The 72,089-nt window shown below is 37.0% G+C and overlaps 1 protein-coding gene, 2 non-coding genes and 1 pseudogene across 3 annotated transcripts; 3 read left to right on the top strand and 1 right to left on the bottom strand.

Moving 5' to 3' along the window:
* Positions 1 to 14,576: 14,576 nt before the first annotated feature.
* LOC127742822 (small nucleolar RNA R71) lies at positions 14,577 to 14,684 on the bottom strand. Its single transcript, XR_008004212.1, has one exon. It is a non-coding gene; the product is annotated as a small nucleolar RNA R71 (small nucleolar RNA).
* Positions 14,685 to 23,486: 8,802 nt separating this feature from the next.
* On the top strand, positions 23,487 to 24,221 carry LOC107486389 (putative protein FAR1-RELATED SEQUENCE 10). The gene has a single exon (XM_016106927.1). The coding sequence runs from the start codon at positions 23,487 to 23,489 to the stop codon at positions 24,219 to 24,221; it is 735 nt and encodes a 244-aa protein (XP_015962413.1).
* A 9,017-nt stretch (positions 24,222 to 33,238) lies between these two features.
* Positions 33,239 to 33,346, top strand: LOC127743068 (small nucleolar RNA R71). The gene has a single exon (XR_008004377.1). It is a non-coding gene; the product is annotated as a small nucleolar RNA R71 (small nucleolar RNA).
* Positions 33,347 to 43,062: 9,716 nt separating this feature from the next.
* LOC107485860 (epimerase family protein SDR39U1 homolog, chloroplastic-like) lies at positions 43,063 to 46,856 on the top strand (annotated as a pseudogene).
* The last annotated feature ends 25,233 nt before the right edge of the window (positions 46,857 to 72,089 follow it).

Raw genomic sequence — 72,089 nt, 5'->3', positions numbered from 1 at the left:
AGAATGGGAGTTAAACGCCCAAACTGGCTCAAAAGCTGGCGTTTAACTCCAAGAAAAGTCTCTACACATGAAAGCTTCAATGCTCAGCCCAAGCACACACCAAGTGGGCCCGGAAGTGGATTTTTATGTCATTTACTCATCTCTATAAACCCTAGGCCACTAGTTCTCTACATATAGGACCTTTTGCTATTGTATTTTCATCCAGGGATCACTTTAGATCCTTTGATCATCTTTGGATGTCTAGTTCTTAGATCGTGGGAGGCTGGCCATTCGGCCATGCCTAGACCTTGTTCTTATGTATTTTCAACGGTGGAGTTTCTACACACTATAGATTAAGGTGTGGAGCTCTGCTGTACCTCGAGTATTAATGCAATTACTATTGTTCTTCTATTCAATTCAGCTTGTTCTTATCCCAAGATATTCATTCGCACTCAAGAACTTGATGAATGTGATGATTATGTGACGCTCATCATCATTCTCACTTATGAACGCGTGCCTGACAACCACTCCCGTTCTACAAGCAAACAAGGCTTCAATGTTTATCTCTTGGATCCCTTGATCGGAATCTTCGTGGTATAAGCTAGAATTAATGGCGGCATTCAAGAGAATCCGGAAGGTCTAAACCTTGTCTGTGGGTCTGTGGTATTCTGAGTAGGATTCAATGATTGAATGACTGTGACGAGCTTCAAACTCCTGAAGGCTGGGCGTTAGTGACAAAAGGAGTAAGAAGGATTGGATGAAGATAGTAGGAAAGCAGAGAAACGGAAGGGACAAAGCATCTCCATACGCTTATCTGAAATTCTCACCAATGAATTACATAAGTATCTCTATCCTTTATTTTATGCTTTATTCATAAATCACCCATAACCATTTGAATCTGCCTGACTGAGATTTACAAGATGACCATAGCTTGCTTCATACCAACAATCTCCGTGGGATCAACCCTTACTCGCGTAAGGTTTATTACTTGGACGACCCAGTGCACTTGCTGGTTAGTTGTGCGAAGTTGTGATAAAGAGTTGAGATTGCAATTGAGCGTACCATGTTGATGGCGCCATTGATGATCACAATTTCGTGCACCATGTCGTAATCTCCTTGCTGTGGTGATTAGTGCCAATGCCAGCTGCTCTATTTTTGGGTACCTTGTTTCTGCTGGTTGTAGCACTCTGCTAGTGAAGTACACTGGGTTTTGCTTTTTTCCTGTTTCAATCACTAAGACCGAGCTTATAGCATGGTTAGATACTGATAAATATAAATGCAAAGGTTTACCTGTCTCTGGTCTCTGGAGTATTGGGGGTGATGTTAAGAGCCTTTTGAGCTCCATAAAGGAGCTTTCACATTCTTCTGTCCATGTAAATTTTCTGTTCTTAGAGAATGTTTGGAAAAAGTGATAAGATCGGTTTGCTACTATAGGTAGGAAGCGTGATAGGGCAGCTACCCTCCCTGCTAGTTGTAGGACTTCCTTTATCGTCTTTGGGCTTGTCATGTTTAGTATTGCGTGACATTTTTTTGGGTTGGCTTCTATCCCTCGTGAGGTTAGCATGAAGCCGAGGAACTTTCCTCCTTGAACTCCGAAAGCGCATTTTTCTGGGTTGAGCCTCATGTTATATGCTCGGATTTGGTTGAAGATTTCTACCAGATCATCACAATGTGATCCTTGTGCGGGCATTTTTGCTACCATATCATCTACGTAGACTTCCATATTCTGGCCTATTTATTGCCGGAATACCTTGTCCATTAGTCGCTGATATGTTGCCCTTGCATTCTTTAAGCCAAAAGGTATTACTTTGTAAAAAAATTTTCCATGTTCTGTTATAAAAGCTGTTTTGCTTTGGTCTTCTGGGTACATTAGAATCTGGTTGTAACCAGAGTATGCGTCCATAAAACTCAAGCTATGGAAACTGGACGCATTATCAACTAATTTATTAACGCAAGGTAATGGGTATGCATCTTTAGGGCAAGCTTTGTTTAAATTTGTAAAGTCGACGCACATGCGCCATTTACCTGAATTTTTTCTTACCATTACCACATTTGATAGCCATGTGGTGAAGCGGATCTCTCTGATGAAACCTGCGTTGAGAAGTTTCTTGGTTTCTTCTAGTGCTGCTTGTTTTTTCTCTTCTCCGAGGTTTCTTTTCTTTTGTGCCACTGGTTGGACTATTTTGTCAATTGCTAATTTGTGGCTGATAACTTCTGGACATATTCCAGGCATGTCGTCTGATGTCCATGCGAATCAATCGGCATTCTGGCGCAATATGTTTATAAGTTTTGCTCGTTCTTCCCCCTCTAGTGCTTCTCCGATGTGTGTATACTGTTCTTCATCTGCTGTTAGTGTCACTTGGTGGAGGTTGTCCATTGGTTGGGGTCTCTCGCCGAGGTCTTCTCTCGGGTCAAGATCGGCTAACGTTAGGGTCTCAGCAGAATTGTGTATTGCTTGGACTTATGGCCGAGCTGTCAGTTTCGTCAGGGTTTGCTTTAGGCTGGCATTGTAGCACTGCCGAGCTTCTTAGTGATCGGTGTATACTGTTGCTATTTTGTTTTCCTGTACTGGAAACTTAACACACAGGTGTAACATGGATACTACCGCCTTGAATATATTTAAAGTAGGTCTTCCTATGATAATATTGTAAGGGCTATAACAGTCTACTATTAACTATTGGATATCAATGGATTTTGACATAGGAATCTCTCCCATCGTCGTCTTTAGCCATATGTGTCCCATGATGGGGACTCTTTCTCCAGAGAACCCATTTATCTCTCCAGAGGCAGGCTGTATTGCTTTTTCGGATAACTTCATCTTTTTAAAGGTAGAGTAAAATAAAACATCGGCACTACTACTGGGTCCAGCAGTGTTTTTCTTACCAATAGCTCTCCAAGTTGGATGGAGATTACTACTGGGTCGTCGAGGTTAGGGCTTGTCGATTTGAAGTCCGATTGATTAAAGGATATCATGACGTCTGGGTCCTCTTTTTTTCTTCGGCTGCAGTGTTCCCTCGATTGCCAGCATTGCCCTATAGCTTCATTTTCTGGCCAAGTTTGTATCACCTCCGCCTGCGTAGCCTTCTGATATGTGGTTGATGATTCCTCTCGGTGGGTTAGGGGTTGTCTGTCCTTTTTTGTCCTTATCTGTCGCTGCTTGTTTGTGTTCATCTTTGTCCGAGTTGGCTCCTCTGGATTTCCGACCTTGGACATATTTATCCAAGAGTCCTTAGCGTGCCAGTCTTTTGCAACGATGCAGTCGTTCGTGGTGTGTCCGAACTTCTTATGGAAGGCGCAATGCTTGCTTCTGTCCACGAACCTTTGGTCTTGGTAGCTCCCCGCCCGAGCTAGTGACTTCACGATTTTGGCATTTAGAATCTCCTTGATGATATTCTCTCTATTGGTGTTGAACCTGATGTAGGTATTGAATTTTGGTGTGAGCTTGAAGGGTTTCTTCGGCTCTTTATTGTCTGGCGATCTAAACATTTTGTCCTCGTCCCTTCTATGCAGTTGTTTGTCTGTTTTCTGGGCTTCACAAAGCTCTTCGATTTCCATCTGGCCTGTAGCCCTTACTCGGAATTCTTCCAGCGTTTTTGGTTTTGTAATTGCAATTGTTTCTCGAAACTTGCCAGGTTTGAGGTCGGCCTTGAAGGCGTGCAGGTGGACCGCGGGATCTAAGTCTTGGATCTCCATGGTTGCTTCTGCGAATTGAGTCATGTAATCCTTCAGACTTTCATGCTGACCTTGCTTGATGGTGCCGAGATAATTTGATCCGTGTACATATATTCTTGACGCAGCGAAGTAATCGATGAACGACCTTTCTAGTCCTCAAAGGAAGAAATTGAACCTGCAGACAACTTAGAAAACCAGAGTAATGCAGCACCATCAAGATAAGTTGGAAATGCTCGGCAGAGCACGGGCTCATTATTAGCACTGTTAAAAAACATCATAGATTGAAACTTCTTGACGTGAGCTCGGGGATCACCGAACCCCTTGTATGGCTCAAGCACGGAAGGCAACGCAAAGTTTTTTGGCATCTAGTATTTCATGATTTCCTCGGAAAAGGGATTGTTGAGGGTGAGCTTTTCCTTTGGCGGGGTGATGTTCAGGGGATCAGTGTTGCCCTGATCCGAGCTTTTGGAGCTTTCGCCCTCATGCTTCCCGTTGTTCTGCGCAGATAACTCGGCTATCCTCCACACTTCTTCCTGAAGCTCAGCGATTTGGGCTAGGAGCTCAGCTTGTGTGGGTTGAGGGTTCTCCCTGTTAGCCATGTTTGAGGATCGGGAATCCTACAAAACAGAGTAAAAGAAAAAAACTAAACAAAAGAGAATAGTGGGGTTAGATGTATTCAGACCCCACGGTGGGCGCCAAGTGATTTGTCCGAGTACTGAGATGGCCGAGTTTTTGCACTTTCGAGAAAGTTGTCAGCAGAGAGAAAGAGCTATACGTCGGCCAGGACCAAACACCGCGACGGGAATACCTGTAAAAGATACTCCGACGCTCAAGTCAATAATAATCTCTAATGAGTGTATTAAGTAAAATACGAAGACTGAGAATAGAACCTGCCCTTTAGCCGAGGATATTAGTTAGGCTTTATAGACGTTGTTTTACCCGTTTGTTGTGGATAAGTCTGAGTCTGTAGGTCGGTTATCGTATTCTGTTTCGGTGATCATATTTTCCGAGCACATTTCGTATTTTCAAATAAGTGGGCCCGATCTTATCTGTTAACATTCCGAGGTTTTTGGATGGCCGAGGTATGTGGTGATGTATCAGATCTAATTCATAATCTTGACTTTGCAAATGTGGAGATTGAAATAGATTCAGAAGTGCCTATCTGACTGTGCTAACAATACTTGAATGAACTCCACTCTACATAAATTATTAGTTTCTGCCATAAAAAAAGTTGCAACAACTTGAACAACTAATCTCTTTATCATAAATTTAAAAAAATTAATACATATGTAGATAAATCTCTTCAAATAACTCTTTAAAGTTATGTGTAATTTTTCTTATTTTGAGTGTTAAGTCTCATTGTTAAAAAAAATTGCATGGTGGCCTTCAAATTTCGATATGTTATATAGTCTAAAAGATACAATAAATATAAACACCCTTTACAATTTATATTGTTCATTGAGAAGATAGTTAATATTTCCCATTTTGGTTAACATCGTTAATTGGCTTGGAAAAATGAAGTTCTATACAACAAAATACTTTTGTTGATATAATCTTGTAAGTTTTGACCATCTTCTAAGTTAACAATATTTAACAATATTGGGGGTGGAAAGAAAAGTGAAAAGCATAAATATACCTCCAACCCGACAAGCTAATGACTAATCTGTTGTAGTATTGAGCTCCATTTAAGAGTTTGTCGCTGGCCAATGGGTTGCTGTATGCACCAGGGGGGATTCGAATCCCCGACACTTGCTTAAAGTAGACTAGTGAATTAATCATTAGACCAACCTAACTTGATTGTTGACCCTTTAAAAGTAATAACAGTTGATAATATTAGTGGAAGACAAGACCAGGGAATTGAAATTTGGATCTAGGAAAAAATTTATTGAGAAAAAATAAGAGAAATTCGAAAGATACAATTAGGGCTCGAACAGAGGATTGTAGTGAGTCATATTGAGTAGTTGTTGAAGCCTCTTGATTTCACGTTGTTCCTGACTATCGTCGTTAGAGGTGAAACCGGAGACAAGTGTTGTCGGTCGTTGGCGGTGCACCAGCTTGGCACGGATCGGAGGAGGTAATGTGTGTGTATTCGACTACCAATGTGTCAGAAGCGGTTTCAAGGAAGGGGTATATCATCGGCGATGTTGACAAGTGCTACATTCACAAGTATGTTATCATGATTTCTCCCTTTGTCCCCACCGTTGTTATTGAGTTCTCTTTTTTTGTTATGAGTATCTTCGATAAATATGGTATATTCTCCCCCAAAATCCTCACAATGTAGAAGTTGACGTTGGCTTTTCTTACCTTCGTTTGAATTTAAGTAGGGGTGAAAGTGGGTCAGACTACTCGATAGGGGCTCATGGCTCGACTCATTTTAGGTTTGGCTCGACTCAGCTCGTTTTATTAAATAGGCTAGTCTTGGACTATTTATAAAATTCATTAGTTAAAAATACTAGGTCATATGCTTAAAAAAAGCCTACGAAGCTCGTTGGGCTAGCTAGTCAAAATATTTCTTTCGTAAAAATAAGTTATTCTTAGTATAGACTTTTAACTATTTACTTATATTAAACACAAAACATCACATATTTTCGTCGAAATAAGCCCCAATTATGGTTAATTTTATCCCTTTTGCTGAGATGGGTTGTTGTTTCTAGATGATTTGCTAGTACATGTTGAATAGGAGATGTCTTGGATGGCGAAACTATATAATTTTGCTTTATTATTTTAAAAATATTTAAATTAGGTCCATACAAATGACTTTATAAAAAAATTAGAAAAAATTTGGGTATTTATAAAATACTAGGAAAAAAAGTATAATTTCACCCCCCTTCATTAATGACGTGCACGGTTACCAAAGTAACCGTAGAAAATGAGTAAATGACGGCGAAAAGACGTGGTGCTTCAAGTTTGTAAAAACATGTCGAGTACCCAACTAACCCCTAGGAGGCGCGCCCGACGTGATGCACTAACACACAAGAGACAAGTCTAAATTATAAATGCTCGAGTTCGACTTCAGTAAGCTCGGGCTTAAATATGGGCACTGTTCATACCCTGACCTAAAAATACATTTAGGTCCAAAATGAATGAGGCCTAATTAAGAGATCATATTCAGTCTATACCTACTCGACATAGCGATAAGAATCTAACTCTACTTATCCAAATAAGTAACTAACTCCTAAGATATCTCCTATTCTTCTAGAAGGAAGATCTCGACTACTTCCCTAACAAAAGGGAACGGTCATCCACCATCAAAGGTGGAACTACTCTAGAAAGGTAATTATCTATTCTACTATAAATATATTGTGACACCCTCAGGTATATTCAGGATCCAATCTATTAAAAACCTGTCTAAAACCTATGATAATTTAAGCATCGAAGTTCGTTGCAGGTACTACCCTCCACCTTCTCATAAAGAATTTTGACGACAACACCTTGACACCAGTCAAAATCGGACCTCATGTTCAGGCCCAAAACAATTCAATTTCAAGTAACTTCCAGAACAGGTTTAAATAATAATAATAATAATAATAATAATAATAATAATAATAATAATAATAATTGTATACAAAAGTTTGCTGCTGATCTTAAGGTATGACCTTTGATAGTTGAGTGTGTTTTTTTCTTGTGTTTTTTTTTTTTAATTTTCATTATCTTTTTTTTCTTTAGTCTTTTGTGAGAGTAAAAGCAAAAATTAAAGATGAAAAAAAAATGGTTGTATCAAATATAAAATTATCTTAAATTAGAGATTTTAAAAAAAATAAAGATATTTTTGTCTATTTATATGGTCTTTTTTAAATATAATATTTATTCAATTTTTTAATAATTTTAATATAATTAATTTTTTATTAATTAAGATGCTAGCACTATTTTTTTATTTTATCAAGAATAAAGTAATAAATAAACTCATAAAATTTATACTTTATATAAATTAGTCTATAAAAAAGAAAATATCAACTAAGTCCTGCGTAATAATAGATGTGGATATATTATTTTTAAATTAATTCTTATAATTAGAGTAAGAGAAATTTTTGTGGTTAGTTATTTTTAGTATAATTGGCTATCATTTGATCAATACAAAACTAAATTATCTTTAAGAAATAAATTTTATTAATTTATGTGTATAAATTCTGAAAAATATCAGTATAAATTGTATTGATTTATATGTATAAAACTCTAATAAATATAGATATAAAATGTACAAAACTTCTCTAAATATGAGTATACATTATTATTGACTCTGATTAAAAATAATAATATTTGCTAATCATATAATATTACTCTTTGAGTAAAATATTTTAATTTAAATATAATTTATCCATATTTATTACCTTAAAAAAACTTATTTAGCACTTTTTTTCTTCAAGTAGTAGTTCAAAATATAAATCTTAAAACTTATTTATCTCTTTACTCTTTTATCCTATTAAAAATATTGAGAACTTATTTAAAATATTAAGAATTAAAATTCTCTTAAAAATTGAACATTTTTAATTTTAAAATAATTAAAAATAAATAGTTTAAATTTTTTGAGAATTTTAACTTTAATATTTTTATTTATAAATTAGACAAAAAAATTAATTTTCAAATCAATTTTCACATTTTTTAATTTAAATTTTATTTTATTAATATTAATATATTATAATCATTCCAAATTAATGAATAAAATTTCAAATGGAAATGTCTTAGTGTGTATTTGGGCGCTATTATCTTGATAAAAAAATATATTTTTTCAATGAAAAAAGATCTTTTTTTTATTTTTTAGTGTGTTTGGCAAATTTCTAGTAGTAAAAGTAAAAGCACTAGAAAAATTAAAAAACATCTTTTTTAGAAGTTGTAATTTACATCTTTTTTTAAAAATATCTTTTTTCCTTAAAAAAATTATTTTTCATGTAATAAATAAATAAAAAAGTACTTTTATATTGTTATACCCAAACATTATTGATAAATAAAAAGATCTTTTTACATGAGATACCCAAATATAAAATTACTTTTACTTTTTCATAAGATCTTTAAAAAAAAAGGCCATGGATTCCTTACTCCTACCTTTTTGTAGGTGTATCATTAACCATCATCAAAATAATTACAAAATATACCCCTTTTTTTGAAAAAATTACTAATTAGATTTTGATCCCTCAAAGTTTTGGTTTTTTAATTTTTTCCCTTTTCCTTTCATTTTCAGATTAGAAGCATTCAGAGAAGAGAATGTCTGCTAGGTTTTCATCCAATTTCAATTCCTGCCTTTCTCTCTTCCTCTTCCTCTGTTGCAAATCTAATTTGCATATCATCGCTACTGCAATACGCCGCAAGACGCTGCCGCAATTTGTGGTTATTCTGTAACACTTTTCCACATCTCTTATCAATTTGTGATTTTATCAGAGTTTATTATTCTCCAAGATCGGATTCCGCTTTGCTTATGTAGTTCTAAATCGCATGCACTTATTTGCAGGTTGAACCCTTTCCTTTCAATTTTAGGGATTATAATGTATCATCTTTTCTGATTCTACTTTCTTGATTGTTAGTTTCTTGCTCTCTTTTATTTGAGAGAACAAAATTGTTGTTACTCCTGTACTTGTTCATAGGATTTGCTTCCATGGCCTTCACTTTTAGCTCTAGGTTTTCATATCTGTGAATTTAGTTATATTTGAACATACTGTCATTTAGACCAGATTATTGTATGGATTCTGGGTATCAATCAATCATTTGGCAAAGCAACTTTGATCTTGTTGATTTTAGGGTAAGAAATATGTGGGATTGGATTTTTGACTTTTAGGTACTATTATATGTTTAAACCATTTCAGATATACAAAGACTTGCTTGTGAAAAGGTGTGGAAATGTCATCCACTTATTCAATAATAAAGAGAAGTGATATCTTATATAGCAAATTGTGATTGAAACAATGTAATGTCTATTAGGTGAATTAGGTTTGAAATCATATTACATTTTAGCTATCTCATAAAAAATATGGCCTTTGTTCTCTTTGTTATGTCATTAATTTACATAGCTACTGTTGTTGCTGTTTTTGTTGTTTTAATATTGCATTGGACTTACCTGATGTTGATCTCAAATCACTAGATTTTCTTTCTCTGTGCTTATGTAGCAGGCATTGTGATAGAATAAAACCAAACTTTTGAATACCAGTGTGGTTGGTTTACACCTTCATGTTATCTATGACAGCTTTGTTTGAAATTAGAATTGGTTTTGATTTAGTATTTTCTTCTGATTTAATATCCATATAGCATTATGGTAATGAGATTTCTTGCTCCCGCCCTTTTTGTAGGTGTATCATTAACCATCATCAAAATAATTACAAATATACCCCTTTTTTGAAAAAAATTACTAATTAGATTTTGATCCCTCAAATTTTTAGTTTTTTAAACTTTTTTCCTTTTCCTTTCATTTTCAGATTAGAAACATTCAGAGAAGAGAATGTCTACTAGGTTTTTCATCTAATTTCAATTCCTGTCTTTCTCTTTTCCTCTTCCTCGCAATAAGTCTTATATGATTTGGGTTTAATTAATTAAGAACTTGATGTATCAATTAACATAGTTATAGTATATCGTTCCCGTTCTCGATTAGGTTTCTGCTGCTTTGCCTCTTCTATTCGTGCTCTTTATTGCTTATTTCTTCCTAGTAATTTCATAGAAGTTCTATTTTGGTTCATTTCTTGTGATGTGCTGTTATCATTTCTTGTTAGTATATTGATCATTCAGATAGCATATGAGAATATAATAGCTTTTGGAGCTAATTTATAAGGGTTCTAATCTTTTAAGTATTAAATATGTGTTTTACTCTGACTTAATTATGCCATGGATTTAATCTATTCGTGAATGACAAAATTCTATTCACAGGAAATTTTTGAAAAGCTCATGAGCAACGTTGTTGATGCCTAGGAACTGCACGTAAAAGGAGCTGTGTATGTAGCAATATTTGAAGTGCTTTTATGATTTTAGTATCTAATTTATAATTGAAATTTTGTGTTTAAGTGTTGTTTTGTATATATCAATTGCACCTTTATGACTCTGTTAAACCTTATATCAATTGCTGCTCTAAAAGGAAATTAAGACTGTTGAAATTAAAGCTTTATCAAATTGAATTTAAGATTTCTATTGTGATTGAATTTGTTTGTTTGCCATGCACAGGGGTGACCACACAGTAAAGATAATTGTTTGTTGATAAGCGGATAATTTATACACTTTTTGGCATTGTTTTTACATAGTTTTTAGTATGATTTAGTTAGTTTTTAGTATATTTTTATTAGTTTTTAAGCAAAATTCACATTTTTGGACTTTACTATGAGTTTGTGTGTTTTTCAGTGATTTCAGATATTTTCTGGCTGAAATTGAGGGACCTGAGCAAAAATCTGATTCAGAGGCTGACAAAGGACTGCTGATGTTGTTGGATTCTGACCTCCCTGCACTCGAAATAGAATTTTTGGAGCTACAAAAGTCCAAATGGTGTGCTCTCAACTGCGTTGGAAAGTAGACATCCAGGGCCTTCCAGCAATATATAATAGTTCATACTTTGCCTGAGTTTAGATGATGCAAACTGGCGTTTAACGCCAGCTTTCTGCCCTACTCTGGCATTAAACGCCAGAAACAAGTTGCAAAGCAGAGTTAAACGCTAGAAACAAGTTACAAACTAGCGTTTAACTCCAAGGAAGACCTCTACACGTGAAAGCTTCAATGCTCAGCCCAAGCACACACCAAGTGGGCCCGGAAGTGGATTTCTGCATCATTTTTTTATTTTTGTAACTCTAGTAACTAGTCTGATATAAATAGAACATTTTACTATTGTATTAGACATATTTGGACGACCTTTTGGAATATCTTTGATCATTGTTAGTCCTTAGACATTGGGGGCTGGCTTCACGGCCATGCCTACCTTATTTTCACTTATGTATTTTCAACGGTGGAGTTTCTACACACCATAGATTAAGGTGTGGAGCTCTGCTGTTCCTCGAGTATTAATGCAAAGCACTACTGTTCTCTATTCAATTCATGCTTATTCTTATTCTAAGATATTCATTCGCATACAAGAACATGACGAATGTGATGATTATGTGACACTCATCACCATTCTCACTCATGAATGCGTGATTGACAACCACTTCTGTTCTACATGAAAACAAGCTTGAATGTGTATCTCTTGGATTCCTGGTCCATGTGTTTAATTGTCTCTCCTGACAACAGAGCCTTTAATTCCTTGAGATCAGAGTCTTCGTGGTATAAGCTAGAATCAATTGGCAGCATTCTTGAGATCCGAAAAGTCTAAACCTTGTCTGTGGTATTCCGAGTAGGATCTGGGATGGGATGACTGTGACGAACTTCAAACTCGCAACTGTAGGGCATGGTGACAGACGCAAAAGGATAGTAAATTCTATTCCTACACGATCGAGAACCGACAGATGATTAGCCCTACGTAACCCGTAGCTGGACCATTTTCACTAAGTGGATGGACCGTGGCCATTGACAACGGTGATCCCCCTACATACAGCTTGCCATGGAAAGGAGTATGAAGGATTGGATAATGGCAGTAGAAAAGCAGAGATTCAGAAGGAACAACGCATCTCCATACACTTATCTGAAATTCTAACCAATGATTTACATAAGTATCTTTATCTTTATTTTACGTTTTATTTATATTTTAATTATCAAAACTCCATAACCATTTTAATCCGCTTGACTGAGATTTACAAGGTGACCATAGCTTGCCTCAAGCCGACAATCTCCGTGGGATCGACCCTTACTCACGTAAGGTTTATTACTTGGATGACCCAGTGCACTTGCTGGTCAGTTGTGCGAAGTTGTGAAAAAAAGTTGAGATTACAATTGTGCGTACCAAGTTGTTGGCGCCATTGAGATCACAATTTCGTGCACCATGTTTTTGGCGCCGTTGCCGGGGATTGTTCGAGTTTGGACAACTGACGGTTCATCGTATTGTTTAGATTAGGTAATTTTCTTTTTGTTTTAACCTTTATTTTATTCTGAAAAAGTTTTCAAAAATCTTTCAAAAATTTTTCTTCTTTTTCATTATTCCAAAATTATTTTTGAAAAATCCAAAAAAATTAATAAAATAAAAAAAATAAAAAATATTTTATGTTTCTTGTTTGAGTCTTGAGTCAAATTTTAAGTTTGGTGTCAATTGCATATTTTTAATTTTCTAAAAAAATTTTCGAAAAAAAAATTCATGCATTGCACTCTTCATGATCTTCAAGTTGTTCTTGACAAGTCTTCTTGTTTGATCTTCATATTTCCTTGTTCTGTGTCTTTTGTTGTTTTTCATATGCATTTTTAGTTTGTTAGTGTCTAAACATTAAAAATTTCTAAGTTTAGTGTCTTGCATGTGTCTCTTTTTCTTGAAAATTTTTCAAAAATAAGTCTTGATGTTCATCTTAATCTTCAAAGTGTTCTTGGTGTTCATCTTGACATTCATAGTGTTCTTGCGTGCATTAGTTGTTTTGATTCATGATTTTTATGTTTTGCTTCAAATTGGTGTTTTTCTCTCTCCTCTTTAAAAATTCAAAAATAAAAAAATATCTTTTCCTTATTTTACTCATAATTTTCGAAATCTTTGGGTTGACTTAGTCAAAAAATTTTAAAATAAGTTGTTTCTTGTTAGTCAAGTCAAGATTTTATTTTTAAAAATCTTATCTTTTCAAATCTTTTTCAAAAATCAAATCTTTTTCATTTTTTCTTAATATTTTTGAAATTTTTTTTAAAATTATTTTTCAAAATCTTTTTCTTAATTTTATTTCATAATTTTCGAAAACTTTACTAACAATTAATGTGATTGATTCAAAAATTTGAAGTTTGTTACTTTCTTGTTAAGAAAGGTTCAATCTTTAAATTCTAGAATCATATCTTTTAGTTTCTTGTTAGTCAAGTAATCAATTTTAATTTCAAAAATATTTTCAACTTCCTATCTTTTCAAAATTGAATTTCAAATCTTTTTCAACTAACTAATTGACTTTTTGTTTGTTTCACTATTTCTTATCTTTTTCAAAACCACCTAACTACTTTTCTCTCTCTAATTTTCGAAAATTCTCACCTTTTTTCAAAATTCTTTTTAAATAACTAATTGTTTCAAATTTTAATTTTAATTTTATTTCTTCTCTTAACTTTCAAATTCTAACTAAATTTTAAAATAAAAACAAAAATATTTTCCCTTTTCCTTTTGGTTAATATTCGAATTCCATCTCTCTCTCATCTTTTTCTATTTATTTATTCATTTACTAACACTTCTCTTCATCTCAAAATTCGAACCCTCTCTTCTCCTCTGTGTTCGAATTTTCTCATTCTTCTATTCTTTTCTTATTCTACTCACATAATGGAATCTCTATACTATGACATAGAGGATTCCTCTTCTTTTCTGTTCTCTTCTTTTTCACATGAGCAGGAGCAAGGATAAGAACATTCTTGTTGAAGCTGATCCGGAACCTAAAAGGACTCTGAAGAGGAAGCTAAGAGAAGCTAAAACACAACACTTTGAAGAAGACTTTACTGAAATTTTCGAAAAAGAAGTAGAGATGGCCGAAACCAATAATAATGGTGGAGGTGCAAGGAAGATGCTTGGTGACTTTACTACACCAAATTCCAACTTCCATGGAAGAAACATCTCAATCCCTACCATTGGAGCAAACAATTTTGAGCTAAAGCCTCAATTAGTTTCTCTGATGCAACAGAATTGCAAGTTTTATGGACTTCCATCAGAAGATCCTTTTCAGTTCTTAACTGAATTCTTATAGATCTGTGATACTGTTAAGACCAATGGAGTTGATCCCGAGGTCTATAAGCTTATGCTTTTCTCTTTTGCTGTATGAGACAGAGCTAGAATATGGTTGGACTCTTAACCTAAAGATAGCCTGAACTCTTGGGATAAGCTGGTCACAGCTTTCTTAGCCAAGTTCTTTCCTCCTCAAAAGTTGAGCAAGCTTAGAGTTGATGTTTAAACCTTCAGGCAGAAAGAAGGTGAATCCCTCTATGAAGGTTGGGAGAGATACAAGCAACTGACCAAAAAGTGTCCTTCTGACATGCTTTCAGAATGGACCATCCTGGATATATTCTATGATGGTCTGTCTGAATTATCTAAGATGTCATTGGACCATTCTACAGGTGGATTCATTCACCTAAAGAAAACACCTACAGAAGCTCAGGAACTCATTGACATGGTTACAAATAATCAGTTCATGTACACTTCTGAAAGGAATCCTATGAGTAATGGGACACCTCAGAGGAAGGGAGTTCTTGAAATTGATGCTCTGAATGCCATATTGGCTTAGAATAAAATGTTGACTCAACAAGTCAATTTAATTTCTCAGAGTCTGAATGGATTGCAAAATACATCCAACAGTACTAAAAAAGCATCTTCTGAAGAAGAAGCTTATGATCCTGAAAACCCTGCAATGGCAGAGGTGAATTACATGGGTGAAGCCTATGGAAACACCTATAATCCCTCATGGAGAAATCATCCAAATTTCTCATGGAATGATCAACAAAAGCCCCAACAAGGCTTTAATAATGGTGGAAGAAACATGTTTAGCAATAGCAAGCCTTTTCCATCATTCTCTCAGCAACAGACAGAGAATTCTGAGCAGAGCCCCTCTAGCTTAGCAAATATAGTCTCTGATCTATCTAAGGCCACTATAAGTTTCATGAATGAAATGAGGTCCTCCATTAGAAATTTGGAGGCACAAGTGGGCCAGCTGAGTAAAAGAGTCACTGAAACTCCTCCTAGTACTCTCCCAAGCAATACAGAAGAGAACCCCAAAAGAGAGTGCAAGGCCATAACTGTGAGTAACATGGCCGAACCTGGAGAGAGTGGAAAGGCAATGATCCCTAGTGAGGAAGACCTCCTGGGACGTTCACTGACTAATAAGGAGTTCCCCTTTGAGGAACCTAAGGAATCTGAGGCTCACCTAGAGAGCATAGAGATTCCATTGAACCTCCTTTTACCATTCATGAGCTCTGATGACTATTCATCTTCTGAAGAAGATGAAGACATTGTTGAAGGGCAAGTTTCCCAATATTTAGAAGCAATCATGAAGCTGAATGCCAAGCTATTTGGTAATGAGACTTGGAAGGATGAGCCTCTATTGCTCATTAATGAACTAAATATCTGGGTTCAGCACACTTTACCTCAAAAGAAACAGGATCTTAGTAAATTCATAATTCCCTGTACCATAGGCACCATGAACTTTGAGAAGGCTTTGTGTGACCTGGGGTCAAGCATAAACTTAATGCTACTCTCTGTAATGGAGAAACTGGGAATCTTTAAGGTACAGGCTGCCAAATTTTCATTAGAGATGGCAGACAAATCCATGAAAAAGGCTTATGGACAGGTAGAGGACGTGCTAGTAAAGGTTGAAGGCCTTTACATCCCTGCTGATTTTATAATCCTAGACACTAGGAAAGATGAGGATGAATCCATCATCCTTGGCAGACCTTTCCTAACCACAGCAAAAGCTGTGATTGATGTTGACAAAGGAGAGTTGTCCTTCAATTGAATGAGGACTACCTTGTATTTAGGACTCAAGGTTCTCTTTTTGTACACATGGAGAGGAAGCATGAAAAGCTTCTCTCAATACAGAGTCAAACAGAGCCCCCACAGTCAAACTCTAAGTTTGGTGTTGGGAGGCCACAACCAAACTCTAAGTTTAGTGTTGAACCCCCACATTCAAACTCTAAGTTTGGTGTTGGGAGATCCCAACAATGCTCTGAACATCTGTGAAGCTCCATGAGAGCTCACTATCAAACTATTGACATTAAAGAAGCACTTATTGGGAGGTAACCCAATTTTTATTTATCTATGTTATTTCATTTTTTAGGTTGATGATCATGTGGAGTCATAAAAACAACTGTAAAAATCAAAGAAAAATAAAAAATAGCATTAAAAATAGCACACCCTGGAGGAGCAACTTAATGGCGTTTAAATGCCAGTAAGGGTAGCAGAATGGGCGTTTAACGCCCAATCTGGCACCATTTTGGGCATTAAACGTCAGAAACAAGCACCAGACTGGTGTTAAATGCCAGAAACAGGTTACAATTTAGTGTTAAATGCCAAAAACAGGTTACAGCCTGGCGTTTAACGCTAGGAAAGGAATAAAAGCTGGCGTTTAACGCTAGAAACAAGCAGCAATCTGGCGTTAAACGCCAGGATTGCACAGTAAGGGCGTTTTGAACGCCTAATAAGGGCAGGGATGATAAATCCTTGACCCCTCAGGATCTGTGGACCCCACAGGATCCCTACCTACCCCACCTCTCTCTCTCTCTCCCCTACACACATCTCTGTAATACTCCACCCAAAACACCACTCACCAATCAAATCATATCCTCTTTCCTATATTCTCTTCACCAATCACCTCCATACCTCTTCCCCAAAAACCCCACCTACCTCACTTTAAAATTTTAAACATTTTCCTTCCCAAACCCAACCCTAATGACCGAAACCTAACCCTCCTCTCACCCCCTATATAAACCCCTCACTACTTCTTCTTATTCACACAACACAAACACCTTTCCCCCCCTCTTGGCCAAACCACCTATTTTTGTTTTTCCATAACCATTTATGGCACCTAAGGCTGGAGAAACCTCTAGAAAGTGGAAAGGGAAGGCAAAAGCTTTCACCTCCGAGTCATGGGAGATGGAAAGATTCATCTCAAAGGTTCATCAAGACCACTTCTAGGAAGTTATGGCCAAGAAAAAGGTGATCCCTATGCAATTCAGCTGGAATTGTCATAGAGGAAGACATCCTCATTGAAGAGGTCAAGCCCATCACTAAGAAAAAGATGGAGCAAACAAGAGAGCCCACTCATGGACCTCAACAAGTCAAGAAATTCCTGAGATGCCTCAAGGGATACATTTTCCTCCACACAACTATTGGGAGCAACTAAGGATAAGATCACTCCATCATTCTCCATGAGATTAGAGAAGATCAAAGAGCTATGAGGGAGGAGCAACAAAGGCAAGAAAGAGACATAGAGGAGCTCAAGAGCACCATTGGTTCTTCAAGAGGAAGACGCCACCCTCACTAAGGTGGACTCATTCCTTAATCTCCTTGTCTATTTATTTTTCTATTTTCAATTTTGAGCTTTATGTTTGGCTATGTTTTGTATCTTTATTACATGATCATTAGTGTCAAGTGTCTATGTCTTAAAGCTATGAATAATTCCATGAATCCTTCACCTCTCTTAAATGAAAAATGTGCTTAATTACAAAAGAACAAGAAGTACTTGGATTTTAAATTTTATCTTGAAATTAGTTTAATTATTTTGATGTGGTGGCAATACTTTTTGTTTTCTGAATGAATGCTTGAGCAGTGCATATTTTTGATAGTGAAGTTTATGAATGTTAAAATTGTTGGCTCTTGAAAGAATGATGAACAAAGAGAAATGTTATTAATAATCTGAAAAATCATGAAATTGATTCTTGAAGCAAGAAAACGCAGTGAATAAGAAAGCTTGCGAAAAAAAAAGTGGCGAAAATTAAAAGAAAAAGAAAGAAAAAGAAAAAGCAAGCAGAAAAAGCCAATAGCCCTTAAAACCAAAAGGCAAGGGTAAAAAGGATTCAAGACTTTGAGCATTAATGGATAGGAGGGCCCAAGGAAATAAAATCCAGGCCTAAGCGGCTAAATCAAGCTGTCCCTAACATCCCCGGCAACAGTGCAAAAAACTTGGTGGACGAAATTGTGATACGTACTCTTTATTGTTGTATGGAATTAATTCCCCGATAATGGCTCCAAAAACTTGGTGCTCAATATCATGGTGTCTAAAATTTAATTCACAACTTCGCACAACTAACCAGCAAGTGTACTGGGTCATCCAAGTAATACCTTACGTGAGTAAGGGTCGATCCCACAGAGATTGTTGGTATGAAGCAAGCTATGGTCATCTTGTAAATCCCAGTCAGGCGGATTTAACTGGATTAAGAGATTATTGGTTTTTTTAATAATAATAATAATAAATAAACAGAAAATAAAGATAAAGTTACTCATGTAATCCAATGGTGGGAATTTCAGATAAGTGTATGGAGATGCTTGTCCCTGTTGGATCTCTGCTTTCCTACTGTCTTCCTTCAATCCTTCTTATTCCTTTCCATGGCAAGCTGTATGTAGGGCATCACCGTTGTCAATGGCTACATCCCATCCTCTCAGTGAAAATGGTCCAAATGCTCTGTCACAGCACGACTAATCATTTGTCGGTTCTCGATCATGTTGGAATAGAATCCCTTGATTCTTTTGCGTTTGACATCACGCCCAGCAATCGCGAGTTTGAAGCTCGTCACAGTTATTCAATTCCGGAATCCTACTCGGAATACCACAGACAAGGTTAGACTTTCCTGATTCCCATGAATGCTGCCATCAATTCTAGCTTATACCACGAAGATTCTGATTGAGGAATCCAAGAGATATGCGCCCGGTCTAAGATAGAACGGAAGTGGTTGTCAGTCACGCGTTCATAAGTGAGAATGATGATGAGTGTCACGAATCATCACATTCATCATGTTGAAGTGGAACAAATATCTTAGAATAAGAATAAGTCAAATTGAATAAAAAATAGTAGTAATTGCATTGAAATTCAAGGTACAGCAGAGCTCCACACCCTTAATCTATGGTGTGCAGAAACTCCACCGTTAAAAATAAATAAGTGATAGAGGTTCAGGCATGGCTGAATGACCAGCCCCCAAACGTGGTCAGAAGATCAAAAAATACAATCAAAGACACCGAATACAATAGTAAAAAGTCCTATTTATACTAGACTAGCTACTAGGGTTTACAGAAGTAAGTAATTGATGCAGAAATCCACTTCTGGGGCCCACTTGGTGTGTGCTTGGGCTGATCTTGAGCTTTACATATGCAGAGGCTTCTTTTGGAGTTGAACGCCAAGTTGTAACGTGTTTTTGGCGTTCAACTCTGGTTTGTGACGTGTTTCTGGTGTTTGACTCCAGAATGCAGCATGGAACTGGTGTTGAGCGCCAGTTTACATCGTCTAATCTCGAACAAAGTATGAACTATTATATATTGATGGAAAGCTCTGGATGTCTACTTTCCAACGCCGTTGCGAGCGCGCCATTTGGAGTTCTGTAGCTCTAGAAAATCTATTTCGAGTGCAGGGAGGTCAGATTCCAACAGCATCAGTAGTCCTTTGTCAGCCTCCTATCAGAGTTTTGCTCAGGTCCCTCAATTTCGGCCAGAAAATACCTGAAATCACAGAAAAACATAAAAAATCATAGTAAAGTCCAAAAATGTGAATTTATTATAAAAACTAATGAAAACATCCCTAAAAGTAACTAGATCATACTAAAAACTACCTAAAAACAATGCCAAAAAGCGTATAAATTATCCGCTCATCATAGGGCCACGGCCAAGACTCATAAAGTAGCTGTGTTCATGAATCAACATACTGAACTAGGAGAATCAATAACACTATCTAAAATTCTAAGTTCCTATAGATGCTAATCATTTTGAATTTCAAAGGATAAAGTAAGATGTCAAAACTGTTCAGAAGCAAAAAGCTACTAGCCCCGCTCATCTAATTGGGACTAAGTTTCATTGATATTGTGAGATTCATTGTATATTCTCTTCTTTTTATCCTATTTTGTTTTCATTTGCTTGGGGACAAGCAACAATTTAAATTTGGTGTTGTGATGAGCGGATAATTTATACGCTTTTTGGCATTGTTTTTACATAGTTTTTAGTGTGATTTAATTAGTTTTTAGTATATTTTTATTAGTTTTTAAGAAAAATTCACATTTCTAGACTTTACTATGAGTTTTTGTATTTTTCTGTGATTTCAGGTATTTTCTGGCTGAAATTGAGGGACCTGAGCAAAAATCTGATTCAGAGGCTGACAAAGGACGGCTGATGTTGTTGGATTCTGACCTCCCTGCACTCAAAATGGAATTTTTTGGAGTTACAGAAGTTTAAATGGTGCGCTCTCAACTGCGTTGGAAAGTAGACATCCAGGGATTTCCATCAATATATAATAGTCCATACTTTACCCGAGTTTAGATGACGTAAACTGGCGTTTAACGCTAGCTTTCTGCCATATTCTGGCGTTAAACGCCAGAAACAAGTTGCAAAGCAGAGTTAAATGCCAAAAACAAGTTACAAACCGGCGTTTAACTCCAAGGAAGACCTCTACACGTGAAAGCTTCAATGCTCAGTCCAAGCACACACCAAGTGGGCCCGGAAGTAGATTTCTACATCATTTACTTATTTTTGTAACCATAGTAACTAGTCTGATATAAATAGAACCTTTTACTATTGTATTAGACATCTTTGGATGACCTTTTGGAATATCTTTGATCATTGTTAGTCCTTAGACATTGGGGGCTGGCCTCATGGCCATGCCTACCTTATTTTCACTTATGTATTTTCAACGGTGGAGTTTCTACACACCATAGATTAAGGTGTGGAGCTCTGTTGTTCCTCGAGTATTAATGCAAAGTACTACTGTTCTCTATTCAATACATGCTTATTCTTATTCTAAGATATTCATTCGCACACAAGAACATGACAAATGTGATGATTATGTGACACTCATCACCATTCTCACTCATGAACGCGTGATTGACAACCACTTCCGTTTTACATGAAAACAAGCTTGAATGTGTATCTCTTGGATTCCTGGTCCATGCGTTTGATTGCCTCTCCTGACAACAGAGCCTTCAATTCCTTGCGATCAGAGTCTTTGTGGTATAAGCTAGAATCGATTGGCAACATTCTTGAGATCCGAAAAGTCTAAACCTTGTCTGTGGTATTCCGAGTAGGATCTGGGATGGGATGACTGTGACGAGCTTCAAACTCGTGACTGTAGTGCGTGGTGACAGACGCAAAAGGATAGTAAATCCTATTCCTACACGATCGAGAACCGACAGATGATTAGCCTTACGTAACCCGTAGCTGGACCATTTTCACTTAGAGGATGGACGATAGCTATTAACAACGGTGATCCCCCTACATATAGCTTGCCATGGAAATGAGTATGAAGGATTGGATAAAGGTAGTAGGAAAGCAAAGATTCAGAAGGAACAACGCATCTCCATACACTTATCTGAAATTCCCACAAATGATTTACATAAGTATCTCTATCTTTATTTTATGTTTTATTTATATTTTAATTATCAAAACTCCATAACCATTTTAATCCGCCTGACTGAGATTACAAGGTGACCATAGCTTGCTTTAAGCCGACAATCTCCGTGGGATCTACCCTTACTCACGTAAGGTTTATTACTTAGATGAACCAGTGCACTTGCAGGTTAGTTGTGCAAAGTTGTGAAAAAGAGTTGATATTACAATTGTGCATACCAAGTTGTTGGCGCCATTGAGATTACAATTTCATACACCAATTGTGAAATTGGAAGTTGCGTAAAGGTGCTAGGCGGTCATATAAGGACGCCTTGGGTGGTATGCTTGTAATCTGGCTTTTCATAGTAATTTATTGGATCTATGCCATTAATTTCTTTTGGTGCTTATTGTATAAAATCAATCCTCCAGCATGAATTTTGATAAGATATACATTTAGAAAGTGACAATTATATGGAATTCAGCACCAAGTTTTCATTATTATCCATCAAAACCATGGGCTGCTGTTCAAATTATTTGATTTTTTAATGTTTTGTTATTTGCTTACTGAATATTGTATCATAAATTGGTATTTGAATAATTTGTTCAAGTGGTTAGTAGTTGAGTTCAAGTTGTTAGTAGATGAAAACTGCATTATAAAAGTGTGGGTTGAATGCCTCGGAAAAGAGCTTTCCTTCAATGCAGTGTAGACATCTAAAATTAAATTGTATTCATTATAATTAAGAACTCAACTACTTTTTATAATATTTTCGATTTGCTTGATATATCTGATACATATCTTAACTAGAGATTCTTGATGTGCTTGTGCTAAACAAAAAGAGCATTCTTTTTATGATAATGCCTGTGATTAGATTTTTATGCAACTTTATTAACATATCCCGTATGATGCTAGCTTTCACCTTAACTTTGTGTGATTTTTATGTTTAATATTCTTTATCTTTGCTAATATATTTCAGGTTGAATTATTAACTGTTTTTAAATTTGTTGAACACTGCAAATTCCCGTATATGACTTTGTTACATTTGATTACTACCTACTTCCCATTCCTTTCCCCATTATATATTTTACTATGATGCTTACGCTAAGTTCTCGTTTGTTATTTTTCACTTAGTGAAGGCTTTCCACTGGCAATAAATGCATAAAAGTCCAATATTAAAGGGTCCATACCAACCTCATAAAAGAATAGAAGTAAATATTCAATATACTATTTATATACATATAAGGATAAATGCCTAAAGACCAATAAGCGCGCGTAAGCAAACTTTGCGAGGTTCTCAAAGGGGAACAATGTGTTCTTCGGTGGCCGCGAGCGGCGTGGAATTTGTGACATGGGATCAAAAATATAGATAGATTGATAGATAGAGGATATATACTCTTTATTATTTTTTGTCCTTTGCACCCACCGCATGCATAGCCGGCATTGCCAATTGTTTTTGTGTTTCTATTTTTACTCTTCTAGTTCCGCCATTAGATTTTGGATTCATGCTTCTTCATTTTCCCCCTTAATACAATAAATAAACTCGTGTCCAATTCCATGATTCCTAAGATTGACACTATTGGATTGATTTTAATTTTAAAGGATTGTGATTTGTGATGGCTGGTACTCGGTGTGCGGACGATATCAAGTTCAACGGTTCTACTTCTATCGTTACTATTTGGTCTCTATTTTAAAATTATTTGTTCTTATCATGTTTGGCAATTTATATACAAACTTAAGTTTCATTTTGAATTGTGTATTGGTGTTTAGGAAATTATGGGTCAGGAATTTTCTCATGAAGGGGTTAATAGCGAGCATACATCATATGATCAGTATGAGCAAGAGGAAGAAAAACATGAGGAAGTTGACGTGGATTATATGGATGAGGATGACACAAATGTGGAACCAATGTTCGATTATCACGGCTTCGATGAAGGGTATAACATTGACTCACTCGAAGACATTGTGATGATTGAATTTTGGAACATCAGGGACAAAGATGTATGTCATTTTCACTTTTCTGATGTCGACATTGCATTTGAGTTCTACGATAGATATGTAAGGACAAGAGGCTTTAGTGCTCGAAAGAACAGGACTAGGAAGAGTCATGCGGGCATATTTAAGTTGAAGAATTTTGTATGTCATTGTGAAGGATTTAGACTGCAAAATAATTATGGCATTGGAAACTTTAAGAGAAAACCTACTCCAGAGACAAGGTGTGGCTGCAGTGCAATGATGGAGATTCGTCTAGATGCACCTAGTGGTCGTTGGTTTATTTCTTATTTTTCTGATGAACACAATAATCCGCTTTTGGATCCTCAGTTGACTGGATTGCTTCGTGGGCATAGATTCATGTCCGAGGTTGATATTGGCCACATGTTTAACATGAAAAAGGGTGGGATTAGTGTTGGGCAGATATACCGGGCATTAGCATATCAGGCAGGTGGCTACGAGTATCTCTCTTTCACGCAAAGGGACATGTACAATAAAATAGCAAAGCAGAGGCGCTAATTACCCGATGATGCATATGCATCTTTGAAGTATCTAGAAGATCAAGCAACAAATAACCTTTCTCTCTATTTTAATCATCACATGGATGCTGATGGGCAATTTATTATGGTGCGATGGTCTCAGTAGGGCAGATTACTCATTATTTGGTAATGTGCTGGCTTTTGATGCTACCTATAAGAGAAATAAATATATGTGTCCATTGGTGTTATTTTTTGGTGTCAATCATCACAATCAAACAATTATCTTTGCTGCTGCTTTAATTTGCGATGAGGAAAAAGACACATATATCTGGTTGCTATAGCAACTGAAGGTGGTAATGAATGGGAAAGCACCTGTTTCGGTTATCACGGATGGTGATCTATCAATGAAGTTCGCCATTAAGAAAGATTTTCCTAATGCACATCATAGATTATGTGCATGGCATCTGATTCGCAATGCAACAAGTAACATTGGCAAGCCCCAGTTTACCTCCATGTTTATAAAGTGAATGCTAAGCGACTATGAAATTGATGTATTTCATCAGAAGTGGTTTGAAATGGTTGAGGGATTCGGTGTCGAAAACAATAATTGGGTCCTAGATATGTATAAAAAGAGACATTCATGGGCAACTGCACATATAAGAGGGAAGTTTTTTGCTAGTTTTTGGACTACTTCTCGGTGCGAGGGATTAAACTTAATCATTGCAAAGTATGTCAATTCAAGATACAATCTGGTTGAGTTCATTCAACACTTTAATCGATGTGTCAACCATACAAGGTGGAAAAAGGTCCAGGATGACCTTGCATTTGTGAATGGGAGACTGGTGCACGGAATTGTGATTCACACTTTTCACAACTCCGATACAACTAACCAGCAAGTGCACTGGGTCGTCCAAGTAATAAAACCTTACGTGAGTAAGGGTCGATCCCACAGAGATTGCCGGCTTGAAGCAAGCTATAGTCATCCTGTAAATCTTAGTCAGGCTTATTCAATTGGTTATGAGTTTTAATAATTGAAAGATAAATAAAATGCAAATTAAAATAAAGATACTTATGTAATTCATTGGGGGGAATTTCAGATAAGTGTTTGGAGATGCTTTGTTGCTTCTGAACTTCTGCTTTCCTATTATATTCATCCAATCATGCGTGCTCCCTTCTATGGCAAGCTGTATGATCCTCTCAGTGAAAATGGTGCAAGTACGGTTTCTGCATGGCTAAGCAACTGTCGGATTTCTCGTCTCGAATGAAAAATACCAGGCACAGCTACCGCACGGCTAATCATCTGTCAGTTCTCACTTATTTCGGAATAGGATCTCTCTATCCTTTTGCACACTGTCACTACGCCCAACATTCATGAGTTTGAAGCTCGTCACAGTCATCCCATCCCAGATCCTACTCGGAATACCACAGACAAGGTTTAGACTTTCCAGATCTCAGAAATGTTGCCAATTGGTTCTAGCCTATACCACGAAGGTTCTAACCTCACGGACTCGGTCCATGGATTAGAGACCCAAGAGACTATACTCCGGCTGTCATCCAATGACTACGTTGAACATCATGTAGACCGCTTGTGGTTGTCAGGCACACGGATCTTGGCTAAGCGAGTAACAGAGATAGTGAGTGATTATCACGGGTCATCCCCTTCATTCTGACTTAACTGAATTAAGTACGAGATTATATCTTGGAGAAGAAGTAAGCGTGAATTGAAAGAGAAACAATAGTACTTGCATTAATTAATGAAGAACAGCAGAGCTCCGCACCTTAATCTATGAGGTGTAGAAACTCCACCGTTGGAAAATACATAAGAGAAAATAGCCTAGACATGGCCGTGAGGCCAGCCAAGCATAAAGTCTCAAAAAGGGGTCCAAAGATGAAATACAATAGTAAAAAGTGCTATTTATACTAAACTAGTTACTAGGATTTACAGAAAATAAGTAACTAAGTGCAGATAGTGCAGAAACCCACTTCCGGGGCCCAGTTGGTGTGTGTTTAAGCTGAGCTTTAAAGATTTCACGTGCATAGGCCATTCTTGGAGTTAAACGCCAGCTTGGATGCCAGTTTGGGCGTTTAACTCCAGTTTTGGTGCTAATTCTGGCGTTCTACGCCAGAAAAAGGGTCTCTGGTGGGCATTTTAACGCTAGTTTGGGCCATCAAATCTCGGACAAAGTATGGATTATTATACATTTCTGGAAAGCCCAAGATGTCTACTTTCCAACGCAATTAAGAATATTCCAATTGGACTTCTGTAGCTCCAAAATATCCATGTCGAGTGTAGGAGGGTCAGAATCCAACAACATCTGCAGTTCTTTCTCAGCCTCTGAATCAAACTTTTGCTCAGGTCCCTCAATTTCATCCAGAAAATACTTGAAATTACAGAAAAAAACACAAACTCATAGTAAAGTCCAGAAATGTGATTTTTTCATAAGAACTAATAAAAATATTCTAAAAAGTCACTAAAATATGCTAAAAACTACCCAAAAATAATGCCAAAAAACGTATAAATTATCCGCTCATTACAACACCAAACTTAAATTGTTGCTTGTCCCCAAGCAACCAAAAACAAAATAGGATAAAAAGAAGAGAATATACAATAAATTTCAAAATATCAATGAAGCTTCGTTCTAATTAGATGAGCGGGACTAGTAGCTTTTTGCTTCTGAATAGTTTTGGTATCTCACTTTATCCTTTGAAGTTTAGAATGATTGGCATCCATAGGAACTCAGAATTCAGATAGTGTTATTGAATCTCCTAGTTTAGTTTGTTGATTCTTGAACACATCTACTTATGAGTCTTGGCCGTGACCCTAAGCATCTTGTTTTCCAGTATTACCACTAGATACATAAATGCCACAGACACATAACTGGGTGAACCTTTTCAGATTGTGACTCAGCTTTGCTAGAGTCCCCAGTTAGAGGTGCCCATAGTTCTTAAGCACACTCTTTTTGCTTTGGATCACGACTTTAACCACTCAGTCTCAAGCTTTTCACTTGGACCTTCATGACACAAGCACATGGTTAGGGACAGCTTGAATTAGCCGCTTAGGCCAGGATTTTATTCCTTTGGGCCCTCCTATCCATTAATGCTCAAAGCCTTGGATCCTTTTTACCCTTGCCTTTTAGTTTAAAGGGTTATTGGCTTTTTGCCCTTGCCTTTTGGTTTAAAAAGCTATTGGCTTTTTCTGCTTACTTTTTCTTTTTCTTTCTTTTTCTTTATTTTTTCGCCATTTTTTTCGCAAGCTTTGTGTTTTTCATTGCTTTTTCTTGCTTCAAGAATCAATTTTATGATTTTTCAGATTATCAATAATATTTCTCTTTTTTCATTATTCTTTCAAGAGCCAACAATTTTAACATTCATAAACTTCACTATAAAAAATATGCACTGTTCAAGCATTCATTCAGAAAACAAAAAGCATTGCCACCACATCAAAATAATTAAACAAATTTTAAGATAAATTTCGAAATTCATGTACTTCTTTTTCTTTTTCAGAAAACATTTTTCATTTAAGAAAGGTGAAAGATTCATGGAACATTCATAGCTTTAAGACATAGACACTAAATACTAATGATCATGTAATAAAGACACAAAGATAGTAAAAACATAAAGCATAAAAACCGAAAAATAGAAAAATAAGAACAAGAAAATTAAAGAACGAGTCCACCTTAGTGATGGCGACTAGTTCTTCCTCTTGAAGAACCAATGGAGTTCTTGAACTCCTCTATGTCTCTTCCTTGCCTTTTAGTTCACGAAATTGTGATCTCTAATAATGGCATTCAACTTGGTATGCGCATCTACTAACTCAGCACTTTCTTCACAAAATTGCATAACTAACCAGCAAGTGCACTGGGTCATCCAAGTAACAAACCTTACGTGAGTAAGGGTCGATCCCACGGAGATTGTTGGTATGAAGCAAGCTATGGTCAACGTGTAAATCTCAGTTAGGCGGATTTAAATGATTATGTTGGTTTTCAAAAATAATAATAAATAAAACATAAAAAAAGATAAAGATACTTATGTAGATCATTGGTGGGAATTTCAGATAGGCGTATGAAGATGCTGTGCTCCTTCTGAATCTCTGCTTTCCTACTCGCTTCATCCAATCCTTCTTACTCCTTTCCATGGCAAGCTGTATGTAGGGCATCACTGTTGTCAATGGCTACATCCCATCCTCTCAATGAAAATGGTCCAAATGCTCTGTCACAGCACGGCTAATCATCTGTCAGTTCTCAATCATGTCGGAATAGAATCCATTAATTCTTTGGCGTTTGTCATCACGCCCAACAATTGCGAGTTTGAAGCTCATCACAGTCATTCAATCCCTGAATCCTACTCGGAATACCACAGATAAGGTTTAGACTTTCCAGATTCTCATGAATGCCGCCATCAATTTTAGCTAATACCACGAAGATTCTGATTAAGGAATCCAAGAGATATGTGTTCGGTCTAAGGTAGAACGGAAGTGGTTGCCAGTCACGCGTTCATAGGTGAGAATGATGATGCGTGTCACGGATCATCACATTCATCATGTTGAAGTGCAACGAATATCTTAGAATAAGAATAAGCTGAATTGAATAGAAAATAGTAGTAATTGCATTAAAACTCGAGGTACAGCAGAGTTCCACACCCTTAATCTATGGTGTGTAGAAACTCTACTGTTAAAAATACAAAAGTGATCAAGGTCCAGGCATGGCCGTTCAAAAGACATATGAATTCGAAAATAGGGAAAATGACCAGATATGTGGTCAAAAGGCCGAATGGTCAAAAGATGTCTAATATAATAGTAAAATGTCCTATTTATACTAGACTAGCTACTAGGGTTTATAGAAGTAAGTAATTGATGCAGAAATCCACTTCCGGGGCCCACTTGGTGTATGGTTGGGCTGAGCTTGAGCTTTACACGTGCAGAGGCTTCTCTTGGAGTTGAACGCCACGTTGTAACATGTTTTTGGCGTTCAACTCTGGTTCGTGACGTGTTTCTGGCGTTTGACTCCAGAATGCAAAATGGAACTGGCGTTGAGCACCAGTTTGCGTCGTCTAATCTCGAATAAGTTATGAACTATTATATATTGCTGGAAAGCTCTGGATGTCTACTTTCCAAAACCGTTGAGAGCGCGCCATTGGAAGTTCTGTAGCTCCAGAAAATCCATTTCGAGTGCAGAGAGGTCAGATTCAAACAGCATCAACAGTCCTTTGTTAGCCTTTTATCAGAGTTTTGCTCAGGTCCCTTAATTCCAGCCAGAAAATACCCGAAATCACAGAAAAACATATAAACTCATATTAAAGTCTAGAAATGTGAATTTTACATAAAAACTAATAAAAACATCCCTAAAAGTAGCTAGATCCTACTAAAAACTATCTAAAAACAATGCCAAAAAGCATATAAATTATCCGCTCATCACAACACCAAACTTAAATTGTTGCTTGTCCCCAAGCAATTGAAAATCAATTAGGATAAAAAGAAGAGAATATACTATAAATCCCAAAATATCAATGAATATTAGTTCTAATTAGATGAGCGGGACTTGTAGCTTTTTGTTTCTAAACAGTTTTGGCATCTCACTTTTTCCTTTGAAGTTTAGAATGATTGGCATCTCTAGGAACTTAGAATTTCAGATAGTGTTATTGATTCTCCTAGTTAAGTTTGTTGAATCTTGAACACATCTACTTTTATGAGTCTTGGCCGTGGCCCTAAGCACTTTGTTTTCCAGTATTACCACCAAATACATAAATGCCACAGACACATAACTGGGTGAACCTTTTCAGATTGTGACTCAGCTTTGCTAAAGTCCCCAGTTAGAGGTGTCCAGAGCTCTTAAGCACACTCTTTTTTCTTTGGATCACGACTTTAACCACTCAATCTCAAGCTTTTCACTTGGACCTGCATGCCACAAGCACATGGTTAGGGACAGCTTGATTTAGCCGCTTAGGCCTGAATTTTATTTCCTTGGGCCCTCCTATCCATTGATGCTCAAAGCCTTGGATCCTTTTTACCCTTGCATTTTGGTTTTAAGGGCTATTTGCTTTTTCTGCTTGCTTTTTCTTTTTTTTCTATATTTTTTTCGCAAGCTTTTGCTATTCACTGCTTTTTCTTGCTTCAAGAATCAAATTTATGATTTTTCAGATTATCAATAACATTTCTCTTTGTTCATCATTCTTTCAAGTGCCAACAATTTTAACATTCATAAACAACAACATCAAAAATATGCACTGTTCAAGCATTCATTCTGAAAACAAAAAGTATTGTCACCACATCAATATAATTAAACTAATTTCAAGGATAAATTCGAAACTCATGTACTTCTTGTTCTTTTGTATTAAAAACATTTTTTCATTTAAGAAAGGTGAATTTATTCATAGCCTTAAGACATCTCTAGTGATTTTGGTGCTCCTAATCTTAGTTGCTCCCAATAGTTGTGTGGAGGAAAATGTATCCCTTGAGGTATCTCAGGGATTTCTTGATGAGGGAATTCCTCCTGCTCTTGTTGAGGTCCATGAGTGGGCTCTCTTGATGTGCAATCAAATGCTCTACCGCTATGCTATGGACCCTTGAGATGAATCTCTCCATCTCCTATGACTCAGAGGTGGAAGCTTTTGTCTTCCCTTTTCTTTTTCTAGAGGTTTCTCCGGCCTTAGGTTCCATAAATGGTTATGGAAAAACAAAAAGCTATGCTTTTACCACACTAAACTTAGAATGTTGCTCGCCCTCGAGCAAAAGAAGAAAGAATAGAAGAAGAAGAAGAAGATATGGAGGAGAGGGAGAAAGGTGAGCTGAGGTAGGTAGGGATCCTATCGGGTCCACAGATCTTGAGATGATTCTGTGGGGTCCACTGATCCTGAGTTGTCAAAGATGTAACATCCCTGCACCAATGAGGCATGTAAAACGCCCTCTGCATGCAATCCTGGCGTTTAACGCCAGATTGATGCTTGTTTCTGGCGTTAAACGCCAGGTCCATGCTTGTTTTGGGCGTTCAACGCCTATTTGCAGCATGTTTCTGGCATTGAACGCCAGTTCCATGCTTGTTTCTGGTGTTCAGCGCCAGCTCTCCTCAGGGTGTACTCCTGGCATTTAAATGCCAAGATGCTGCTTGTTTCTGGCGTTCAACGCCAGATTCATGCTCTGTTCTGGCGTTGAACGCCAGCCAGATTCTCCTTACTGGCATTTAGACGCCAGTAAGGCCTTTCTCCAGGGTGTGCTTTTTCTTCTGCTATTTTTGATTCTATTTTTAATTTTAGTATTTATTTCGTGACTCCACATGATCATGAACCTAATAAAAACATAAAAGAACAATAAAAGAAAAATAAAATTAGATAAATAAAAATTGGGTTGCCTCCCAATGAGCGCTTCTTTAATGTCAATAGCTTGACAGTGGGCTCTCATGGAGCCTCACAGGTGATCAGGTCAATGTTGTAGACTCCCAACACCAAACTTAGAGTTTAGCTGTGGCCTCTCAACACCAAACTTAGAGTTTGATTGTGGGGCTTTGTTTGACTCTGTACTGAGAAAAGCTTTTCATGCTTCCTCTCCATGTATACAGAAGAATACCCTTGGGTCTTAAACACAAGGTAGTCCCCATTCAATTGAAGGACTAATTCTCCTCTATTAACATCTATCACAGCTCCTGCTGTGGCTAGGAAAGGTCTTCCAAGGATGATGCATTCATCATCCTCCTTCCAAGTGTCTAAGATTATAAAATCAGCAGGGATGTAAAGGCCTTCAACCTTCACTAACACGTCCTCTACCAATCCATAAGCCTGTCTTACTGACTTATCTGCCATTTGTAATGAGAATATGGCAGGCTGTACCTCAATGATCCCCAACTTCTCCATTACAAAGAGTGGCATAAGATTTATGCTTGACCCTAGGTCACACAGAGCCTTCTCAAAGGTCATGGTGCCTATGGTACAGGGTATTAAAAATTTGCCAGGATCTTGTCTCTTTTGAGGTAAAGTTTGCTGAACCCATGTATCTAGTTCACTAATGAGCAAGGGAGGTTCACCTTCCCAAGTCTCATTACCAAACAATTTAGCATTCAGCTTCATGATGGCTCCTAGATATTGAACAACTTGCTCTCCAGTTACATCTTCATCCTCTTCAGAGGAAGAATAGTCTTCAGAGCTCATGAATGGTAGAAGAAGGTTTAATGGGATCTCTATAGTCTCTATATGACCTTCAGATCCCTTTGGGTCCTCAATAGGGAGCTCCTTCTTGCTTGAGAGACATCCCATGAGGTCTTCCTCATTGGGATTCACGTCCTCTCCTTCCTCCCTAGGTTCGGCCATATTGATTATGTCTATGGCCTTACACTCTCTTTTTGGATTCTCTTCAGTATTACTTGGGAGAGTACTAGGAGGAGTTTCAGTAACTTTCTTACTCAATTGGCCCACTTGTGCCTCCAAATTTCTAATGGAAAACCTTATTTCACTCATGAAACTTAAAGTTGCCTTAGACAGATCAGAGACTATGTTTGCTAAGTTAGAGGGGCTCTGTTCAGAATTCTTTGTCTGTTACTGAGAAGATGATGGAAAAGGCTTACTATTGCTGAGCTTATTTCTTCCACCATTATTAAAGCCTTGTTGAGGCTTTTGTTGATCCTTCCATGAGAAATTTGGATGATTTCTCCATGATGAATTATAGGTGTTTCCATAAGGTTCACCCATGTAATTTACCTCTGCCATTGCAGGGTTCTCAGGATTATAAGCTTCTTCTTCAGAAGATGCCTCTTTAGTACTGTTGGATGCATTTTGCCATCCATTCAGACTTTGTGATATCATGTTGACTTGCTGAGTCAACATTTTGTTCTGAGCCAATATGGCATTCAGAGCATCAATTTCAAGAACTTCATTCCTTTAAGGCGTCCCATTATTCATGGAATTCCTCTCAGAAGTGTACATGAACTGGTTATTTGCAACCATGTCAATAAGTTCTTGAGCTTCTGTAGGCGTTTTCTTTAGGTGAATGAATCCACCTGCAGAATGGTCCAGTGACATATTAGAGAACTCAGATAGACTATAATAGAATATATCCAGAATGGTCCACTCTAAAAGCATGTCAGAAGGACACCTTTTGGTCATCTGCTTGTATCTTTCCCAAGCTTCAAAGAGGGATTCACCATCTTTTTGTTTGAAGGTCTGAACATCCACTCTAAGCTTGCTCAGCTTTTGAGGAGGAAAGAACTTAGCTAAGAAGGCCGCGACCAGCTTATCCCATGAGTCCAGGCTATCTTTAGGCTGTGAGTCCAACCATGTTCTAGCTCTGTCTCTTACAGCAAAAGGGAAAAGCATGAGCCTGTAGACTTCAGGATCTACTCCATTAGTCTTAACAGTCTCACAGATCTGCAAGAACTCAGTTAAAAACTGGTAGGGATCTTCTAATGGAAGTCCATGAAACTTGCAGTTCTATTGCATTAGAGCAACTAGTTGAGGTTTCAGCTCAAAATTGTTTGCTCCAATGGCAGGGATTGAGATGCTTCTTCCATCAAACTTGGAAGTAGGTGTGGTATAATCACCAAGCATCCTCCTTGCATTATTATTTTTAGCTGCCATCTCCTCTTCCTTTTCGAAAGTTTCTGTAAGGTTGTCTCTGAATTGTTGTAATTTAGCTTTTCTTAGTTTTCTCTTCAGAGTCCTTTCAGGTTCAGGATCTGGTTCAACAAGAATATTCTTGTCCTTGCTCCTGCTCATATGAAAAAGAAGGGAATAAAAAATAATAATAGGGATCCTCTTTACCACATTAGAGAGATTCCTTTATGTTAGTAGCAGAAGAAAGGAATAGAAGAAGGAAAAGGTAAGAATTCAAACACAAGAGTGAAGATAGGTTCAGATTCTTGAGATGAAGAGAAGTGTTAGTAAATAAATAAATAAATAGAAGAAGATGAGGGGGAGAGAATTCGAAAATTAATTTTGAAAAAGGGTTAGTGATTTTCGAAAATTAAAAGAAAAATTAAAATTAAAATTAAAATTTAAAACAATTAGTTAATTAAAAGAGTTTTGAAAAAGAGGGAGGTAATTTTCGAAAATTAGAGAGATAAAGTTAGTTAGGTGGTTTTGAAAAAGATAAGATATAGTTAATACAAACAAAAAGTCAACTAGTTAGTTGAAGAAGATTTGAAAATCAATTTTGAAAAGATAAGAAGTTAGAGAAGATTTTTGAAATTAATTTTTTTTTTTGAAAAAGATATGATTTTTGAAAAAGATATGATTGAAAAGATATAGTTGAAAAAGATTTGATTTTTTAAAATTAAAATTGATTACTTGACTAACAAGAAACTAAAAGATATTATTCTAGAATTTAAAGATTGAACCTTTCTTAACAAGAAAGTAACAAACTTCAAATTTTTAAATCAATCACATTAATTGTTAGTTAAGTTTCGAAAATTTAAAATAAAATTAAGAAAAAGATTTTTGAAAATCAAGAATTTTCGAAAATATAAAAAAAAATAAAAAAGATTTTATTTTTGAAAAAGATTTTGAAAAGATAAGATTTTTAAAATTGAAAATTTGACTTGACTTATAAGAAATACCTAAGTTTTAAAAATTTTTCACTAAGTCAAATCAAATTTTTGAAATTTATGAGAGAAAAAAGGAAAAGATATTTTTTATTTTTGAATTTTTAATGAGGGGAGAGAAAAACACAAATATGACCCAAAACATGAAAATACATTATGCATGCAAGAACACTATGAATGTCAAAATGAACACCAAGAACACTTTGAAGATCATGATGAACATCAAGATTTATTTTTGAAAATTTTTCAAGAAAAGAAGAACATGCAAGACATCAAACTTAAAGATTTTTCATGTTTAGACACTATGAATGCAAAAATGCATATGAAAAACAACAAAAGACACAAAACAAGAAAATATCAAGATCAAACAAGAAAACTTATCAAGAACAACTTGAAGATCATGAAGAACACATACATGAATTTTCGAAAAAATGCAAAAGTTTTAAAAAAACATGTAATTGACACCAAACATAAAAATTGACACTAGACTCAAACAAGAAACACAAAATATTTTTTATTTTTATGATTTTATTGATTTTTTTGGATTTTTATTTTTTTCGAAAATTATTTTTTTGAAAAACGAAAATAACGAAAATCTTTTTTTTTGAAAGATTTTTGAAAAATTTTTGAAAAGAAAATTACCTAATCTAAGCAACAAGATGAACCGTCAGTTGTCCAAACTCAAACAATCCCTGGCAACAGCGCCAAAAACTTGGTGCACGAAATTGTGATCTCTAGTAATGGCATTCAACTTGGTATGCGCATCTACTAACTCAGCACTTTCTTCACAAATTCGCACAACTAACCAGCAAGTGCACTGGGCATCCAAGTAATAAACCTTACGTGAGTAAGGGTCGATCCCACGGAGATTGTTGATATGAAGCAAGCTATGGTCATCTCGTAAATCTCAGTTAGGTGTATTTAAATGATTATGTTGGTTTTCGAAAATAATAATAAATAAAACATAAAATAAAGATAAAGATACTTATGTAAATCATTGGTGGGAATTTAAGATAGGCGTATGAAGATGCTGTGCACCTTCTGAATCTCTGCTTTCCTACTGCCTTCATCCAATCCTTCTTACTCCTTTCCATGGCAAGTTGTATATAGGGCATCACCGTTGTCAATGGCTACATCCCATCCTCTCAGTAAAAATGGTCCAAATGCTCTGTCACAGCACAGCTAATCATCTGTCGGTTCTCGATCATGTCGAAATAGAATCCATTGATTCTTTTGCGTTTGTCATCATGCCCAACAATCGCGAGTTTGAAGCTCATCACAGTCATTCAATCCCTGAATCATACTCGGAATACCACAGACAAGGTTTAGACTTTCCAGATTCTCATGAATGCCGCCATCAATTCTAGCTTATACCACGAAGATTCTGATTAAGGAATCCAAGAGATATGAGTTCGGTCTAAGGTAGAACGGAAGTGGTTGTCAGTCACGCGTTCATAGGTGAGAATGATGATGAGTGTCATGGATCATCACATTCATCATATTGAAGTGCAACGAATATCTTAGAATAAGAATAAGCTGAATTGAATAGAAAATAGTAGTAATTGCATTAAAACTCGAGGTACAGCAGAGCTCCACACCCTTAATCTATGGTGTGTAGAAACTCCACCGTTGAAAATACAAAAGTGATCAACGTCCGGGCATGGCCGAATGGCCAGCCTCCACAAAAGACATATGAATTCGAAAATAGGGAAAAGGACCAGATATGTGGTCAAAAGATCGAATGGTCAAAAGACGTCTAATACAATAGTAAAATGTCCTATTTATACTAGACTAGCTACTAGGGTTTACAGAAGTAAGTAATTGATGCAGAAATCCACTTCCGGGGCCCACTTGGTGTGTGCTTGGGCTGAGCTTGAGCTTTGCACGTGTAGAGGCTTCTCTTGGAGTTGAACGCCATGTTGTAACGTGTTTTTGCCGTTCAACTCTGGTTCGTGACGTGTTTCTGGCGTTTGACTCCATAATGCAACATGGAACTGGCGTTGAGCGCCAGTTTGCGTTGTCTAATCTCGAATAAGTTATAAACTATTATATATTTCTGGAAAGCTCTGGATGTCTACTTTCCAACGCCGTTAAGTGTGCACCATTTGGAGTTCTGTAGCTCCAGAAAATCCATTTCGAGTGCAGGGAGGTTAGATTCCAATAGCATCAGCAGTCCTTTGTCAACCTTTTATCAGAGTTTTGCTCAAGTTCCTCAATTCCAACCAGAAAATACCTGAAGTCACAGAAAAACACATAAACTCATAGTAAAGTCCAGAAATGTGAATTTTACATAAAAACTAATAAAAACATCCCTAAAAGTAGCTAGATCCTACTAAAAACTATCTAAAAACAATGCCAAAAAGCATATAAATTATCCGCTGATCACCTTTGTTGCTCCTCTCTCATGGCCTTTTGGTCCTCTCTGATTTCATAGAGGATGATGGAGTGCTCTTGGTGCTCCACTCTTAGTTGCTCCATGTTGGAACTCAATTCTCCTAAAGAGATGTTGAGTTGCTCCCAATAGTTGTGTGGAGAAAAATACACCCCTTGAGGTATTCAGAAATTTCTTGATGAGGGACTTCCTCATGCTCTTGTTGAGGTCCATGAGTGGGCTCTCTTGTTTGCTCCATCCTCGTTTTAGTTATGGGCTTGTCTACTTCAATAAGGATGTCTTCCTTTATGACAATTCCAACTGAATTGCATAGGTGATAGATGAGATGAAGGAAGGCTAACCTTGCTAAATTGGAGGGCTTGTCAGCCACCTTGTATAGTTCTAGAGATATGATCTCATGAACTTCTACTTCCTCTCCAATCATGATACTATGGATCATGATAGCCCGATCCACAGTTACTTTAGACCAGTTACTAGTAGGAATAATAGAGCGTTGGATGAACTCCAACCATCCTCTAGCCACGGGTTTGAGGTCAGGCCTTCTTAGTTGAACCAACTTGCCTTTGGAGTCTCTCTTCCATTGGGCTCCTTCCACACAGATGTCCTTGAGGACTTGGTCAAACCTCTGATCAAAGTTGACTCTTCTAGTGAAAGGATGAGAATCTCCTCTCATTATTGGCAAGTTGAATGTCAACCTCACAGTTTTTGGACTGAAATCCAAGTATTTTCCCTGAACCATTGTGAGCCAATTCTTTGGGTTCGGGTTCATACTTTGATCATGGTTCTTAGTGATCCATGCATTAGCATAGAACTCTTGAACCATTAAGATTCTGACTTATTGGATGGGGTTGGTGAGAGCTTTCCAACCTCTTCTCTGAATCTAACATCGGATCTCCGGATATTCGCTCTTTTTAAGCATGAAGGGGACTTCGGGGATCACCTTTTTCTTGGCCACAACTTCATAGAAGTGGTCTTGATGGACCTTTGAGATGAATCTCTCCATCTCCCATGACTTAGAGGTGGAAGCAACTGCCTTCCCTTTCCTCTTTCTAGAGGTTTCTCCGGCCTTCGGTGTCATTAATGGTTATGGAAAAATAAAAAGCAGAGCTTTTTTCCATACCAAACTTAAAAGGTTTGCTCGTCCTTGAGCAAAAGAAGAAAGAAATGATGAGAAGAAGAAGAAATGGAGGAGATAGAGGGGGTAAATGGTTCAGCCAAGGGGGTTTAGGTTGGTTATGATGTGTGAAAATGAAGGAGTGAGGAGGGGTATTTATAGGGTAAGAGAGAGGGGATCCGTGTGAGAATGGGTGGGTTTGGGAGGGAAGTGTTTTGAATTTGAATGGTGAGGTAGGTGGCGTTTTATGATGGGTTTTGGGAAATAGTGGATAGATGTGAGTGATGGAGAGATTATAAGGAAGAGGGTAGGATGTGATAGGTAAATGGTGTTTGGGGAAGAATGTTATAGAAAGATGTGAACGGGAGAGAGTGAGTTGGGGTAGGTGGGGATCCTGTGGGGTCCACAGATCCTGAGGTGTCAAGGATTTCTCATTCCTGCATCTTTTTTATGTTTAAGCGCCCTCTGTGTGCCATTTCTGGCATTAAACGCCAGGCTGATGCCCGTTTCTGGCGTTAAACACCAGTCTGACTGCCAATTCTGGCGTTTAACGCCCAGAATGCTGCCAGACTGGGCGTTAAACACCCATTCTACTACCCTTACTGGCGTTTAATGCCAGCCAGACACCAGACACCCTTTTCTAGCATTAAACGCCAGTCTGTCTGCCGATTTTGGCATTTAATGCCTAGAATGCTGCTAGACTGGGCGTTAAATGCCCATTCTGCTATCCTTACTGGTGTTTAAATGCCAGTAAGCATGTCCTCCAAGGTGTGCTATTTTTTATGCTGTTTCTGATTCCGCTTTAATTCTGCAGCTGTTTTTGTGACTCCACATGATCATCATTCTAAAGAAAACATTAACTAACAATGGAAAATAAAATGAAAAAGTAATTAACATAGATAAATAAGATTGGGTTGCCTCCCAATAAGCGCTTCATTAATGTCAATAGCTTGACATGAAGCTCTTACAGAGCTTCACAAATGCTCAGAGCATGGTTGTGACATCCCAACACCAAACTTAGAGTTTGAGTGTGGGGTTTCTACTTGACTCTGTATTGAGAGAAGCTTTTCATGCTTCCTCTCCATGGTTACAGAGGAAGATCCTTGAGCCTTAAACACAAGGTAGTCCTCATTCAGTTGCAGGACTAACTCTCCTCTGTCCACATCCATCACAGCTCTTGCTGTGGCTAAGAAGGGTCTTCCAAGGATGATAGATTCATCCTCATCCTTCCCAGTGTCTAGGATTATGAAGTCAGCAGGGATGTAAAGGCCTTTACTTTCACTAAGACATCCTCTACAAGTTCATAAGCCTGTTTCATTAATTTGTCTGCCATCTCTAGTGAGATGCTTGTAGCTTGTACCTCAAAGATCCCTAGTTTCTCTATTACAGAGAGTGGCATGAGGTTTATACCTGACCCCAGGTCACACAGAGCCTTCTCAAAGGTCATGGTGCCAATGGTACAAGGTATTAAGAACCTTCCAGGATCCGGTTTCTTCTGAGGTAATGTCTACTGAACCCAGGCATTCAGTTCACTGATGATCAATGAAGATTCATCCTCCCAAGTCTCATTACCAAATAACTTGGCATTCAGCTTCATCATTGCTCCTAAGTATTGAGTAACTTGCTCTTCAATAATATCTTCATCTTCTTCAGAGGAAGAATACTCATCAGAGCTCATGAATGGTAATAGAAAGTTCAGTGGAATCTCTATGGTCTCTATATGAGCCTCATATTCCTTTGGTTCCTCATTAGGGACTTCCTTATTGGCTAGTGGGCGTCCATTGAGGTCTTCCTCACTGGAAATCACTGCCTCTTCCTCCTCTATAGGTTCGACCATTTTGGTTATATTGATGGCCTTGCACTCTCTCTTTGGATTTTCTTCTGTATTGCTTGGGAAAGTACTATGAGGGGTTTCAGTAACTCTTTTACTCAGCTGACCCACTTGTGTCTCCAAATTTCTGATGGAGGACCTTGTTTCAGTCATAAAACTGAGAGTGGCCTTAGATAGTGATGCGGTGTTTTACAACCCACAAACTAACCGGCAAGTGCACTGGGTCGTACCAAGTAATACCTTATGTGAGTAAAGGTCGATCCCATGAGGATTGATGGACTAAGCAACAATGGTTAAGTGATTAGCTTAGTTAGACAAACAGAAATGAGTGTTTTGGTATTCAAAAAGCATTAAACAGTAAATTAAGAATTTCAGAAAGCAAGCAGCAATGAGTTAGGAATAAAATATGGAGAAAACAGTTAAGGTTTCAAAGTTACCTATTTTTCCGGATTAACTTTTCTTACTAACTAATTTAATTATGCAGGATTTAATTTATGACAAACTGTATATGACTAGACCTTAATTTCTTAGACCTTCCTAGTCTCCTCTAAAATTCATTAACTGCCAATTCCTTGGTCAATTAATTCCAATTAGAGGGTGATAATCAATTTCTAGTTTATATGCCACAAAAACTCTAATTACCCAAGAAATAAAAGGATTATATGTCACGTATCCTGTTAAATTCAGATAATTAAAATTTAGGAGAATTTGTTTTCAAGCTGTTGTTCAAGTATAGAGCTTTTCCAAGTTATACAAGAACTCAAATAGAAAGATGGTCATACTTCCGTTCCACCCAAATTCATAAAATAAAGAGCGAAAACAATTCTTAAATTATAAATCCATACATGAATAAAATTAGAAAGAGCAAATGAATCAATCCATATAATAGACAGAGCTCCTAACCTTAACAATGGAGGATTAGTTGCTCATGGTTCAGAGTCGAAAACTAGGATTGTAAATTAGAATGGAATAATGTTATCTTGGAATTACCCTGTTGGTATTCCTTTTCTAATTAATCCTAATTAATTAAATCTATCTAAAACTAAAATAATATCTTTTCCTAAAAATAAGATTTGAATTTAAATTCGAATTAATTAACAAGTCTTCAGCTGATGGGTGGGGACCACTTGTTTTGTCCGTTCTGCAGCTTGTAATCTGTGTTTTTTGGGCTGGAAACTGGGTCAAAACAGCCCAGAAATTGCCCCCAGCATTTTCTGTATTTTTCTGCACGTGGCTCATGTCACGTGTATGCATCAGTCACGCGTACGCGTCGATGATCTTTTTTGCGAGTCACGCGGACGCATCGGCCACGCGCACGCGTCGCTGGTCTTTTTCGCAAGTCACGCGAACATGTCGGCCATGCGCACGCGTCGCTGAGCAAATCTTCAAATCACGCGTACGCATCAGTCAGGTGCAGGCGTTGCCATGGAAAGCTTTAATCACGCATACGCGTCAGTCACGCGTACGCGTCGCTCCTCGCTGCCATATCCTTTGATTCTTGTGCTGTAAAAACTCTATCAAATCCAACTGAATGCTACCTAAAATAAACAAAATTGCAAAAGACTCAAAGTAGCATCCATATTGGCTAAAAGATAATTAATTCTTTATTAAACTCAACAAATTAGATGCAAATTCACTAGGAAAAGATAGGAAAGATGCTCACGCATTAGATAGATCAGAGACTATGTTTGCTAAGCCAGATGGACTCTGCTCAAAATTCTTTGTTTGTTGCTGAGACGATGATGGAAAAGGCTTGCTATTGCCAAAATTCTTCTGTTGATCTTTCCTTTAGAAATTTGGATGATTTCTCCATGAAGGATTATAGGTGTTTCCATAGGATTGTCCCATGTAATTCACCTCTTCCATTGCAGGGTTCTCAGGATCATAAGCTTCTCCTTCAGAGGAGGCTTCTTTAGTACTACCAGATGCAGCTTGCAATCCAGTCAGATTCTGAGAAATCATATTGACTTGCTAAGTCAATATTTTGTTTTGAGCCAATATGGCATGCAGAGTATCAATCTCAAGAACTCCTTTCTTCTGAGTCATCCCATTATTCACAGGATTTCTTTCAGAAGTGTACATGAACTGGTTATTTGTAACCATCTCAATGAGTTCCTAGGCTTTCGCAGGTGTTTTCAGATGAAGAGATCCACCAGCAGAATGGTTCAATGACATCTTGGACAATTCAGACAGACCATCATAGAATATACATATGATGCGCCATTCTGGAAGCATGTCAGAAGGATACCTTTTGGTTAATTGCTTGTATCTTTCCCAAGCTTCATAGAGAGATTCACCTTCCACTACAAGAAAAATACACATTCACCCACACTTTTATTAAGCTACATTTAAAAAGCGTAGCCTATTCATAGAATAGGCTACGCTTTTCTCAGTGTTGCCTATTTTTTAGAGAAAAAGAAACACAATTCTAGCATCAATTAAAATGTGTAGCCTTAGGTATTATAGAAATCACTTATAAAGCGTAGTCGTATGTTAATATCTGTGGATACACTTTTGTATCAAAGAGAGTGCTTTTTGAGGGTAGCCTATTCGTTAAGTTTTGGGTGCCCTTCAAAAGTGATGCCTAATGAGCGCTTTTCCTTCTTTTTCCCGATCGAAAGCAAACTCACGACACTTAGTGAAATTTTTGTTCCCTCCAAAGCTCATTATCCCCTTTCTGAAACTCACAACCCTTAGTGAATCACATCGCCTTTATTCCCTGGAACCACACGAATCACAGTGCCTTTATTCCCTCCAAAGCTCATCACTTATTATCGCGAAGAACCCTCTTTGAATCCCTCTCTGAAATTTTTTTTATCAAATGCCTTTATCCCCTTTCTAAAACCCTCTCACCATCGTGAAGAACCACACGCAGCACTCACTATCGCCACATCGCCGCACACTCACAACTCACTATTCACTATCGCCACTATCGCCACAGCCACCATTTCTCTTATTTCTTTTTTTCATTCGAAATCCCTAGAATTTTTTCGAATTTCAAATATTTGGAATTTTGATTCATCGATGGGGCAGAACCAGAGGTCGCTGATCTACGCTTTCGTTTCTCGCGGGACCTTAATTCTCGCCGAGTACACTAAATTCTCAGGGAACTTCAACTCCATCGCTCTCCAGTGCCTTCAGAAGCTACCTGCTACCAACAACAAGTTCACCTACAACTGCGATAATCACACCTTCAATTACCTTGTTGACAATGGATACAATATGTTTTCGCACTTTCTTTGCTTTGTGTTTGTATTGCTATGCGTCATACAGAGATTATTATTTCAGATTCTTGATATTGATTTTGGATTTGATTAGGTATAGTGACCTGATGATGATTATGAGATATGAGATGTGTGATCTTGTTGCTTTCGATTGTTGTCACTGTGAATGAAATGAATATTTTGTTGTTAGATTAACGATAGGGTTTAAAGAAACCTTGATCTGGTGAAGGTTGAAAGGTTTTGTTTTGAACATCCTCGTTCTTGTTTACTAGGGTTTTTTAATCTCCCCACTTTTTTCATCAGAGCCATTGATTCCATGTATTATTTGTTCCCTATATAATCAGCCAACAGAAACTTAAGAAAATTCTGCATATCTAGCTGAAGATATATTTACTGAAAACGATACAATGACCATTGACATTATTTTTGGAGTTCATTGCTCACTGTTCCATTAAAAACCAAACACACTTTTGTCATGGAAGAAAAACAATACATAGCCTATAGCCTGTAACTGTAAGTTTACCTATTGATAAGTTTAGGGAGGGAGGAATTTTTGTGAGCATTCCAAAGACTATGTGAAGAACTCCTTAATTAGTGTTTTTGATGCTGACTCGGGTGACTGCTTGTTCCAAGTGCAACTCAAAGAAAGGTCAGAAAACTTTGGAAGAAGCAAAAATGACATTAAATAAGATCCCAAACTTAAACCCTTCATAATTTAATTTTTTTATCATTTTATTAGTTTGTATACCCAATTTTAGTTTTCTATATATCCAAATAATTACTATCTTTTTTATTTTGCTTTACTCAATGTCTATTAAAGAGAACAAACATTGTACTACTTAATTTGATGTCACTCTATCTAAGAATGTATAAGTAGCAGTTGCGCGTGGGGTCCAGTACCTTAGAAGGAAGGAAGGAGGGATATGGGTCCCATAGCTTTGGATCTTTAAACATATATAAACAATTTGGGAGCTTCTAAGTTTCACCACTTCCTTCATCAGCCATAGTTAAAGCCTCTCAATCTCAAAAAAATGGAAAAAGAAACAGCTTTTCAAGTTTTGTTTTTAGTGTGAATGTGTTGATAAGAGGAGAAAATGGAGAGTTTGGTGATGAGTGGGAAGAAGCTTTGTGTGATGGTGTTATGTTTATACTGGGTTCATGCAGTGACAGCTTTTGTTACATATGATCACAAAGCAATTCTTGTTAATAGGCAGAGAAAGATTCTATTTTTTGGTTTTATACACTACCCCAGAAGCACACCTCAGGTACTTTCTTTCTTAATTATGTTTTTCTTTTATTAATCATTCTTTTTAATTGTATTTTCTCATTGTTCATTGATGGGGGGAATGCATGTAGATGTGGCCAGAACTTATTCAAAAAGCTAAATAGGGAGGGTTGGATGTTATTCAAACCTATGTGTGTTGGAATGGCCATGAACCTTCTCCAGGAAAAGTAATTCACTTTCCAAAAAATTTGTAGGGTTTTTATTCTTTCATTTGAAAAAGAACTGGAAATAAATTGAAACTAATATACTTTTGCTTACAAAATATTTCAGAATTATTTCGAGGATAGATACAACTTAGTTAAGTTCATCAAGGTAGTGCAACAAGCTGGACTTTATGTTAATCTTCAAATTGGTCCCTACATATGTTCTGAATGGAACTTTGGATAACGGTCTTCATAATTTGGCTTATAATTCAATATAATATTAGGAGTGAAAGGAGATTATTCTAATGCTTATTGCTAAGTCAACACTTCTCTTGCAAGGTAACTTTGCAGCCATCTTGAAGGCAATGCATTCTTTTAGTGCTGAATCAGAAAAGGAGTTGAGCTTTTCAAAGGGTGATTTCATTGTTGTGCGAAAGATTTGTTTTCTCAATTAATGTCATTGTACTGTTATACTTTATTTTCTATGTGAATATCCTCAAATATGCCAGGTGGCTAGCTACTAAATGAGTTTGGTATTCTCTCAGCAACTACATAGTGAAATATAAGTTATCCATTTCTCATTTTGTGAGATTAAATCTCTACTATTGTCTACAATTGCTTCCAACTACTTATTTTTCTTTTATTTTTCTTCTAAAGCATTTTTTATTTTTGGTTAACTTTGCCTTGTCCTTCCAGTGAAAGACTTTCCAGGAATTAAGATTGCGGAGGCGTCGAAATGGAAGAATAGCATTCAGGGCACAACAGGGGTGGTTAACTTGGTTGGAATGCCCATAAGTACCAGATGATCTTCGGAGGTTATTGCCTTGTTCCTATCACTATCATTATTGGATTGTATTGACTTAAAGATTCATAGAGTTTTGGTTATTAAGAGATAATAAACATCTTCCCAACGCTCATTTTAATTCTACAGATAAAAATAGAAATCAAGCAGAGCAGGATTAGAGTAACATCAAAAGTAAGCATATGATTCCTGATGATTCAAATTGAAAATAAACCTTTTTATATGTATATTTTTCTTGACAAATATATGTGCATCAAGTTAAGCAAGTTTTACTTGCAAGAAATTGCTTATTCTTCCTCTGACCTATCCATTAATAGCAAAGGTTGTAGAATTGATAAACAGTGCACCAGAGGATATTCGACCTAAAGTTTTCGTTAGTGCAACAGATATTGGTTACTATGGTATGTTCATATGCCAAATCTTCTTCTTTACTAGTCGATTATTTTCTTGCTTATTGATTGTTAACTGCTTTGGTGAGCTCTTTAGAATCACTTGAATTGATAGAGAAGTATGCATGATTTTACATATAAAATGTCTTTCATTTCTTTTCACTGTTCAGGCACCAGTGAAACACAAGTGTTTGATGAACAAAGTTCATCAGGAAATGATTACTTAGGTAAGAACAGATGTTTGTTGATACTATTGCAGAAAATGCAAGATATTAAAATTATAGAACCTCGAAAGAATATTCTCAGTGTTACTCAGCAGGTTTTATGAAGATATACAGTCATTTACATTTTCACCTAAAATACTATTAAAATTGAATACTATCTGAAGTTCCTAAAATTCATTATATTTTTTGTGTTTAATCTTCTACAGCTAAATTGATACCTCTCTTCAAGATGTTTGTTGGTGGACCTATAGGCTCTGGAAAATAATGGTATGTCCCGCATCTTCTAGCTGTTATTGATTGGTTCCTGGTTGCGTCTTAATTTTAGAAAGGTGCCATAATTAAGTTATTTTTCTTTCTTTTTGTACAGGTTTTTGTATATTCATTTGGATGACATTGTTAATTTAATATATGAAGCACTGATAAATCCCTCCTATGAAGGTGAACTCTTAACTCTCATATCTCCAAAACGAGATTTACTGAAATTTTGAAAAACTAAAAATTAGTGGATATAGAACATTGGGTAGCCTAGATAGTTTGGATGGTGCAATTCTCGATTCTGACTTGTGTGATTTGATTACCATGTTCATATATATCTTTAGTGTGGCCAGCATTTAGTAAAGAACAAAGAAGGCAGAAGTGAATTAATGATATCAGTCATTGATAGTTTTTAGTTTAATTTTTTAATTTTTATAATTGCGAATGTCATTATGAATGTTTTTTTAATAATTTTTTATATAATTATGCAGGATAATATTGAGGATCATAATGAAGCTTAAGCTGATTATTATTATGGTTTATTAGCTAAGATAGAGTAGTGTTGAAAATGGATACATGTATGGTTAACTACTAATGACTTTTATTAGAAGATACTTATGTAGGATATGTTTTTCGTAGAGTATTAGTAGTAAATTCTAAGTGGTATCATGGTTATTTTGATATGGCTATGCATATTTTAGTTTGAGATGTATGAATACTCACAATTAACTTCATTCTAGTACTTTTGGATCATTATTATAAATATATTTTGGTTAGAGATAATTTTTATTATTTAAAGAAACTAGTTAGTATAATTATGTATTTATTTTTATTTTATAATATTTAACTCATTTAATTAATTGTGCAGAATTATTATACATGTAATCATATTACAAAATATTATGTTATATTAATAATTATTAGAATATTATATATATACAGAAAATTAAAAAAAACAATAAGGAACTTAAGGCTACACTTATATACAGTAGATATAGAATACAAAAAAAAAGAAGGACCTAAGGCTACACTTATAAAAAGTAGCTATGGTATACAATGTGGCTACGCTTTACAGGTGATGCAGTAGCGTTGAAAAGCGTAGCCTATTCTGGCAAAAATGGAAGCTGAAAAGTGTAGCCTTTGGTCCTGGACAGCATCACTTGAAAAGTGCACCCTATTCCCAAATGCCAAAAGCGTAGCCCTTGGTGCAGAAAAGCGTAGCCTTTGAGAATAGGCAACGGCTGAATAGGAATCACCCCAAAAGCATAGACGTAGCCCGAAAAACGTAGCCGTTGCCTAAGGCATCATTTTTTTCACTTTTGGCTACACTTTTCAAGTATACCTCAATGGGTGTTTTTCTTGTAGTGTTCCTTCTGTTTGAAGGTTTGGACTTTCACTCTAAGTTTGCTCATCTTTTGAGGTGGAAAGAATTTGGTCAAGAAAGCACTGATCAACTTGTCCCAAGAGTTCAGGCTTTCTCTAGGTTGTGAGTCCAACCATATCCTAGCCCTGTCTCTTACAGCAAAGGGGAAAGACATAAGTCTGTAGACCTCGGGATCAACCCCATTGGTCTTAACAGTATCACAAATCTGCAAGAATTCAGCTAAGAACTGATGAGGATCTTCCGATGGAAGTCCATAAAACTTGTAATTCTTCTGCATTAGAGAAACTAATTGAGGCTTAAGCTCAAATTTGTTTGCTCCAATGGCAGGAATTGATATGCTTCTTCCATAGAAGTTGGAAGTTGATGCAGTATAGTCACCAAGCATCTTCCTTGCATCTCTGGCATTGTTGTTGGATTCGACTGCCATGTTTGCTTCTTTTTCAAAATTTTCTGTAAGGTCCTCTCCGAAGTGTTGTGCTTTAGCTTCTCTTAGCTTCATCCTCAGAGTCCTTTCAGGTTCAGGGTTAGCTTCAACAAGAATGTTTTTATCCCTGTTTCTGCTCATATGAAAAAGAAGAGAACAAAGAGAGTAATGGAATCCTCTATGTCACAATATAGAGATTCCTTGAGGTGTCAGAAGAAAAGAAGAATAGAAGAATGAGGTAGAGAGAGAATAAGAAAAATTCAAACACACACACAGAGAGAGAGAGAGAGAGGGTTCGAATTATTAGATGAGTAGAAGAGAAGTGTTAGCAAATAAATAGAAAGAGATGAGAGAGAGAGTATTTGAATTTTAAAAGAGGGAAAAGAAATTTTTTTTATTTAATTAATTAAGTTAGTTTCAAAAATATTATAAAAGAAATAAAATAAAATTAGAATTTAAAACAATTAGTTAATTAAAAAGAATTTTGAAAAAGTGGTTAGTGATTTTCGAAAATTAGAAGTGAAAAAGTAGTTAGGTGGTTTTGAAAAAGATAAGAAATAGTAAACTTTTTTGAATTAAAACAAGCAAATCAAGTAGTTAGTTGAAAAAGATTTGAAATAAATTTTGAAAAGATAAGAAGTTAGAAAAAGATTTTGAAATCAAAATTTTAAAAGATATGATTGACATTTATTTTGAAAAAGAGTTGAAAAAGAAATTAAAAAGAATTGATTTTTAAAATAAAAGATGATGACTTGACTAACAAGAAACTAAAAGATATGACTCTAGAATTTAAAGATTGAACCTTTCTTAACAAGAAAGTAACAAACTTGGAATTTTTGAATCAAAACATTAATTGTTAGCAAGGATTTTCGAAAATATGAAATAAGATTAAGAAAAAGATTTTTGAAAAAAAATTAGTTTGAAAATTTTCAAAAACATAAAAAAATTGAAAGATGAACATTTAAAATATGTTTGATGCAAAAAGTTATGAATTAAGACATGAAAATTTGAAAAAAAATCGAATTGGAAACAAAATTACCTCCCTTATGTCATCCTGGCGTTAAACGCCCAGAATGCTATCCATTCTAGCGTTTAACGCCCAGCCAGATACCCTGGCTGGTGTTAAATGCCAGGAACCCTTCTTTTCTGGGCGTTTTTCTAAACGCCCAGAATGCTGATATTTCTGGCGTTTAACGCCCAGAATGATACTTTTACTAGCGTTAAATGCCCAGAATGATAGCTATTCTGGCGTTTAACGCCCAAAGTGACTCTTTACTGGTATTTTAACTCCAGTGAGCTCTTTTTCTCTGTGATTCCTCTGCTTTATGTTCTGAACCTTCATTTCTCTGTATTATTTACTGAAAGTATATATATATTAATTTAAAATTTTGACTTGACTAACAAGAAACAACTAAATTTTAAAAAATTTTTTGACCAAGTCAACTCAAAATTTTGAAAATTATAAGAAAAAGGAAAAGATATTTTTTACATTTGAATTTTGAATGAGGAGAGAGAAAAACAACAAAATGAAACAAAACATAAAATTTTAAGATCAAAACGAATAATGCATGCAAGAACACTTTGAATGTCAAGATGAACACCAAGAACACTTTGAAGATCATGATGAACATCAAGAACATATTTTTGAAATCTTTTAAGAAAAGAAAGACATGCAAGACACCAAACATAGAAATTTTGAATGTTTAGACACTATGGATTCGAAAATGCATATGAAAAACAAGAAAAGACACAAAACAAGAAAATTTAGAGATCAAACAAGGAAAATCATCAAGAACAACTTAAAGATCAAAGAAGAACACAATGCATAAATTTTTGAAAATTTTAAGAAACTTAAATTAAAAAAAAGCAGTTGACACCAAACTTAAAATTTGACACTAGACTCAAACAAGAAAGAAGATTACCCAATCTAAGCAACAAGATGAACCGTCAGTTGTCCAAATTCGAACAATCCCCGACAACTGTGCCAAAAACTTGGTGCACAGAATTGTGATTCACACTTTTCACAACTCCGATACAACTAACCAGCAAGTGCACTGGGTCGTCCAAGTAATAAAACCTTACATGAGTAAAGATCGATCCCACGGAGATTGCCGGCTTGAAGCAAGCTATGGTCATCCTGTAAATCTTAGTCAGGCTGATTCAATTGGTTATGAGTTTTGATAATTGAAAGATAAATAAAACGTAAATTAAAATAAAAATACTTATGTAATTCATTGGTGGGATTTTTAGATAAGCGTTTGGAGATGCTTTGTTGCTTCTGAACCTCTGCTTTCCTATTGTCTTCATCCAATCATGCGTGCTCCCTTCCATGGCAATCTGTATGATCCTCTCAGTGAAAATGGTCCAAGTACAGTTTCTGCACAGCTAATCAACTGTCGAATTTCTCGTCTTGGATGAAAAATACCAGGCACAGCTACCGCATGGCTAATCATCTGTCGGTTCTCACTTGTGTCGGAATAGGATCTATCTATCCTTTTGCACACTATCACTGCGCCGAACATTCATGAGTTTGAAGCTCGTCACAGTCATCCCATCCCAGATCCCACTCGGAATACCACAGACAAGGTTTAGAATTTCCGGATCTTAGAAATGCTGCCAATTGGTTCTAGCCTATACCACGAAGGTTCTAACCTCACAGACTCGGTCCGTGAATCAGAGACCCAAGAGACTATACTCCGACTATCGTCCAATGACTACGTTGAACATCATGTAGACCGCTTGTGGTTTTCAAGCACGCGGATCTTGGCTAAGCGAGTAACGAAGATAATGGGTGATTGTCACGGGTCACCCCCTTCATTCTGACTTAACTGAATTAAGTACGAGAGTATATCTTGGAAAAGAAGTAAGCGTGAATTGAAAGAGAAACAATAGTACTTGCATTAATTCATGAAGAACAGCAGAGCTCCGCACCTTAATCTATGAGGTGTAGAAACTCCATCGTTGAAAAATACATAAGAGAAAATAGCTTAGGCATGGCCGTGAGGCCAGCCAAGCATAAAGTCTAAAAAAGGGGTCTAAAGATGAAATACAATAGTAAAAAGTGCTATTTATACTAAACTAGTTACTTGAGCTTAAAGAAAATAAGTAACTAAGTGCAGATAGTGCAAAAATCCACTTCTGGAGCCCACTTAGTGTGTGTTTAGGCTGAGCTTTGAAGCTTTTACGTGCATAGGCCATTCTTGGAGTTAAACGCCAGCTTGGATGCCAGTTTGGGCGTTTAACTCCAGTTCTGGTGCCAGTTTCGGTGTTTTATGCCAGAAAAGGGTCTCTGGTGGGCATTTTAACGCCAGTTTGGGTCATCAAATCTCGAGCAAAGTATAAACTATTATACATTTCTGGAAAGTCCAATATGTCTACTTTCCAACGCAATTGAGAGCATGCCAATTGGGCTTCTGTAGCTCTAGAAAATCCACTTCAAGTGCAGGAGGGTCAGAATCAAATAGCATCTACAGTCCTTTTTCAGCCTCTGAATCAGACTTTTGCTCAGGTCCCTCAATTTCAGCCAGAAAATACCTGAAATTATAGAAAAACACACAAACTCATAGTAAAGTCTAGAAACATGATTTTTGCATAAGAACTAATAAAAATATACTAAAAATTCACTAAAACATGCTAAAAACTACCCAAAAATAATGCCAAAAAGCGTATAAATTATCCGCTCATCAGAGACCCAGTATGTAAACCTATTTTCAACAGTTAGAGAGGAGTGCTGCCAATGTTTACACCCTATCAGTATTTTATATGTTCCAACCAATCCTTGTACGAGTTGCGTCAATGAAGGTAATAAATATGAGGCAAACTGGCTCTTATGTGATTTACTCTATCGGTTTGGACCAAACGCCAAATGAGATGTGGCATGTATTCTATTGTGACATTGAGATGGAATTCAATTGTTCATGTATGAAAATGGAATCATTTGTCATACCTTGTGAACACATAGTTTGTGTCTTGGTGCATGAAGATATAGAAGAGTTGCCAAGGTCATTAGTCTTGCCTCGGTGGACCAAGACTGCCAAAGTAGGTTTGCGAAATGCGGTCGAATTTTATTGGAATTCTTTGATGCTAAGTCAATACGGTTTTTTGATGGATTGGTTTAGACAACTAGCCAACTTTGCTTGCCAAGATAACAAGAGATGATGTGCAAGTGAATGCTTCTGGAGCTGGGCTTGCAACCAATGATCTGGGACATAGCATGCCAAGAGACCCAAGAAAATGTAGGACAAAATGTGGGGCTTCACAGTCCAATAAAAGAAAACATCGATGTGGACAGTGTGGCATGGAGGGCCACAATCGAACAACTTGTTGTGTTCATCGGGGCATTTCACATTTAGAAGGCCGTAGAAATGACACATTTGATAATGACTTGGATGATCACATGAACATTGAAGATGATTCACTATTAAGTATTTTTATCAATGAGGTATGACACTGTTTTAATTGCTGCTTATTAGCTATTACTAATGATATTATATTGTTGATATTGTAGGTATATGATGGGAGTGCTTCGTACAGCAGCAATGAAGTGCTATAATAAGGTATAGTTAATGGTTTAAGTTTCTGGTATTCTCTCATTTTTATTTTAGTTGGGATTGAGGTTTGCACTCTTGTTATGGCTTGATGCTAGTTTATGGTGAATCTTTTCATGGTTTTTTTGCCTTCAGGTAGTGATTTCCAAGAAGAGTTCACACAACTGGCAAAAACTCGAAATTCATCCCAAAAAGTGGTCAGGTGGAGTGAGGGGCTCATTCGGTAATGGTAGTGTTTGCTAATTCATAGTTGGGTAAATCGAATTGGGGACTTTGCTTTGGATTCTCTTTGTATCATTGAATTGACCCTGAACTGTATCAAAATCCATGTCATTGACAAGAAGATTCTTAGGATAATATTTGCGGCATTACACTTTTTTGGTGGATCCAAACTGTTCTAGAAGTTTAATCATGTTGTCCATTGAATAGAATCATGTAGATTGCATTATCTGGTTTGCATATATTGGGAGCTACGGCATTCTTTGGGTATAGCTAGTCCACCGGTTTGTGGCAGCCAAAGCCTCTATTTGCAATTCTCAGCTGTCCAATTCTCTTATGCTACAGTTACATTAGGTTAAACTTTAACCTTTAGTCACCTCCTTCACAATCAACAAACACCGTTTTGCACAATGGATTGCCATCCTTCGTGTTAACACTTTCCTCGTTCCCTTGTGTTTCAGACCTTTTGGCTCAGCCTAGTGTGCTCCGTGCATCATCCAAAATTGTTATAATGTGAAGCATTTGTTTTTTTATTCCATCTTAGAAATGAAAAAAGAAAAATTTGCTATCCTTCCTTCGTTAGTGGATTTGTTGTGTTCTTTGTCACATTGATCTATTCAAATATTATGTTTATTATATGTTATACTATTGCTATTTACTATTATGAACCAAAGTTTGAAGTCCTACTTGGCTGCATCTATCACATCTGTTTGATTACTGGTGATTGTCTTTAACCTATCACCTCTGTTTGATTACTGGTGATTGTCTTTAACATATAATTATTTGTATTTTTAATGATGAATATGCCTTATGTTATCACCAATTTTTGAGTGCCGAGAATATGTTTGAATTAAAGGAAGTTGCAAGTATCCATCACCTTTGGTGTGGCACGTAATATTGTTATTGCTGGAAGTCAATATCTTTACGTAATTATGTATGAAATGATGTAAGTCTAATCCAGAATCCACTTATCAGAACACATGGGTTCCATAAACTTATATTTCCTCAGATTATGGTTAGAGTATGATGCGATGGTGTTGCTGAAATCTTATTTGGAAAAGAAATGTTTACTTTTTAATCTCTCTTTCTAGCTTTGATAGAATTATAGCTTAATCTGTTAAAACTTTACAACCTTTGGAGTTTTAGGTGTTTTGGTTTCATTTGAATCATGCTTAATTGTGGCTAGATGTCTTTCTAAATTAACTGTTCCAAGTCCATGCTTGCTGATTGCAGTAACATTTCCTCTTAAAATTTGTGTGTTGAGAACTAGTGAGGATCCTCTTGAAGTGCCTTCAAATCCGGAGTAAGAGGACTAGTACTTCCAATTCCATGCTTTGTTTCTGTTCATACCCTGGGTCAAGATGTTCGACCCGGAATGTTCTACAGACAAAGCGACCGACCTCTTCAGGTCAGGACAAACCGACCTCTTCTCAAAGAGCTCGGCCAAGTCACAGGAAAGCAAAATAAAGGGCCCAAATAGAGGAACACGACCCCAATCCAAAAGGCAGCCCAAGCATATAGAGATAAGGGTGGTTCCCATGAAAGATAAAGATAAAGATAAAGATAAGATAACTAACTTATCTTATCCGCAAAGGTCACTCTACACCATTATAAATACACTGGAGCACCCAGGTATAACTCATACTCTGATTCTACTCAATACCTGCTTAATACCCTTGCTAACTTAAGCATCAGAATCCCTTGCAGGTACCCCCCACCCTCCGGGACGAAGGATCAGCACCATCAACAAGTCCAACAAGTCAGACACAACAGCTCCGACCTACACAGAAGATCTCATCCGAGATCGACCTACAGTTTCAGGTAACCCTCGGAACATTGGCGCCGTTACCGGGGAACCCTGAAGTCATCCCATCACCATGGCGGACGACCATGACAACGACCACACCTCAGATCTAGAGGAAAGAACGCTGCATAAAAACGTGGACACTACCCCAAAAGATACTTCCCAAAACAACAACAAGAAGAACTCCCCAAACGAGGGAGCCATGGATACATTTCAAGACCGGTTAAAACAACTTGAGGAAGAAGCCCTATGCCAATGAGAAGGACCTACAAAGGGAAATAAGGCGACGCCGGGAATTGGAAAATAAACTCCTAAAACTTGAAGCCGATGTCAAGACGAAAGCCAGCCGATCCACTCCTGAAGATAGCAACCGCAAGGAGCAAGATCCGTTCACCAAGGAGATCATGAAGACGAAAATCCTAAAGGACTTTAAACTCTCAGACATGACCTTATATGACGGTACTACAGATCCCAGCCATCATCTCAGCAACTTCAGAAGCAGAATGTATCTCACCGACGCCTCAGATGCAGTTCGTTGCAAAGCCTTTCCAACTACTTTAACAAAAACAGCAATTAGATGGTTTGACAACCTCCCTCCTAGGTCCATCTCAAGTTTCGACGACATGGCTAAGAAATTCCTAGCCAGATTCTCCATCCAAAAGGACAAAGCTAAACATGCTCCGACCTTACTAGGAATCAGACAAGGAGAACGAGAAACCCTGCGTAACTACATGGAAAGATTCAACAAGACATGCATGGATATACAGAACCTGCCGACAGAAGCCGCCATTATGGGCCTTATTAATGGCTTGCAAGAAGGGCCCTTTAGTCAATCTATATCAAAGAAGTACCCCATATCCCTGAATGAGGTGCAGGAACGAGCGGAGAAGTACATCAACATGGAGGAAAACTCCCGGTTAGGAGAGACCTCGAAGGCCGGGTTCACCCCCCGGGATAAAGACAAAGATTCCAGAAAAAAGGAAGGTCAACATGGAGAGAAAATCAAAAAATACCACAATTACACCTCTCTTCGGGTGTCTCTTATGGATGTATACAGAGAGGTTTGCAACACGGAAAAAATACCACCAGCTCGACCTCTCAAAGGCAAAAAAGGAGGATGAAACCGGGCTGAATATTGTGAATACCATCGGATCCGCGGGCACTCCACCAATGAGTGTTTCGACTTAAAAAAATGTCATAGAAAAGCTCGTACGAGAAGGAAAGCTAGATCGATATCTAGCCACCCATGATGATGAACAAAGAAAAAGAAGAAGAGCAGAAGATGTCGGACCAACCGCGCGATCATCTCGAACGCTAGAAAGACATGTCCACATGATACACGGCGGATTTGCCAGGGGAGGAATCTCAAAATCATCTCGCAAAAGAGATCTCAAAGACGTATACCACGTCGCAGGAAAGAAGGAAGCACCTGACATCCCGGTGATCACATTTACCAAAGAAGACGCATCCGGCGTCGCATCAAGGCATGACGACCCCATGGTCATCACTATTATACTAGCAAACGCAAATCTCCACCATACGTTGATAGACCAGGGGAGCTCCACCGATATCTTATTCAAAACTGCTTTCGACAAACTCGGCTTGGAAGAAAAAGAACTCATAGCATATCCGGACAGCCTGTTCGGGCTAGGAGATACCCCAGTTCAACCGATGTGATACATCTCGCTCCACACAACTTTTAGAAAAGAAAGTCAGTCAAGAACACTCAAAATAGATTACATCATAGTCGACATAAGTTCAGCTTACAATGCCCTAATAGGTCAGACAACGTTAAATTAGCTCGGTGCAATAGTCTCGACTCCGTATCTATGCATGAAGTTCCCAACTGCAGGAGGAATAGCCACGACAAAAGGCAGATCAGAAGATGGCGCGCCGCTGTTACAACGAAAGTTTAAACCTCAGAGGCAGAGGAGAAGAATTCCACATAATTGAGCTCGGTAGAGTTTAGAGGCGGGACGAGCTCCGCCCACAACCTGAAGGAGAAGTAGAGAAAATCCAGATCGGGGACACCCCGAACCAAACAACCAACATCGGCACACTCCTAAAAGGAGACATAAAAGAATCACTCATACAGTTTCTATGAGACAACGCCGACCTCTTTGCGTGGAAGGCCACAGACATGCCAGACATAGATCCCAAACTAATATGCCACAAGCTAGCAGTCTACCCAAGATCTCGGCCGGTACAACAAAGGCGTAGAAAGCTAGGACCCGAACGCTCTCAAGCCGTGGAAGAATAGGTACGAGCTCTACTGGAGGCAGGTTTCATAAGAGAAGTCAAATACCCGCTATGGCTTGCTAATGTCATATTGGTAAAAAAGTCAAACGGGAAGTTGAGAATGTGCACTGACTATGCCGATCTCAACAAAGCATGCCCGAAAGATCCTTATCCGCTCCCAAAAATCGACGCTTTGGTAGATGCCTCCTCCGGATATAAATACATCTCCTTCATGGATGCATACTCAGGATATAACCAAATCCCAATGTACCTACCCGACCAAGAAAAATCCTCATTCTTAACCCCAAAGGCAAATTATTACTACATTGTTATGCCCTTCGGTCTTAAAAACACAGGAGCCACTTACCAAAGATTAATGAACAAAGTTTTTTCAGATCACATCGAAAAGATCATGGAGGTCTACGTAGACGACATGCTAGTGAAGATGCAAAGCAAAGAAATGTTATTATTCGAACTGACACAAGTATTCAACACCATAAGACGACACGGCATGCGACTCAATCCCGCAAAATGTACCTTCGCAGTAGAAGCTGGTAAATTATTGGGCTTTATGATCACACAAAGAGGAATCGAGGCAAACCCGGATAAGTGCAGGGCCGTACTCGACATGAAAAGTCTTACTTGTATCAAAGAGGTACAACAACTCAACGGGAGGTTGGCAGCCTTGTCCAGATTCCTGGCTGGATCAGCAATAAGATCTCTCCCCTTCTATGCCACTCTAAAGAAGGGAAAGGAGTTTGAATGGACAGCAGAATGCGAGCAAGCCTTCCAAGACTTCAAAAAATTCCTGGGACGGCCACCTATATTAAGTCGGCCACGGAAAGGAGAACCACTCATATTGTACCTCGCGGTGGGAAATCGGGCAATAGCCTCAGCACTGGTCCGAAAAGACAACAGTGGGCAATGACCCATATACTTTATCAGCAAAGCATTACAAGGATCTGAACTGAACTACCAGAAAATAGAAAAGTTCGCTTACGCTCTCATAATAACATCTCGACGACTTCGCCCATATTTCCAGTCTCACACTATTAAAGTTCGGACCAACCAGCCCATAAAAGGGATCTTACAGAAAACAGACTTGCCAGGCAAAATCTTGCAATGGGCAGTCGAGTTGTCCGAATTTGACCTTCAATACAAAGCTCGGACGGCCATCAAATCTCAGTATCTGGCCGACTTCATTGCGGAATTTACGGACACACCGGAAATCCCCACAGAATGGAATCTATATGTGGATGGCTCCTCAAATAAAATGAAAAGTGGCGCTGGCGTAATAATTGAAAGCGACTAGGGAACCCAAATCGAACTCTCCCTGAAATTCGAGTTCCCTACCTCAAACAATCAAGTGGAATATGAGGCACTACTAGCTGGTTTGAAGCTGGCTAGGGAGGTTGGAGCTCAAAAACTTATCATCTTCAGCGATTCACAGGTAGTTACTTCACAAATAGCAGGAAGCTACCAAGCCAAAGATCCCACTATGAAAAAGTACTTGGACAAAATCAGGGAACAACTTGGATAACTCGGAGAGTATGAGATTCGTCACATACCCCGAGAACAAAATACCCGGGCCAATGCACTCTCAAAACTAGCCAGCACCAAACCAAGAGGCAACAATAGAAGCCTCATCCAAGAAATTCTACTGAATCTATCAATCTCAGAGGAAGAAAAAGTCCTAGCCATAACAGGTCGCGATCAGGGATGGATGACTCCCATAATTAACTACCTCAGAACAGAAGCTCTCCCCACAGATGAGAAAGAGGCAAAGAGGTTAAAACGAGAAGCACAATACTATACCATCATAAATAATACTCTATACAAAAGAGGAATTTCAATACCACTGCTAAAATGTGTGCCGACTTCCAACACAAAAGATGTCCTAGAAGAAGTACACAGTGGCATTTGTGGCAATCACCTCGGAGCGCAGGCACTCGCCAAAAAAGTACTTCGGGTAGGATTTTATTGGCCAACTCTACAAAAAGAAGCCACAGAATTTGTAAGGACATGTTCACCATGTCAGAAGCATGCCAACTTCTACACCGCTCTGCCAGAGGAACTCATCAGCGTAACCTCACCTTAGCCATTCGCAAAATGGGGACTCGATCTCCTCGGACCTTTTCCTCAAGGATCAGGACAAGTCAAATTCCTCATAGTAGGAATAGACTACTTCACAAAATGGATCGAGGCAGAACCCCTAGCCAATGCCACAACTCAAAGAAGTTGGAAATTCCTATATAGAAACATCGTCACAAGGTTCGGAGTTTAATACTCCATCACTACAGATAATGGTACCCAGTTCACAGATGCAGGCTTCAGAAAACTAGCGGCCGACCTGAATATAAAACAACAAGTCACCTTTGTTGAGCACCCCTAAGCCAATGGGCAAGCTGAAGCTGCTAACAAAGTTATATTAGCAGGGTTAAAATGAAGATTACATGATGCAAATGGAGCCTGGGCTGAGGAGCTCCCACAAGTCCTATGGGCATATCGAACGACTCCACATTCCACAACAAAGGAGTCATCCTTCTGATTATCTTACGAAATAGAGGTGATGATCCCAATGGAGGTCGAAGAAGGATCACCCAGAGTAATCCATTTTAACGAAAAAGCCAATTCCCAACTTCAAAGGGAAGAGCTCGACTTACTTCCAGAAATCCGAGAAAGAGCTCGGATAAGGGAAGAGGCGTTGAAATGATGAATGGCCTCCAAATACAACCGAAAAGTAATACAGTAGGCCTTTGCTGAAAATGACCTCATCCTAATTCGAAACGACATAGGAACAACTCGACCTGGAGAAGGAAAGCTGGCAGCAAACTGGAAAGGACCCTTCCGAGCCATAGAAGAACTGGGAAAGGGCTACTACAGGCTTTCCAAACTCGACGGGCAAGAGCTTCCTAGATCATGGCACGCCTGCAACCTAAGAAGGTACTATAGCTAGGGATGATAAAAGATCTTGGACAAAGCACACTCTTTTTTCTAAAAAAAGGTTTTTTAACGAGGCCCCCAGCCAAGACCTATAAATCACCCGACTTAGAAAATTAACCCCATGTATATTTGCATTCCTTTTTAATAAAATTTGTTCAGATTCTCTACAAACACTCAAGTCGTATTATTCTGAAACATTCATCGCCTGATTATAAAGCTACAAATCGACAGAGAGTGAAAACCAAAATTCACTGCGCGATCACGATAAAAATGAGGGTTAAAACCCAAATTCTACAAAATCAGCAAAGATGAAAACAGGATAATACAAGAAGTTATAGAAAGTGATCCATAGAAAGGACCTGACGAGGTCCTAATAAAATGAATTGCTATAAAATAACTTAAAGACTGACCGGCACAAAAAGTCGGACCAGCCACAACAACCCAAGTTATAAGTAAAGCCCTGGAAAGAGGTCTGGCCAACCCTATAAAAGAAGATTACTATAACTTCGAAGAGCCCGACATGATGAAGTCAGACTCCTACAAAAAGTTACAAAGATAATCCCTGAAAGAGACCTAAACAAGGTCCAAGAAAGAGGATTATCAAGTAACTCGACAGGGCCCGACGTGACAAAGTCCGCCCAGAAAGATAAGTTACAAAAGATAATCCCTGAAAGAGACCTAAACAAGGTCCAAGAAAGAGGATTATCAACTAACTCAACAGGGCCCGACGTGACAAAGTCGGCCCAGAAAGATAACTTACAAAAGATAATCCCTGAAAGAGACCTAAACAAGGTCCAAGAAAGAGGATTATCAAGTAACTCGACGGGGCCCAACATGACGAAGTCGGCCCAAGATACAAAGTTACAGAAGGTGATCCCTGAAAGAGACCTGAACCAGGTCCAAGAAAGAGGATTACCAATTAACTCGATAGGATCTGATGTGACAAAGTCGGCCCAAGATGTAAAGCTACAGAAGGTAATCCCTGAAAGAGACCTAAAACAAAGTCTAGGAAAGAGGATTACCAAGCTAACTCGACAAAGCCTAACATGACGAATTCGGTCCAAGATACAAAGCTACAAAGGTAATCCCTGAAAGAGACCTGAACAAAGTCCAAGAAAGAGGATTACAAAGTAATTTGACAGGAACTGACATGATAAAGCTACCCTTGGAAGAGACCTTAAGTAAAGTCCAAAAAGGAAGGCTACAAACAATCAAAAACCAAGTTGAAAAATCGGCAATCTCAATATTACGACTCCAAACGAAAAACAACAGTTTAAGATTGATGAGAGCAGCATCAGGCCAAAGAATCAAGCTGATCATGTTAGACAAAAACCTACGAAGGTGCCAAGATGAGTGCAAAGCAGACAGGATATAAAAACTACTAAGTTATGGTAATAGCAAGCTTCAGAGGCCACCAAAATCAGCCCAGGAAGCTCGAAAGCCGCTTTGTTTTTCAAAACAAAGTTGCTAAACAAGCAACAGAAGTATCAACAGTCCACAAAACACCATTTACAAAATAAAAGAGTTCAAAGCCCACAGGCCGAGCTATACACAAATACATCAAAAATAATCAAAGAGAGTCCAAAGGTTTCCCAGTAGCAACATCCCGAGGTGAAGGAGGACGAGTCTGAAGAGGCACCGCATCTACCATCCCATCATCCCGATTCAGGATCTGGACATCAGGATCAGACTCAAAATGAATGACTTCAGCTGCCTGAGAAGAAGAGGGCGGCACAACGGAGACTTTGGTAGAAGGAACAGGAGGAGGCTCAACATCATCATCATCAGGGTCCTCGGGAACGATTTTGCCATCCTTCAGAACATTATCCAAGCTAAACAAGGCAAGGTCAGCATCCGAGGCAATAACCCGAACCTGTTCCTTCAGGTTCTCATAAGCAGCAGTTACGCTGCCCACAAGATGACCCTGGAGCTCGGAATAATCAACCCGGACCAACTCTAGCTCCTCCCGAAGATGCATCACTTCTTGGTAGGACGTGACATAGCTTTCTTTGTGCTTCAACGCCACATCCTCAGCAAATCGCACAGAGGCTGCCAGGGCAAGAGAGCTGGCTTTCTCCCCCTCCAGCTACCTCTTCAGTTTAGTCACCTCCGCTTCAAACTCCTCCTTGAGACCCTTCATCCGATTAAATTCTTGCTTAGCTTCCTCCATAAAACTTTGGTAGCATACAGAGGCAGATTTTGGGCAGTGCAATACAAAGCAGCTCCCATATGAGCCATCTTAACACTACTCCAAGTTATAAAATCCAAGTGATGAAGGAGAGATACATCATCCATTGAAAGAGCACCATAAGGTGCGATCTGTTGGTCCACAAAACTAATAGGATCAAAATCCGGGGCATCTAGATTGAAAGGTTCAACAGTTCGAGGTCTTTTTGGAGGAGGGGCGACCGAAGAAGAAACCACAGTAGCAGTAGAAGATTGAGAGGGATCCACTAAACAGACCCGAGGTGTAGGGATCATTCTCCTCGGGCCAAGAGAGTTCAGCACGGATGGCTTCAAAGGAGCTTGGGAAGTTCCTTCCCCATCAGCCCGGGCCGAGATGTTTTGAGCTGCAGTAGCTTTCCTCGCCTTATTGAAAGCCTTCATTGCATCATTATTCTTGGCCATCTCTGCAAAATGAAAAACAACAAATTATCACGCCAGGAAAGAAAGCAGGAGAAAAACAAGATAACAAGATATATCAAGACAAATACCCAATGCAGTTCGAATAAGGGACGGGTCTCCCAAAGATTTTTTAGTATCCAAGTAAGGAGGTTCCCCCCAAATATCCTCCAGGACATTCACAAAGGCCTGCTCGACCTCATCCAGCATCTCCCAAGTATATCGGGATACCACTATGTTTCTCTGCCACTCTAAGGGAAAGTAGGGCTCATTATTTTCATCCAGAAAGAAAGGTCGGGCTCCTTCAACAACCCGGACCTTAAAGAAATAGTTCTTAAAATCCCGGAAAGATTCGTCATACATGAAAAAAAACTTTATGCCCCTAGGCAGACCTAAAAGAAACCCAAGAAGCCTTCTTCTTAGTAGTCCCAGGCTTGGTCAACACAAAAAGATATAGAAAAAGAGTTTGCGAAGGCGTAACACCAAATTCTTGACAAACAAGCTGAAAAATCTTGATGAAGCTCCATGAATTCGGATGGAGATGCGAAGGGGCTACGTTACAAGACCATAACAGGTCAGTTTCAAAAGAAGTAAAAGGAAAGGTGATGTTCATTTGGCTAAAAAAGAAGTCATAAACATAGAAGAAGGGACGCTCCCCCTGGATCAGGACTGGGAAGCAAACTCTATCACCAGAATCAGGTGCTACCAACTCATAATTGCCCTCCTGATCCTCACTGCTATAGACACAATGATGCTTTCTAAGCATCACACAAAATTCTGAATTGACTAAAGAAACACACAGCAAGACAAGAGAGTCCAGCCAATCGACATCCCTTCGGGAACCTCAGAAGACGCCTTGACAATATTTTTTTGGAAAGACATGGCCAACTAATCCTACAAGCAAGAAAAAAAATTGGGTTACTAAAAAGGTAAAGACATCCTAGATGAAATCAAAACAACTCAGACAGCACAATCCAGCGCGGTATAGCAGATAAAAAGGAAAACCCCAGGACACAACCCAAAGTCCAGGGGCATCCTTTGGAGGCAATCAGGGAATAAAGATTCAAGGAAAATCCACAAGACTAATGTCTCAGCAGAAACCCTTTCCAAGAAAAACTTCCTCAAAACAAACAAAGTTTAGCAAAACAGGAGTAGCATACAAAGCCCTAAAAAGCAAAATCAGGAGAAAACACCCAGAAGCATACATAAAGGCAAAAGGAAGACCAGAAGGCGTGCATCACAGTGATAAACCGAGCGTGACAATATACAAAGATTCAAGCTTTCCAACATGCACTCAGTCAGAACTTTAAAAAACAAATACAGAGCAGCAAAATAGACGACGGAAGAAAAAGAAAAAAAATAACTTGAAAAAAGGAGAAGAATGCAGAAGAAGGTTGAAGATGAAGAGGCCAGAAGCTGTCGTCGGAAGCACTCACGATCATCGAAACCACGTTGAGACACCAAGAAACGTAAGCTTTCAGGGGAAAACAGAAGATGAGAAAGAAAAGGGAAGTCATGAAATAGAGAAGAGAAACCGTTTGGTGAAAATTTCAAAAATATCAAAGAAACGAAGCATTAAAACCAATTAATGAGGGCATTTAAAAACCCTTGTGCATTCCCAAGGCAAGGACGCTAATCCAAAAGCGCTACGCTCTCAAAGGAAGCGAAATGTTCCGCATTCAAAAAGGAACTCTACAAAGATAAAAGTCGACAAAATGCTCGAGTTCGGCTCCACCCAAGAAGGTTCAAAGTCCTAAAAACTAAGACTTTACCTCCAAAGGGAAACCGAGCTCGAGCAGGGGCACTGTTCATACCCTGGATCGAGATGTTCGACCCGGAATGTTCTACAGACAAAGCGACCGACCTCTTCAGGTCAGGACAAACCGACCTCTTCTCAAAGAGCTCGGCCAAGTCACAGGAAAGCCCAATAAAGGGCCCAAATAGAGGAACACGACCCCAATCCAAAAGGCAGCCCAAGCCTATAGAGATAAGGGCAGTTCCCATGAAAGATAAAGATAAAGATAAAGATAAAGATAACTAACTTATCTTATCTGCAAAGGTCACTCTACACCATTATAAATACACTGGAGCACCCATGTATAACTCATACTCTGATTCTACTTAATACCTGCTTAATACCCTTGCTAACTTAAGCATCGGAGTCCCTTGCAGGTACCCTCCACCCTCCGGGGACGAAGGATCAGCACCATCACCAAGTCCAACAAGTCGGACACAACAACTCCGACCTACATAGAAGATCTCGTCCGAGATCGACCTACAGTTTCAGGTAACCTTCGGAACAGTTTCCAACCCCAACGAGTCCACTGGCTTCTTCCCAGAAGCAGTACTCCTTAAAAAAGTGAGCTTTTTTACGCACACCAACTGTTTGTTTAATTTTTTTTCTTTCTCATTTTTCTGTGGGTTTTCTTGTGTTGAGAACAAGATACCCTTTTGGATATTCGTTCACCTTAAGCTTCTAGCGGTATAAATTGCTTTAGTTCTATTAGTACTGTGCACTTCTAGTGGTTGAAAGTCATTTCTTTCTATTATAAAAGCAAAATTCTTATCTGTTTTCTATTTTGTTCAAAAGGAAGAATTTCAATCATGATAGATGCTAAGGAAATGGATTACTTTTCCTACTCTCTTTTATAGGCAGAAATTGCTAGAGAGTAAGAAATTTTTCCAACTTTAGAACTTGCTAGATTGTATGATATGGTTATTGAGGTTTGACTCTTGGATGAATCATTAAATTATACAATTATATATATACTATTTAGTTTCTTCCAATTATAACCTTGATTTTTGGTGAAGAATTCGGGGAGTATTGTTTAGGTTTGTAGCATGACATAGTTTTTGGGAAGACTCAGAATGAATATGTTGCATCCTTTCCATGTTTTGTATATATTATTCGGTTTAGTTGTTTCTTGTTTATAATTTGTATACGGAGATTCAGGAAGGATTATGTTGCATCATTGCCATGTTTTGTATATATTACTCTGTTAGTTTTTAGAGTTGGTATTTGTTCTTTTGTGAGATGGAATTTCTCATTAGTATGGATGTTGTGTTTTTATCTATTTTCAGAAATCAATCCAGGAAGATGGCAAGGTTCTGCCGGAGTTCGAAGATACTGAAGAAAGTGAGTGATTGTGTTTCTGCTATTCATTCAGTTCTACTCTGTCTTATGGATTAATGTTCTCAGATTATTCGTTTTTCCTTTTTTATTTTTTATTTTTTTTCCAGGACAACTTTTTGAAGCACTTATGCTTGAGCTGGATAGCGATACGAGTGTTGATTTGTTTACCTTTCTATTAGGTAGAATTATAAGTCCTTTTTATTAAAGACAAAGAAAATGGAATTTTTTTTGGTTGATCAATTTCTTTTTCTATAAAGATAGTCAAAGTATGTTGATTGGTTTCGGCTTAATGGTTAGATATGTTGGATGCGATGGACTTTGGTACAAAATGTCCAAGAGAATAGAAGATTGATAAAAAGAGATTCTGTTAAGTGATTTTTTTATACACCTTTTTATTCCCTAGAAAATAATAAGCATAATTAGTGAATGAATCATTATTATCTAAATTTCAAGATTTTAAATAATTTTGTTGTTATAGTTGTGAAATATATATTATAAAGTTTATTTTTTTACTTTAATAAAGAAGAGTTCATCATAAAAAAATTGAAAAAAATGAGGTAAATAGCATTGATGATTTTGAGTTTTATTCAAAATTATAAGTTCTTAATAGGATAATGAAAAAGTGATACACAACGAGAGAAATAAAAAATACATAATTAAAAAATTCGTCTATTTTAATAAGTCTAACAAGAAGACATGAATAACTCTTCCCAATTTCAGTAAAGATGTTATGGGTGTATCATAAGCCACCATAATTGAAACCCCTCATTAACATCTGCCCGTATCTTATTCCAATCTCCGGTGACGAAATCTAATGCTAAATACATTCTACTCCTTTCCTCATTTATTTTCCTAAACGTTAACACATGTATTAGTGTAATTAAAGAGCGAAATTCTCTACGTTAAAAATTAACTTTGGGGGGACCATAGGAGTGAATTCCTATTGCACATCCATCCATTGCATAACCCATACAGGTGAATCATTGCTGTGTGAAAACGTATCATGTAATACAACATAAGGCCATCGAAAGCAAAAAAGGACGTCCCAACCCTCGAAACTCACTATTTCTTATATACCACATTCTGCATACTTCTCTGAAAATATTATTTCAAAAAGAGCCATTCCCTGTAATCAGAATATTGTGCTTTATTATTTGAAGTAATGTTATTATTAGCTTTGTTTCTATAGTAGGAGAACTTACTATATTTCTAATATGATGTTTGCGTGGTTCACCATCTTCAACCTTACAGTGAGAGTCTAAATGATAAAGTATTTTGTCAGGAATGCTCATTACCATTAGATACCAGTGATCATTCTCTTTGATTGGTACATATATCTGTATAATAAATAGGATGTAATATGTATAAGTACAATTTTGAGTACTTTTTATTATAATAAAAATATTCCAATAATTAATGAGAACTTACAAATTGAAGGTCACGGGTTGGTGACATATAATGTGCATATTTTTTCAGTAGGTCATGATCCTCCATATGTAACGATACGTCATCTTAAGTATGTTTGGGCACAATGGTTATTTATTTTACTTAGTTAAAATGAGTAAATCAAGATTTTGACTTACCGCAAATGATGGTGGAAGGGACTAAACATTCTTTAATTTGGTCATGCTAATATTTGATGTTATCTTCAATGCCATCAGCTTTATTATCAGTTCAGACACTTGCTTTTCAGGTACGAGACAGAATAGATCTTCTCTAGTTGCAGTTGTATCGTGAATATGAACCAAATCCTCTCTAACATGAAGCCAACATGTTAGCCACAAAGATAACTAAAATTAAAGATAAAAGATTACAAAAAAATGCTTACGCTATATCATTATCAGCAGCAAAGATGTACATATCCATATTGACCAAATCCTCACTCAACCTCATATCTTGTGGTGGTTTGAATGAACAGTTAAGATTCTGCACAAAATATAAAGGTTATCCACAATATACGTATTTGAATACTATGCCAAAAAAATTATTTTTAAATAAATCAAATACCTTGGGGATAGAAGTTGACTTGAAAACCATTTTTTTTGTTTTGCAGAGGTCGTTAACCGTGTATTGTCTATGGTGAAAGTTAAAGGCCCTTTGCGTACTCTAGTTTCCGTCATCTTGCTTGATAGTTGACCTTTGTGCTCAAGTTTTGGCATTTTAGCTGGTCGTGCAAACGCTATGTTTTGGATAGATGGTAGATTATTGACTCTTGCCAATTTGTCTTTTTGCCTTACAAACGTATTCGGATGTTCTTGCACAGTTTTATTAGTTTTGCTATTTCCTTGAAAATCCAATCTTGACTTTGGCTTCGATTTTTCTTCTCCATCCAGGCATGTTTGCGTTCCTTTGTAGAACGATAGTGGCAGATTGTGCAAAATCTCAACGTCCTTATTTTCGCCGATAAATCCGTAAACACACAATGTTCGGACTTTACTTGCAATGGACAAGAGTTTTTCTTTGTTACATCACCACAGGATTTATTCTTCATCTCATATAGATCCGTATTGTCGAATTTCTCATGCTTCTCATCAGTTTTATATTGAAGGGCGGTTAATTTATCAAGTGACTTCTTCGCCATCCACATTGCTTTATCCATCAACTCTCTTGGATAAAGACTACATTATAAAAAGAAAATTAGCATTGATATATATAACTAACATTGTAATTTATCATGAGTTGGATATATTACCGCTATTGCATGTAGTATTTGTTTTAACGGAGAATTTTCAATAATTTCTATCGAAGAAGATCCAATGTGATCGTCTACTACTTTTTCTTCCATTACTCTACTAGATTGTAATTGTAGTTTTAGTAAAGATAGTTAATAGTGTTATATGCTTGAGTGTTTATATATAAGAATAAGATTATGTTTCACACAACTAATTCTCCTTTAATAATTTAAATATGATAACCAATAATTTATAACTTAACTTTAACTTAAAAATCAAAATTTATACAAAATTTAACAACTTCCCATGGCCAAAATTACTATCCTTTTATTTTGTATTAAAATAATAATAAATTTGAGGTTATATTTTAAATATTAGCTTTTTAAAAAAGATAAAATTAGATTATTTTATATAATCTTATTATTTTTAACTTTTTTTATCTTATTTTAATTAGATATTTTTTTTTAAAAGATAGAAATAAAATATTTTAAAATTGTATTATTTTTATCTTATTTTATATTTTATAACCGAATTTGCTATATATACATCCTAAGGAGTTATATGGTATCGTATAAGACAAAATACTATCTAAGTGAGTAGTAAAAAATTATTCCAATGAAAAATATGCAGGTCAAGAGTATGTTTAACGATATAACAAAAAGGATAAAAAACTTAGAATCTGTCATTCATGTTCCACACCAAAAAATTGAAGTGATCATGGCACAACAAATAACTTCCACAAATAGTAGTTCTATATTGGATCCTACTGTAGTTGTGCAATCTTCGGAAAGTATAAAAACTAGTGATCTTACTAGTATCCTGTCAATTCAACCGAAAAAGTTTTTCCACTCGGATATTACTCGTGAAGCAATAACTCCACCTAATGGGCAACCACATGTTAGAGTAGAAGCTGTACTGCCAAAGGTAACTTTATTTTTTTTCTTCTTTCTTTTATTTTTTTATTTTTTCTTTATTTTTTAGTGTAATCTTGAAACTATTTTTTTAACTGCAGTGGTGGACACTTATTGCATTTGAGCCTACACTTTCGATGATGTTAACCGATTCTCAAGCTGATGCTGTAGCCTATATTTTTTCGGATACGTTAGATCCGTATGTGTGGTTTATGATTATGTGTAATATATAATGGTTTAAAAATTCTATGATACTCTCAGCTAACCATTTTATGACTTTGACAGTTCTGAAGAGTTGGTAATCTCAGATGAAAAAGGTTATAGAAGTACATTTAGATGTCTTGTATCGGAGAGATGTGTCGAATCACGAGTAAGTATAGAGGTCAATACATAATATACTTTTTCTTGTAATTATATTTTTAAGCCTCTATGTACATATAAACATGTTTTACATATAATTTTAACATATTGTAGGTTATAAACCTGGTGGCACTTATGATGACGCGTGTTCGAGGTAGGAATGAAGATCCAATTTGCTGGTTCATTCCTAAACATTTTATAGTAAAGTTATCCTTATAATATTTCTAAATTATTAGTTAATATTTTTGTCTAATAGTTTGAGTGGATATACTAATTTATAAAGAAGTTTTTTTTCTAGACTAAACCATGCTATGTACTCACACGAGTAAAGTGTATAATTAAATTATCAATTCAAAAATAGTTGTTAAATTAAAAACATATTTTCATTTAACAATATTTTTTGTATGCAGCGATATGCTTTAAGTGACAAATACACACTGGCCGAGGTTATCTTTGATTTTCTTGGAGCATATACGTCACTGAAAATTAGCCACGTCATTAGGGTACAAGTGACCAATTTGTTTCCCATTAATATACTATTATATTTTTTAATGTTTATAATGGTTTAAGGCTTATCACAGGTTTTTATCCCTATCTGTGAAGAACTATTATTTGTTCTAAATCAGTACTCAATCTTCTAAAATCGCCTAAGAATTTAACAATTTAAATAACTGTTTGTTGTAACTAGTACTCTTAGTCAATTTAAATCATTTACAATTCACTCTTTTTTTTGTCATGAATTCACTCTTGTACAGGCAACTTATTTAGAAGCGATGTTAGATGATCATATTTTTTATGATAATAAGTCTAAAGTTGTAGATTACTTCACTTTTTGGCCTATCACACCTTTTGGCCTACCCACTAAAAAAATAGATCGTAAGTCTAATATTTAATTTTGTTTAAATATTATAACTCATTCTATAGTTTATATCTTATATGTATATAATAACTTGTTGTTGAATGCTTTATATCTTAGGAATGATAGCGAAGTTTGGGTGACCAGTTGGATGAGAGAATGTACTTTACAAGATGACTTCAATATTCAGGTAATATTTATAACAAAGTATTTTTAACATAATTTTTTCAACATACTTCTAATTAGAATTATATTGTTGGTGGTTTAAGCAGATTAACGACTCCACACGAAGAGACTTGCCGTGGATATGGTTTTAGAGGAGTACAACAATTTGTGTCTCGTAATCCATGAAAATGCTTGGCAATATAAGACCAAGGTGGAAGCAGAGCATGAAGATATTTGGGAATAAGGAATTATCTTTGTAGATATTTTTAATATTTTCTTTGAAAGATAAATTATTAAGCTATGTTTCATTAGTTTGTACACTAATTTATCCTTCTTCTATATATTAGAATTCTATATTACTAATTTTCTTTACTTTATCGGTTAATATAAATTATTCATAACCTATATATTCCCGTAACTAATTATTGATGAGTATGATAAATACAATATAACTTAATCCAAAAAATGAACAAAAGTAAAGTTCAAACATATCCTGAATTTATAAGATATAATTGATCTATCTTAATCCAAAAAATGAACAAGAGCAAAGTTCAAATAAAGGGAGATTGGAAGGATTTAATGACAATATTTTCTATATGAGCATGTGCACTAAGATCCTTCCTCCTACCAATCTCTCCCAAACATAGAAGGGCAAGGTGCTGCTTAACAGAATTAGAATTGCTGTCATCCTTGAGAATGTTTGTAAGCATTTTCACTGTGGACGAACACTTCTGATCCCCTAACAGCAAGGCACAGAACAGTCATACATTGATCTATTGAATGCAACGCTTGTTTGGCAATGCCACCTGACTGTGGTAAAGGCTTGGCGCTGGCAAGTAGTGACTCCACCAATATTATGTGTATAGTCCAAGAAATGCAACCATAACAATGTAGTTTTTCAGTAGTAACTCCATCTAAGCAAACAAGAAACTCTTAGGATCTAGTTACAACTTTACAAGGTGTAGGACTTGAGTCCCACAATGAAAATATGGGATAATAGTGGATGGTTTATAGGGTAGGCAACTTTTGTAGTATGATTTTTCAAAGTTTCTTATCAGTGAGATAAGTTATAACATGTTAGAAACATTTATCAATAAAGAATAAATGAAGATGCCTCCAGACAAGAACATGCAATCACTTCTCAAGCACTAGTGGTGCATACAGCTCTTCATTAAGAGAAGGAATAAGTGGCTCAGGAACCCATTCATCACATAACTCGTCAATTTCCTGCAGATATTAAGCAATTTTTGAAAGAGAGTCAAAATACCTAAACATGATTATTCTCAGATTTACTTGCTCTAGAACAAACATCAAAACAATAAGCATAGGGATTCAACTTAAAAGCTCATTATTATTCATGCAAAGAATAATTTGAGTATGGCTTTCAAAAACAACAATAAACTTAGATATTTCATAGTATTAGAAAAAGAAATTTAAAAAAATAAATAAAA

This window comes from Arachis duranensis, chromosome 1 (assembly GCF_000817695.3).
Source record: "Arachis duranensis cultivar V14167 chromosome 1, aradu.V14167.gnm2.J7QH, whole genome shotgun sequence".
Taxonomy (NCBI): Eukaryota; Viridiplantae; Streptophyta; class Magnoliopsida; order Fabales; family Fabaceae; genus Arachis; species Arachis duranensis.
Note: the sequence above shows the minus strand (reverse complement) of the source record. Positions and strands in the feature narration are given on the sequence as shown.

Excerpts from the sequence above, each read along its gene's own strand:
- LOC107486389 (XM_016106927.1), top strand. The coding sequence starts at position 23,487 with ATGGGTCAGGAATTTTCTCATGAAGGGGTTAATAGCGAGCATACATCA.